Genomic DNA, 72,089 nt, shown 5'->3' with positions numbered 1-72,089 from the left:
ACATCATCAATAGCGAGTGAAGAGTCTTTACCTATTTTTCCAATTCCGATGATCTTGCCTTTTGCATTGTCACCGAAGGTTACAAATCCTCCATCCTTTTGAGTGAGAGAAGTGAACTTAGATTTATCTCTCGTCATATGCATTGAACATCCTCTATCGAAGTACCATTTATCTTTCGACGGAGTGGTCCTAAAGCAAACCTATAAGAAAAGATCTATGTTGTTACTTTTGACACCCAAACTTTCCTAACTTTCTTTAAATCTTGTCTAGTTTTGACGTTTATCTTCCATTCATTTTTTACATTAATATAATTTTTCTTGAGTGGACAATTAAACATTATGTGTCCTTTATTTTTACGCATGTAGCAAGTAGTATGCTCATAAATGTTTGTCGATGAAGTACTTGCATAGTGTTTAGATTGATTTACAAAATATCTCATCAACAAGTTTTTCTTTTTCTTGTTTGGTGTTCCATTGTAACCAATTCCTTCTTTATTGTTAGCCATTCTTTGTTGTCCTACCATTTTTTCGAAGTTATCTTGACCCTTGGTAAAGTTGTAAATGACCTTTTCCTTTTCTTGAATTTGGTTTCTAAGATCAATTAATTCTTGCACTTTCTTGCTATCTTCATTTACTTGAGACTTAGCTAATTTTTGAGATAGGTTATCTACTTTCTTCTCAAGCTCTTCACTCTTAAGTCTTTTTCTTTTTCAACAAGTTTTGAGGATTCAAGCTGATTTCTACGTGTTTCGCTTTGTTGTTTCAAGCTTATGTTCTTCTTTGAGACCTTAATGAACTTATTATGGAGAGAGAATAATTTAACTTGAAGTTCTTTATAAGAAGACATGCTTTCACATGAAGTACTACATAATTCATCACACAAATCTTCAGAGAGAGAGTAGTAAGAGTTTACCTCTTCATTGTGTGCCATAAAGCACATGTTTGCTACTTCTTGATTGCTTGACTTGCTTTCTGATTCACTCGAACTTGTGTCATCCCAAGTTGTCTTCATTGCAGGCTTCTTTTTCCTCTTTTCCTTCTTGAGTTGTGGGCAGTCTGGCTTGATGTGTCTGGCCTTTTTATAGTGATAGCAAGTGGGAGGTTCATTTTTGCTTTTGTATTCCCTTTTATTACTTTCACCTTTTTCAGTTTTTGGTCCGTTGAATTTTCTAGTGAATTTCTTGTTTCTTTTGAAGAATTTTCCAAGTCTTTTAGTTATGAAAGCTAAGTCATCATCTTCTAATTCACTAGATTCATTATCTTCTTCACTTGAATTTTCTTTCAAGGCTTTTAGCGCAATAGACTTCTTATTCTTATTTTCAGTGCTTCTTTCCTTCAAAATCATTTCATATGTCAGAAGTGATCCTATGAGTTCATCTAGTGAAGTTGTTTTGAGGTTTCTTCCTTCCATTATGGCTATGGCTTTCGATTCCCAAATAGGTGGAAATGCTCTAAGAATTTTGCGAATCATCTCATGGGTGGAATATGTTTTTCCTAAGGCACTTAGTGAGTTTATGATATGTGTGAACCTAATGTACATACTTGTTATAGTTTCATCGGAATTCATCCTAAAAACTTTGTATCCACTAGTTAACATATCAATTCTACTGTCCCTAACATCTACTGTGCCTTCATAGATTACTTCTAATTTATCTCAAATTTCTTTAGCTATTTAACACGTCATTACTCTATTGAATTCATATGCATCAAGTGCACAATATAGGGCGTTTATTGTACTTGAGTTAATTTGAAGCATTTTGTAATATGATTCGATTAGTTCTTTATCTTCTTTAGGTACTTCCTTTCCATCAACTAGTTTAGTTGGGATTAGATTTCCATTTGTGACAACATTTCATGCCTTGCAGTCCATTGTTTAAAGGTAGATTCTCATTTGTTGCTTCCAAAAGGTGTAATTGAGTCCACAAAAAATTGGGGGTCTAATTGAGGATTGACCCTCACCAAAGGGAGCTACTCCTATTTGTGCCATCTAGATCTTTATATAGCTACTTGTTAGGATTTGCTATAATCGAGTTCAGATACCAATTGAAACCTAAGGTGTAGTCCCAAGAGGGGAGTAAATTGGTATTTAAAATTCTTTAGAGTCTTTTTATGAGTTCTTGCCTTTTTTACAATCTTTTAAAAACTTTTTATATTCTTGTTGATTAGGCAATCCACATAAACACTTACTTCCTCTATTCAATTTACAACCACAACATACACAACCAATTGATTAACTATTCAAGCCAAACAAACACAATACAAGTAATTAATATAAGTTTTGCAATATTCAGCAGCCCTGCATATGAATGTGCAAGTCCTATAGTTGGCCTTTGAAGATTAAAATAACATCCAGTCCCTTTTTCAAAATCAGAATTTAAATAAACCTTTAGCTAATAGATTTTGGGTTGTTAACCAGTCAATGTACTCCCTTACGATTTTCGCAAAAAATTGATTAACCAACGTACTCCCTTTCGGTTGCTGCAAGCCCAACAACAAATTAGGATTTGATTTATTTAACTTCCAATATATATTGTTTTTATGATTGAAATAATTACAACATCCACGCAGTTTATATTTTGCTAGAATTTGAAGAGAGTAAGGGAAAAAGAGTGACACCGCTGCTTTTATGAGATTCGGCTTACCCTAGCCTACATCCTCGCCTTAGGTCAACCACCTAAGGATTTCACTATACCTTGTTCCTTCCGGGTGAAACAAAAATCTTTACAATAACCAACCACTTTTTTAGGAAGAAAAACCTCTCCAAGCAACAACCTATGCTTAGTCCAACAATCCAACAATACCTTGAACCGTCAAAGATCAAGTATAAAGTAATGGAAATCTGCGTACAAAAACACTCTCAAACACAGAGTAAGTTGTACAAGTTAAGTCTCTAATCGTACTTCAAAACCAAAGCTAAATAGAAAATGTGAAGTTCAAGGTTTAGAAGTCACCAATGGTTCTTTCTTAAAGATTTAGATGCAACTCAGAACCAAACCCTTATTTTTAATCCAACAATTTCGTAGAGTTTTCCCTCAGCAAAGGTGTGAGCAAGAATGAGCTTTAGGAGAGTTTTAGCCAAGAAATCGTGTATTTCTTGAATGTACTTTTCATTTAGTAAGGAAGGTATTTATAGACCTTTTTAAAGAAAGTTTTCTCATTTAATACGGAGCATTTAGGTAACTTTTCAAAAGATATTAAATTATAGATTTAATTTTGAAAATCTTCCGGTAAGTTTGAAATTCAAAAATTTTCCGCAGAGTTAGTCGGCTAACCGTCTCGACTGAGTCACTTTTTCCACTAGTCAGTCGGCTGGACAGTCGATTGATACCATTCTGTCTCTAAAAAAATTCTAATAAATTGTCAATCAGTTGACCGAACCATGTTCAAAATAGTCAGTCGGCTGGGTGTTTTCAGTTCATTGAGTCAGTAAGCTAGATAGTTAACTTTACTAAAGGTTTTCTATCAGTCGGCTGACTGAACCACGTTAAAAAATGGTCAATCGGTTGGGTACTATCAGTCAGCTGGGTGCTTTTAACTCATCGAGTCAATTGGCTGGGCAGTCCTCTCTTTTTAAATATTTTCTATTTTTGATTTCTTTAAAATTGAGTTTACTTGAAAAACTTGATTATAACTTTTTAAAAACATTTTCAAGAGTTTTTCAAGTGCTGGTATCTAAGTCTTTGTATCTTAAGGAGCTTCACATATCTAAATAGTAATAACTTAAAGTACTTACAAATATCCTTCTAAGCATGATCTCCTTATCTCTAAGTCTTTTAGCCTCTTGAGGTTCACTTTTTACTTCAAGATCTGCTTGGCCTTTAAGCTCTTTGTTGGCCAAACTGGGCTTTTCAATCTTATTTTGATGATAACAAAATGAAGGATGCTTTAACATGTGGTGTTAAGTGATTTGACTTCAGATGTAGGTAAAAGGACACTCACGATTGATAAACTAAAGATCAATGTAAATCTAGTGGAAGCTCCTCAAAATATTCAAGCAATGAATGACAAATGAAGAGGTTAAAAGGCCAAGCAAATCTTAAAGTCAAAAGTGAACCTCGAGAGGATGAAGGAAGCTGAAGGACTTAGTGATTAAGGAAACCATGATTAGAAGGATTGTTGTAAGTACTTCAAATTCAATGCTATTTAGATATGTGAAGCTCTTATAAATCAAAAGAAACTAAGAAACACATTTTTTTAAAAGACCTTAAAATATGTTTTTGAAATCAAAATAACAAAAGTCTCAAAGGAAGAAAGTTTTCAAAAAAAAAAAAAAAGAATTTCTGGGAGCCAAGCAACTGCCCAAATAGGCAGTATACTACCAAGAATAAAAAGAATTAAACTTGGGAGGTAGTAGGGTTCCAGGCGACTGTCTAAGCATTGTCAGGCGCCTGGGTAGTCAAGCAAGGCGACTGCCAAATTTTAGAATAAGTAAACTTGGGAGGCAGTAAGGTGCCAGGTGACTGCCTAAGCATTGTCAAGCACCTGATTGGTCAAGCCAGGCGACTACCAACCTTCTGCTTATCTAGTTTTCACTATGGTAGGCGACTACCAGGTCGTGGCAGGCAACTGCCACTCGGAACGAATTTTTAAAACTCAACAGGAAGATTGTCAAAATTTTGAATTTCAAACTAGTGGGAAAATTTTCAAAATTAAATCTATAATTTAATACTTTTTGAAAAGCTACCTAATTAAATGAGGAGACTTTTCTTTGAAAAAAATCTATAAATACCTCCTTTGAGCAATGAAAAAATGCACAAGCAAAGAAAGCCAAAAGATCAAACGAGCTATACGTTGAAGCTATTCCTGCACTGAAACTCTCCTTAAGTTCCTTTTGCTCACATCATCTTACTGGAAAAAAACTCTACGCTTTTGGTGGATTGAAAAATTAAAAGCTTGATTCCGAGTTGCATTCAATTTTTTTTAAGAACTATCGATGACTTCTAAACCTTTAAAGCTTCACATTTTCTATTTAGCTTTAGTTTTTGAAATACGATTTAGAACTTAATTTGTACAACTTGCTCTGAATTTTGAGAGTGTTTTTGTACGCAGATATACTTCTATCTTCTTGTTCTTTGAACGGCTCAAAGGTTTGATGGATCGTTGGACCAAGCACAAGTTGGGGCTTGGAGAGGTTTCTTTTCCTGAAATAGAGGGTAATTTGTGTAAGGTTTTTGTTCTACCCGGAAGGAACAAGATATAGTAAATTCCTTAGGTGGTTGACCTAAGGCAAGGATGTAGGCTAGGGTACGCTGAACCTCATAAAAGTGGTGGTGTCACTCTCTTTCCTTTGCTCTCTTTTACATTTCAACAAAGATATAACTTGCGTGGATGTTTTAATGTTTTTAATCATAAAGTAACACATATTGGAAATTAAGTAAACCTAAAGTCCAATTTGTTTTTGGGCTTGCGAAAACCGAAAGGGAGTACGTTGGTTAATTGAACTTTTGCGAAAATCGAAAGAAAGTACGTTGATTGGTTAACATCTTAAAATAAATTAGCTGAAGGTTTATTTGAATTCTAATATTGCAAAAGTGTTTGGATGTTATTTTAATATTCAAATTCACAAGCCAAAGGAACTTCACATTCATATACAGGGCCGCTAAATATTTCAAATTGATTTCTTGTTGTATGGTTGTTTTGCTTGTACAATTGATTGTGGTTGTGGATTAGAGGAAATAGGAGTTTGTGTAGATTGCCCAGTTAACAAGAATACAAGAAATCTATAAAAGATTATAAAAAGGGACAAAAAGGATCTAAGGAATTTTTAAATAACCCAATTCACCCCCCCTCTTGGGACTACACCTTAGGTTTCACTCTTCATTTGTCGTTCATTGCTTTAATATACTGAGAAACTTTCACTTGATTGACTTTGATCTCCTGCTTACTTCCATGATTAACCATGAATGTCCTTTTACTTAGACCTGAAATAGAATCACTCAACAACGCACGTTTAAACATCCTTCATTTTTTTATCATCAAAACAAAATTGATAAACCTAATTAGGCCAACACCATGATGTAGCAGAAAACCACTTAAACTTTCATACCAAACTCTAGGAGCTTGCTTTAATCCATATAAGGCTTTAATCAGGCTATAAACATGATTAGGGTATTTGTGGTTTTCGAATCCTGGAGGTTGTTCTACATAAACCTCCTTATTTATATAGCCATTTAGAAATGCACTTTTACTATCCATTTGATATAATTTAAATTCCTTAAAAGCAGCATAAGCTAATAACATTCGAATGACTTCCATCCTAGCTACAAGTGCACAGGTTTGCTCAAAATCTATACCTTCCTCCTGGTTATACACTTGAGCTACTAGTCTGAATTTATTTCTTATTACTATCCCATTTTCATCTTTCTTGTTCCTATATATAGACCCACTTAGTTTCGATAATAGTGTGATCATCAAGTCTAGGAACCTGATTATGTTTGTAAAGTTGCATAATTAGGAGTTTAAAATCATGCATTAAAAATTATAATTTTAATTAAATGCCTAATTATGTTTAGTATTTTAACATTTAGCTCAAATTGTAATATTTGGTTTTTATTTGATCATTTATGGATTTTTCATATTTTATTATTGCAGGATAATTTTTGGAAACTAAAGTCAAATTAAAAATGTAAGTGAGTCGTGTACGTGAACCAGGTGCCATGCATGAAGTCATGTACATTAAGCTGGAAGCCATGCCATGCAACATTAAATGAGATGGGCTCTGTGTGTGAAGAGAGCTGGCAACCATGTATGCGTGTGAGACTACAGGCCATGGACATTTAATGGGTTGCCGAGCTTGGCCATGCATGTGAATGCAAATGAAGGCTGTGTGAGTTGAGATGGGCTTAGTAGGCTCGCCAAGGCTTGGGCCCTTAACTACCACAAATAATATTTATAAACCCAACTAACCCCAAGTTCAGTAGAAAGTGGGGAAAGTCGGATGTCGATCCTCAGGGACTTAAGATGCAATTATCGAATCACTTCCAAATTAGTTTACTAAAGCCCTGTGTAAAAGAAAAGTAAAAAGGTGGTATCTTGCAATGGAGATTGATTCTAACAAACTACTAGAATGTATATAAATGAAAGCAAGTAAATTTATTCCAACTCTACTCCTACAAAGCGATATCGAGATGTGAATCAGACGCTGGACGTCATGCCTCTATCTATGCCTCACTAGTACACCATAGAAGTACTAACCCGATTTCTCAGGCCAAAGCATGAGAGGCTTAGTCAAAGGCATAGGGTAGCAAGGGTGCACCAACTGTCCAGAACACTATCAAGAATGGGAGTATACCTTGTCCCATCGATCACGCGAGCACCTTTGCTTATCTGTAGCCAACTACTTCCTCCTAGTCGACATTGTAGCCGTGCTTATCCTTATCTGCAACCTTTCATCAACATCACAATAGTAAATAGAAAGCAGTAAAGATGGCTTCTTTAATGTAGAACAAATCGTTTGTCACTAACATTCATCCATACATAAAGAAAACCAGAGCAAAAAGTTTGTTAGCTTTACTGTAATCCCAAGAGGGGGGGTGAATTGGTATTAATTTCTCCCCTAGGTCAAATAACTAGTAGCAGTATTACACAACCCTAGGGTCAATCTAGTGCAGATGTAAAGTAAATCAATATATTCTGCTGAAATTAAATTCCACAAGTAATCTAATTAAGCATGCACAATAAAACTGTGAAAATAGATAACACGAGATATGTTATCGAGGTTTAGCAACAGTGCCTATGTCCCCGCCTTGGCTCACAAGCACAAGGATTACACTAAGGCTCACTTAACGGGTGGAGCGCACCTAAATACAACCAGGCCATTTAGCATAGGGCTGACCTCAACCTTTACAACCAATCCTTCCGGGTTGGATTATCGCCCCCTCATGCCACGCCTGGAATACAAAAGAATCACAATACAATTTGTGTATTGCCATCATCAAAAAGGGGGAGAATGGTAGACCTCGTGGCTAAGGGCTTTCATTCTAGCCTTGTTTTGATGACAACAACCCATTAGAAGTTCTTTAAGGTTACTAACAGTTTTCCTCTAGTCCAGTCCAGATACACAGGACAGTTCCAAAGCAAGCATAAGAGTTAAACAAGTCTCAAACTAGTAAAGAGCAAATGACCATCAACAAAGTCCAACATATGACATATCTAGAACTTAGCCACTCAACCAAAGCATTTATGGATCCTACATAGCAAGCACAAGTTCTGGGTTGTGTATGTGAGTAAGGGAGATTGATATTGTATTCCCTTGTGTACGGTGCTGTTCAAAAGTAGCAAGCAAAAAATGGGCAAATTGCATATGCATTTAGTTCACGATAGATTAGAACACAGGCACTAGTCTCACACATACATAACAAGTCAAGTAAACTGCACAAGATGTCTATAACCTTCAAACATATTTTTATTAAACCCAAGACATCTTAAAATAGATTAAAGATTATTTCTAAAACAAAGATGAAAACCTTACTTCAACATAAACCTAAGTTTGAACAAATTTAGAAGGATAAGTAAAGGGTTCATCGACAAATACAGGGGATTCGTTGACGAGCATAGCACATCACCTCGTCGACGTACACAAGGTACTCGTTGACGAGAATATACCGAGACCACCTAAAAGTTCAGAGCAGCTTCATCGATGAATACAGGAGATTCGGTGATGAGGTCTATGCAGTGGTTCGTCAATGTACACAAGGTACTCGTGGACGAGAATATACCGAGACCACCTAAAAGTTCAGAGCACCTTCATCGACGAATACAGGGGATTCAACGACAAAGTCTATGCAGTCATTCGTTGACGTACATAGGGTACTCGTCGATGAAAAGAAATGGATACCTATTTAAATTCAAAGCCAATGGTTCGTCGATGAACACATGGCTTCGTCGATGAAGGGACTGATAGGACTCATCGACAAAGTCGTGACCTCTTCAACGAACGTTGGGCTGTAGACAACATTAAATGCACCAAAACAGCTAGTTTTCAATTTTTCTTATCTTAATAAATGCCCAACGGCTTTCCAGCGCTCAGCTTATCCCTTTGGCCTTTAAAATGGGTCTTATGCATTTATTTCAAATTAGTTAAGCATATTGGTTGTTGAGAACAATTATTGTGCATTCATACTAGGGTTTCACTTTGTGCCATCTTGCCTTCTTGCTCTTACTTTTGTTTACACTCCATTGACAAATAGGGAATAGTAAGAGGTTTGTATTGGGATATTCAGCTCAAAGAGGAGCATTTTACATTGTATCTACTTGCTTTCAAATTCCTTGTATTAGAAGGCTCTTTTTGAGCAATTGTAAGGAGACTCTAGGTGAGCACCATTGTAATAGCTCATTGTGAGTAGCTGATTGTATAGGCTTCTCCGCCAGGAAGGAAGATTACATAGTGGATTTGGGGAATCCTTGAGTTAGTATCAAGGCGTGGACATAGGCTCGGTGCCGAACCACATTAACATCACCGCATTAAGTTTCTCCTATCCCTTCTCTCCTGTGTTACTTACTTATTGCTATTTGCTTTATATATATACTGCGATATAATACACTTGTTCTTGCCAAGAAATCTTTATGATTGTAGAAAATGTTGTATATCCGCGAAAGACGTCTATTCACCCCCCCTCTAGACTGATATCTAGGCCAACACGTACTCCCGAGCATGACTCTGGTGACGCAGAACGATTCTACCCTTAACGGGATAGCAATTAAGTGTTCTAACTGCACTCCAAAAGGTTAGTGGCGACTCCATGACACATTATTTTTTCCACGAAAATCACTTTTTCATAATACACATCCATTTTTCTCAGTTCGCAACTACAGCCATTGCCACAGTGTGTTCTGGCGGGTTCAGGATGTCGCGACACCATGAATATACAGAATTTTATAGAACCATGACATAAAAAATATAGATTATACAGAGCATAGAGTCATGAAATACAGAATATAGAATTATAGTTACAGAATATACAGATATACAATTATTACAGCGTCATGACCATACAGTTGATACAAAATCATGGTTATTACAGAAATACAGCATCATGGTAAAACTGTTAGACTTATATAAAAATATTATTATATAGCATTAGACCTCGATGGAATACAGCAGTTTACAGAGCACAGTACCGTTGCTATACAGTATAGACAGTGCAACCATACGTCTTAGATAGAGTATGGTACAACCGATTGTGCCTCAGGTGGAGTTGTGAGCTCCTTGGTGTCCGGACCAGGTGGGGCGTGTAAAAACCCAAAAAAAAAAATTTAATTAATCGGTTTTAAAAGAAAAAGAAAAAGAAAATAATTAAAATTAATTTTTTATTAATAAAATATATTATTATTATTATTATTATTAATTAAACATATTATTATTATTATTATTATTATTATTATTATTATTATTACATTACCTGAAGCGTGAAGCTTCAAGTAAGTTCTCAAAAACTGCGCAGCCCCCCCCCCCCACATCATCTTCTTCTTCTTCTTTCTTTTCTTTTCTTTTCTTTATTCTTTTTCTCTGCAACTTCTGTAATCTCTCTCTCTCTCTCTCCTCACGTTCTCTCTCCCTCTCTCCTCGATTTCGTGACGGATTTTTGCCCGATCGAAAATCCGAAAATACCACTAGATTCCATTCGCCGCTGCCGTCATTTCTACCGGAGCGGATAGGTAGTAGGAGCGGTGTAAGCATATTCCCTGGGGTAAGCCATTTTTCCCTTTTTCTTTAATTTCTTGCAAAATATAAGTCCAATTGACGAACGGAGACCACCACAAGAATGTAGGGATGATTCTCTACAAGTCTAGTGGGACGGAATTCTCGTGAGGGTGTCGAGCCAAAACCCCAAATTTGGGGTGCGGCGATTATTAAGGAGCTTATTTTTAATTAGTTAGCATTAATTTAGAAATGATAAAATATTAAGCATTTGGAACTGAAGTAGGATTTCTGAAATTTAGGGTTCGGGTGAGCGCCGCGGGTGTAATTTTGGGACCCGCAGGCAAAATTCAGAAAATTAAGTGGGAATATTAAATAATAGTTTAAAGATTAATTTGAGGTATATGGAGCTTAGGGAAAACTAGATGAGTATTATTTGGAGAAATAGATTAATTAATCTGGGAAAAATGTAAATTGTAGGAATTAAATTTCGGGCACCAAGGGCGTGAAATTTTAGGTCCTAAGGAATTTCTCAATAGTCAGGTAAGGGAATAAACTAAAGTAATAATTTTCCATACAAATTATTATTGATTATGAGTAAATTTATTTTCAGAAAAGCATATGTTATATTGTGTATTACGAATGAAATGTACGATTGGGAAAATACTGCTATGTTGATTAAAATGTATATGTATGTATGAGATGTAAGGAATTCACGATTTTAGAATATGAAGTATGACTTTTAACAATATATGTGTGGCATGAATATTATTTTATGTGAAATGTATTATGATGTGAAAGATTTTACGAACAAAGCATGATTTCAGGTATTATGAAAATATGAGTTATGTTGTAATAGTTTTGACGATTATGTGATAAATGATGTATTTTCAGAATATATATACCTGAAACAATTTTGGCGCAAGGCCATATATTTATGTTATCGGCACAAGGCCGTATTTATGTTTTTGGCACGAGGCCATATATTTATGTTATCGGCACGAGGCCGTATTTATGTTATTGGCGCGAGACCATGTATTTATGTTATTGGCACGAGGCCATATTTATGTTATCGGCACGAGGCCGTATTTATGTTATTGGCGCGAGGCCACGTATTTATGTTTTCGGCACGAGACCGTAATTACTATATTTTCGGCACAAGGCCGTAATGATGTTATATATATGATCATGTATTATATGTTATCACCACCAGGATGTTAGTTTAGCTCAGTTCAGGGGCTCGGTACCGTAGCTATATGTGTAGATCAGATAGATGGGAGATGGATAGTCGATGTGACTTTCAGTAGAGTGTGGACATCCACCTGGCAGTCTGGACCAGGGTGTGGCGGGCTCATCGTACTTACAGACATATTTGATTCGGCAGTGGTCGGCCAGCCATTGTCGGGTCCCACCTTCGGGCTGCACAACCCGTCATGGGGGGTAATACATGACACCAGCTAGCTATTCATCCTGGGTTTGTTTTCAGTACTACAATTATAACAGATGATTTTATGTATGATATGATTTATTAACAGATGTGAAAATATATGTTTACCCAGTACGATATGATTATGTTTATAGAATTATGAAATGTACTGTATACGTACAAATGCATTAAATATTCATGTTGTTACACAGCTGTATTTAGTTTATTTTCCCTTACTGAGAAGTGTCTCACCCCCAAACTTAATTAATTTTTCAGAAGCCCCTGAGAGACCGGCGGGTCAGGGCCGCCATTGAGCTAGTGAGGTTACCTTGTGAGAAGGGTAAGATTTTGTAATAGGGTCAGAATTATTTTGTGTTTGACCCTAGAGATATTTTGATGTATATGAGGATGTATAGAAGTACAATTTTATAATGTTATAGAAAGCTCTGGTATTGTGTTTTATGATTGGATGTTTGAGATTTTATGTTTACTGCTGCTAGGTTTTCCGCTGTGTTTGACAGGTGTCCCCGCTACCGACGGGTTCGGGTTGACCATTTTATTTATTATGTGATAATTTATGTTAAGAAATTGAGGGACGTTACAGGGTGGGCCTTTTGTGTTATAGGTATCCATATATGCATACCATTAGGCTAGTACTAGAGGGCCAACCAATGTTTAGCGCTGCCTAAGGGTAGCACAACCCAGTCATGAAGGGGTAAGTCATGACATATAGCTATCCAAGGGGAAATTTACAGGGTTATATATATGTATTGTAACGACCTAATTTTCCATGCCTATTTTTTTTCCTTTACTAATATGCATAACTATGAAATTTCACTGATAAATCAAACCCTCATCATGGTCTAGATATGACCCATGAAAATCTGAGACTCAACATACAATCTAAGCAGCGAGAAGTTGATTTCATAAAACCATAACCATATATATATACACACAATACCAGAGTGTTAGAATATTTCCCAAAATATACAACCACAACTATTCCTAAGGATACCTTAAACTGAAATCATGACAACACAAAAACAACCCCCAAAAGCTTACCCTATAAATAGGGCAGTACTGTAGCCCCTTCTATTTGCGAGCCTGATCTACTTGCCTAGTTGGATCACCTAAAAAATTGTTAAATCACTGGGATGAGATAACGCTCAGTAAGACGAAATATGCTATTACAAGGGATTATGAGGGTGTAGCAAATGAGTTACATATTGTGTAATCTAATTTAGAAAAATACCATAGATAACTGAATCTAAGAAAGCATGTATAAATGACATATAGTATATATTATACCTATGTTACTTAACATAACTGTCTTTACGCATTTTCTATTCATAATACTTATAATATTCATAGATACGTCTACTAATTCTGGAAATCTGATTATACATATAATAACTAAGAAAATCTCCCTAGATGGATAACTGTATGTTATGATTTAACCCCTTATGACTGGGTTGTGCGGCCCGTAGGTGGGACCTATCACTGGCTGGCCGACCAGGATAAGTCATTATGCTCCAAAATTCTGATCAGCCTTCTCAACCCTAACTGATGAGGAGCCTGTCCACTATATAGGCACGATCGGCTATTGTAAATCCATATACTATCTGAGTTATGTGGTTGCACTCTGAACTGTAAATAACTACGATACCGTGCTCTGTAAACTGATTTGTATTGGTCCATCAGGGTCTGATAATATATAATACATTTCTATATAAAATCTATCTTTTTACCATAATTTTGTATCAACTGTATTTACCATGACGCTGTAATAAACTATATTTCAGTATCAACTATATTTCTGTATCAACTGTATTTCTGTATGTCATGGTTCTGTAAAAATGTATAATCATGGTACTATGAAAACTATAAAAACATATTTCCTGTCTGTATATACTGTAAATCATGATCCTAAAAATACTGTAAAAACATCTTTCTATATATATTTGGTAAATCATGATTCTGTAAATTCTATGTAGTCATAGCTTTGTAATAAACTGTATAATCTATATAACATGATTCTGTAAATACTATACAACCGTAGTTCTATAAAAGCTGGGTAGAATTCTTTACTATATTTATATTCTCATGCCACACAATATTTTAAACTAATTAAACATAATTTATAAAATTGTATAATTTCCTACTTTGAAAACCTATAAACATATACTATATTTTACTAGTAAAAATCTTTATTTAAACTGGCCTAGCATATTTCCCTTACCTGACTACTGGAGAGCCCCTAATATGACTGGTCCTACACCTGTAAGGTTCCTCGTTAAACACTCTGAAAACAACATCTCCCAGAACAAAATTTCGGTATTTCCCTGTGTACTACATTTCTTCTAACTATGGTAAAGCCAAATATTGAATAAAAGGTCTTACCATGAATTTGGGATGAAATTAAAGTTAATCACGTCGACGATCCACTCCAGCAGACTTGAAGAGAACTTTCCTAGGAGTGTTGTGGCAGCTTGGGATCGTCGATCCGGTGAAAAATGGACCCAAAATCTTAGAAAGAGAAGAGGAAAATCGAAGAGGAGAGAGAAAGTATACTTTTCTTCAACAATTTGCACTAAAATCCAAGTTTAAGGCTATTTATACACTGGCCTTCGTTGACGAGCCACGTCACTTCATCGACGAGGTCAAGAAGGAAGTTCATTAACAAATGCTCATTCCTCGTTGATGAAATTCAGAGCTGAAATAAGCCTCTCAGTATCTTCTCGTCGACGAGACGCGTGTCCCTGTTGACGAACCCCTTAAGCGCGCTCGTCGACGAACCTCCTGTGTTCGTTGACAAGACCCTGTTAAATTTACAATTTTAATTCCTTTTTCTCTCCTTTTTGTATTATTAAATTATGAAAATTATCTGGGTCTCTACATGTATAGTACACACAAATAGCAGAGATTATTTATTATAGATAGAAGTACTTTTGAATAGACAACTCAAAAATTTTCAATATCTAAATAATCTAAGCATGTGTTATTGTACAAATGTTTTACATGGTGTATATTGTATACAGTTTTAATTAAATGATATGTTGCAAATTAACTTATATGCCACACACTGGTAATAACATGTTTCTCCTTACTGAGAGGTGTCTCATCCCAACATTATTAAACATTTCAGGTAATCCACAGAGGCATGCAGGGCTGACTCTGAGATAGAGGTGGTGATTGAGTTGGCATAGTTTTTGGGGTGAGTTTTGGGCTGGTCTGTGGAGCCACATTATGTTGGGATTTTTGGGAAATGTTATGTATATGTGTGTATGTGTACAACTAGGTCTATGGTACTCTGGTATTGTGTTTTTTGGGGTATGTTGGATATGTATGTACTTCTGCTGCTTAGGTGTTATATGAAATACACAGGATACCATGACTTCCACTTTAAGTCGTGATGATGTCAGCTATGTTCATGCAGGGTATCAGAGGTTATATTATAATATAGTTTGAAAAAAAATGGATGGAAATTTCAATTCATTACACGCAATATATTCTTCTTTGGCAGTGGATAAGACAACTAAGTTTTGTTTCTTGGAAAATCAAGAAACCAGAGATTATCCTAAATAGTGACAAGTGTGGCTAGTGCTCTTTCTATCAACTTTACTATCGGCAAAGTTAGCATCGGTGTAACTAACAATCTCAAATATCATATGCTTAGGGCACCATAAGCCTAATTCTATAGTCCCAACTAGATACCTAAGTATTCTTTTGACCGCTAATAGATGAGACTCCTTAGGAGCAGCCTGAAACCTAGCACACATACACACACTAGACATAATATTGGGACGACTAGCTGTAAGGTATAGGAGACTACCAATCATGCCACAATATAGTTTCACATCAACTAGGATGCCTTACTCATCTTTATCAAGTTTTGTGGAAGAACTCATAGGAGTACCAAGAATTTTACCATTTTCCATATTAAATTTCTTTAGCAAGTCCCTAACATATTTAGATTGACATATAAAGGTTCCATATTTAACTTGTTTAATTTGAAGTCCTAAGAAGAAGCTCAGTTCACCCATCATGCTCATTTTGAATTCGCTTTGCATGCATTTGGCAAACTCATTACACATATCATCATTAGTTGCTCCAAAAATAATATCATCAACATAAATTTGAACAAGGAGCATATCATCATTTTTAGATTTGATGAAAAATGTAGTGTCAATTTTGCCCCAGGTAAAACCATTTTCTAAAAGAAAGCCACTAAGCCTCTCATACTAAGCTCTAAGAGCTTATTTCAATTTGTACAAGGCTTTGGATAACCAGTATACATGATCAGGATATTTATGATTTTCAAAATTGGGAGGTTGTTCAACATACACTTCTTCATTTATATAGCCATTTAAGAAGGTGCTTTTGACATCCATTTGGCACAATTTAAAGTTCTTAGAAGCGGCATAAGCAAACAACATATGAATGACTTCCATTCTAGCTATGGGAGCATAGGTTTCCTCAAAATCTATCCCTTCTTCCTGATTATATTCTTGAGTAACTAGTCTAACTTTATTTCTAGTTACTACCCCATTCTCATCCTTCTTATTTCTATATACCCATTTAGTTCCAATAATAGTATGATCATTAGGGCTAGGAACTAGGGTCCAAACTTTGCTTCTTTCAAAATGGTTAAGTTCTTCCTGTATAGACATTACCCAAGACTCATCTTCTATGACTTCCTTAATATTTTTGGGCTCCTCTTAAGATAAGAATGCAAAATGACTAACTAGGTTTCTTAAGGAGGACCGGGTGGCTACACCACGTGAAGGTTCACCTATAATTTGATCTAAATGGTGGTTCCTAATGAATTTCCAATCCCTAGGTAACTCTTGAACCTTACTTTCAACTTTATCATTTTCAATTGATTTATCATTTTCTTTTGAATTGATGTCCACATTATTTTCAATAGATAGCTTATCTAATCCCTTTCTAATATCAATATCATCTTCATCATCTTTTTTAGAAAATAGATTAGACTCATCAAACACAACATGAATAGATTCAATAACAGTTAAAGTTCTTTTATTAAACACTTTATATGCTCTACTATTAAGTGAATAACTTAGGAAAATACCTTCATCAGATTTAGAGTCAAATTGCCATAGATGTTCATTATCTCTAAGTACAAAGCATTTTACAACCAAAGACATGAAAAGAGGAAATGTTAGGTCCATGGTTATTCCACAATTCATATGGAGTTCTATTAAGCGAAGGCCTGATTAATACTTTATTCATCACATAACATGCAGTACTCACAGCCTCAGCCCAGAAATATTTGGGTAATTTATATTCATTCAACATTGTTCTACTCATTTCTTGCAAGGACCTATTCTTTCGTTCTGCAACTTCGTTGTGTTGTGGGGTCCTAGGTGCAAAAAAATTATGTGAAATGCCTTCCAGGTCATAATAGTTTTCTATGCCATCATTTTTGAATTCAGTTCCCCTATCACTTCTTATGTGTGTGATTTTGTAGCCTTTTTCATTCTGAATTCTTCTATATAGTTTGGTGAATTGTTCACATGATTCATCTTTATAAAAAAGAAATAGCACCCATGTGAACCTAAAATAATCATCTACAATAACAAAGACATACAATTTTCCACCTAGACTTTGAACTTGATTAGGATCAAATAAGTCTAAGTGTAGCATTTCAAGTGGTCTAGTCGTGGATATGAATTTCTTTTTATTAAAACTTGATTTTGTTTTCTTACTCATTTGACATGCGTAACAGATTTTATCTTTCACAAAATGTGTTTTTGGTAAGCCTTTAACTAAGTCCTTTTTCACAAGTTTTAATAAAAGATCCATACTAGTATGTCCTAAACGTCTATACCATAACCAATTGACTTCATTTATTGAAGAAAAACATGTAACTTGTTGAGAAGCTAACTTATCAAAACTAGTTGTATACACATTTTCAATGCATTCAATAGTAAAAAGTACTTTGTTATCAGATTTGCTTTCCATAATGCATTTATCATTTTCAAAAGATACTTTATACCCTTTATCACACAATTGGCTAATACTCAACAAATTATGTTTCAAACCATCAACAAGTAATACATTATCAATAATCAAGAAAGATTTCTTACCAACCTTACCTACACCGATGATTCACCCCTTTGCATTGCCTCTGAATGTCACGTATCCTCCATCCTTGGGAGTGATGGATGTGAACTTGGCCTTGTCACTGGTCATATGCTGTGAGCAGCCGCTACCCAGGTACCACTTGTAATGACTCGAAGAATAATGATATTTAAATAATAAAGTGGAAGGAAAATGGAAACAGGAACATTCACGATGTGTTTCATGTATCTATGTTAAGGAAATACGTCCCAGATCCTTCCCATATCATCAGCTATGCAGAATTGGAACTCAGGGGTGATCTAACATATGAGGAAACTCTAGTACAAATCTTAGATAGAAAAGAACAGGAATTGCGTAGTAAGAAGATACCATTAGTAAAAGTCCCGTGGAGGAATCACACAATAAAAGAAGCCTCGGGGGAGCTTGAAGATGATATCAGACAGAAATATCCCCCCTTATTCAGTGAATACAACAGTGATATATAATTAAGGTAATAGTAATTTTATTTTATTTAACATAGTGGAATTGTAATGTAGTGTATAGGATAGGTAGTGTTTTGGTTTTGGGGGAATTTTCTTTTACACTTGTAATCTCCCAGAACTACCCATGTAACCACAGTATTCCTCCGCCATAAGTGAGGGTAGGTAATAAAATAAGTAGACCATTTTGCCTTTAAGGGATGATGAGCTGTTAGCTTTACCGTGATCCCAAGAGGGGGGGTGAATTGGTATTTTTAAAATTTAACCCCTAGGTATTCCTCCTAACAGCAGTATGTTCACAATCCTATCTTAAATCTAGTGCAAGTAATACAAATATATCACAAATTAAATAAAGTAGTTTAATCAATCATACAAGCACCAGAAAGTAGTAAAGAGAGGGTGACACGCAAATATGTTATCGAGGTTCGGCCAACTGCCTACGTCCCTGCCTTGGCTAACTAGCACAAGGATTATCACAATAACTTGCTCACTTAAACGGGTGGAACGAAACCTATACAAACCAGGTCAATTAGCATAGGATTGACCTCAACCTTTACACCAATCCTTACCGAGCTGGATTGCTGCCCCCTCAGGCCACACCTGGAATCATTTAGATATACAATCAAATGGTACAATATAAAAGTGCTTTCACATAAAGCAGATTTGTACCCAAATGCGTTCAATCACAAACACCACAGATGATTTAAAATGTAAGCTTAGTGTGGTCTAAATATTCCAACTCTCAAATATGTTTTCTATCAGTATAATGCATACGTGAGAGTGTGAACAGCAATCTGTGTATCTCACAATATTAAATCAAACGAGTTCACACAGAATATCAACCAAGCCTCAAGTGTATCAATCAGCAAAATATCTCAATCATATAAATATGTATATGCTTGGACTGCAAAATATATATAATCTTTGTTTTCAGCAAATAATATGTGAGTGAATAAATATTGCAACAAAGATGTTTCACCTCAAAAACAAATATCTCCTCAAATGGTTTTCAAGATAAAGAACAATAGATATTTGTAAATGAATTTGAAAATATTTTGCAACCAAAAGCAAATACGAGCTTCTCAAGATGTTGCAATGAATGTGCAATCTCAGAAGATTTAGTAAAGTCTTCTTAGGATGAGTTTATTAGCAAAGTCCCCTAAGAATCCTTTTGGGTTTGGCTCTCAATAAAAATGAATCAATCTCACAGCAAAAAGAGAGAGCAAAACCTTCATATTTAAACACTCAAAAACACTTATGGAGGATTTTGTAACTTTGGAAGGTAAGCTAGAGTGTTTGTAGAGAAAATATAAGCAATAGGAAATTTTTGGCTTGAGAGAATTTGATTTGCTAATCTTATCTTAATTTTCCCAAATGAAGGGGTATATATAGACATGCCATGATTTTTTACTGTTGGGACCTATTAGGAATTGTTAGAAAAGTTTAATGACATTTTAAACATTTTAACCCTATTTAATAATCTTAACTGTGGTAAAAAAATCAGGGCAACCCGAGAGGTCTGGTCAACCAGAAAGGTTTCGGTCGACCGGGTCTTATATGGTTCGGTCGACCAGGGCATTTTTGAACTGAGTGGTCGATCGATCGAAAGTGGGCGATTTCCCATTTGACCAAGGTTTGGTCGACCAGGCCATTTTGAACTGGCTGGTTCGGTCGACCAGACCGTTGAGATTTTTCCTGAGGACCCTCGGTCGACCAGGTAGTTGGAGTACAAAAATTGCTCAGTCGACCAGATGGTCAAATTATTGACCTCTGGAGGTTTCAGTCGACCGGGGGTTTTGAACTGCGTTGGTTCGGTCGACCAGGACCTTGGTCAACAGTTGACTTAGGTCTGGTTCGATCGACTAAGCCAAAATGAACTGTCTTGGCCAGTCGATCGAAAGTGCACAATGTGTGTATTTCGGTCCTTTTATGAATCACACAAACCCTAATCAAGTGTCTAACAAACATAGGTGCAAATGTATGTGTCCTAGGGTCATTTATGTCCAATTAAAGACACTGAAAAAGCCCAGTGTTGGTCGACCTTCAGTCAACCGACCCTAAGGTCTTTCTACGGTCACTTTTAGTTTGTATTTGGTTTGAGCTTACATAATAAACCATGCATGTGTTGTGTGTGCTTATTACAAACCAAATATCCTAATTACTATTACAGACCCTTTGCATATAAATAAACCATATTATACCATGAAATACAATATATATTGGGTCTTCCCACTTTAAGCTTTCACATGTCGTCAATGTATCTGCTAATATAGACATGCACATAAACTAGATATTTATTAAATACAAGAGTATTTGTCATTATCAAAACTGGGCGTGACCTATAAGGTCAACATGAGCTATATGAATAGTAAATTTTGAGGACGAAATTTTATAAGGAGGGGAGAATGTAATGACCCGAAGAATAATGATATTTAAATAATAAAGAGGAAGGAAAGACGAGGGTGTAGGTTCGTCGACGAACTTTCTACAGGACTCGTCGACGAGGTGACATGGCACGTCGACGAATCCTGCAGTATAAATAGTGCTTAAACTCAGTTTTTATGCAGAGATTTCATTGAAGACTCTCTCTATCCTCTCTCTACGGTCCCTCTCCCATGTTTCTTCAATTTCAGCCCCGTCAGTTGTCGGATCGGCAATCTGAGGTCACCACGACGCTCTTAGCGGAGTTCTCTTCAAGTCTACTAGGGTGGATCGTCGGTGGGATCGAGTCGAATTTCTCCCCAGAATTAGGGTAAGGCCTTTTAGTTAATTTTTGGCCTTCTGGCAGTTGTAGGAAATGATGTAGGCAAAGAAATAATGATGTTTCGTTTTGAGATATTTGATTTTTCAGGGTGTTGAGTGGAGAACCCTGCGAGTGTAGGACTCGTCATAGTAGGGGATTTTTAGTAGGAAACACGTAAGAGAAATATGCTATGCTAGGTTATTCGAGTATGATTTTAGTATAAAATTATATATATATATATATATATATATAAATATTCTACCAGAGTATTATTCACAATAGAGATTTATACAGTATATCAAGTATGATTAATATGTTTTCAAATTATTATGTGGCTTGATAATAGGGATATAGTACAAAAACATGCTTTACAGTATTTTTCAGAGATATGTTTTACAGAATATACAGACAGTGAATATATTTTACAGCAATTACAGAAATACCATGATTATACAGTTTTATAGTACCATGACATACAGACTTACAGTTAATTACAGAAACACAGTTGATATAGATACAGTTTTCTACAACGTCATGGTTGATACAGTTATTACAAAATCATGGTAAAATAAATAGTTGTTTATAGAGATGTATTGTATAGTATCAAACCCTGTTGGACCATACAGTTTACAAAACACGGTATCGTAGTTACATACAGTATATAGAGTGCAACCACCTATTCAGATATTTCATGGTATAACAATCGATCGTATAGAGCCCACGAGTTGACAGACTCCCCATCAGATATGGGTTAAGGAGGGCTGATTAGACTGATGAAGTATAGTGGTTTATCCTGGTCGGCCAGCTAAGGTAGATCCCGCTTATGGGCCTCACAACCTTGCATGAGGGGTTAAATCATGACACACAATTATCTACAGGGAAGTTTTTAGTTATTATTATGTATATACAAATTTACAGAGACAGAAAATATACTTATATATATTAGAAGTATTTTGAGTAGAAACCTAAAAGTACAGATATGCTAAGCAACAGGGAAAAGGTGATTGTTTATATTATTGGTATTGTATTTATAGATTCAGTGATACATGATTATATAGTAATAGATTTTCACAGTATTGTAACTCAATTGCTACACATTAGCAATAGCATATTTCATCTTACTGAGCATTGGCTCATCCCATTACTTTAACATTTTTCAGGTGATCCAGGTAGGCGAGCAGACCAGGCCCGTAAATAGAGAGGCCTCAGTTTTGCCCTGACAGTAGAGTGAGTATTTTGGGAGTATTTTTTTTGTATAACCCTAGCTAGTTGAGGGTATTTTTGGAAACATATATGTATATTTTGGGAAACATTTTAGCACTCTGGTACTGTATATAATTATATATGGTTGTGTTCATCTGATTTCTGCTTCTCATTGCTTAGGTTGATGGTTGGGTTTAATTCAGTTTGGTATCAGAGCATTATAAATGTTATAGTATAGAAAAAAAAAAAAAAAAAACCCAAGTTAAATAGCAGGTTGTTACACCACTTGTCCTTGGAAGAGGATGATCTTAAGCACACCTGCAAGAAAATTTAAGTAACTGATGCTGGTCTCCAAATTCTGTGGGGTCCACAAGGGTTAGTGCCTGGATCACCTTTGACTCTCTACACCCTTTTAATTCTTACATGTCTATTTCTAAATGGACAGTAAAACTAAATATAACCAATTTGTTTACATTTAAAACATATCATTATACACTGAGGATCTTTAGGTGGAATTTGAGATTTTGATTCTCTAGTAAAATGTCCCAAATAAAGATTAGGTCGTCTCACGTTTTCAATACCATTAAATCCAAGACCTTTTTGCTAAGAGAGTTTCTTTAGGCCCCAAAAGTTTTTTAAAATTGCGTTGGCACTACTAAATTTAAAAACAAATTTGAAATTATCCTCAAATTTTCTCTCAAGCTCAGCAATTTTCAAATATTTTTCTTAAGAATCGAGACATGAGAATTCTTTGCAATTTCAAACAGTTTTGACCAATTTTCACATTTCTTTTTCAAAACATCATTCTCCTTGGTCATTTCGTTTAACAATTTAGATACATGAATATATTTATATTGCAATTCTTTAAAAGTAGGCATGCTATCAGAATCACAATCATCATCAGAATAATACAAAGATAAGGAACAAGAAGACAATAACTCATCATCCCGTGCCATCAGGCACAAGTTTGCAAACTTAGAATCGTTGCAATCTGAATCTGAATCGCTGCTGTTTTGTCTATCCCACGAGGTGCCCGCTTTCATGGCTTTTTTCTTTTTCCTAAACTCATTTTTCAGCAACGAGCAATCAGGTTTGATATGTCTGACCTTGTTTCAATTGTAGTGAAAACTAAGATGCAGTCACAAGAGGGGTGGTGAATTGGATTTAAAAATTTCTTTTAATTTTTTTCGACAAATTCTTGACTTCTTGTTGATTTATCAAATACACAATGAATACTTAAAACAAAATTCAATTCACGTCCACAACATAAGTATTTAAACAATCAAGTAGCCAATCAATCAACCAAGCCAATCAATTTTCCAATCAACCACAATATCCAAACTAAGAAATAAGATTCAACTTTTGTTTGTTTGCAACCTTGTAAATATGAAAGTTTGATTCAAGCCCCGTGGTAATGAATTTGCTTTCTCAAAGTGATTTTCAACAAAACATCCACATTCTTCCCAAAATTCAAAATTCAAATAAACTCTTAGTTAATTTATCTTTGAGTGTTAAACAATTAGCGTACTCTCTTATGGTTTCCGTAAAGTATGGATTAATCAACGTGCTCCCTTTTGGTTTCCGCAACCTAAATCAAAATTAGATTTTAAGTTTACTTAATTTCCAAATTTACGTAGTATATATGATTAGGAAATTAAATCATCCACGCAGGTTATATGTGCTGAAGATAAAGAGTAAGGGAAAGAGAGAGTGAGACCACGACTTTTACGAGGTTCGACTTATACCCAACCTACATCCTCGCATTTGGCAAACCACTAAAGGATTCACTGAAACCAGTTCCTTTGCCGAGTAGAAAAACACTGTTTACACACTCCTTTAGTAGGTTAAAGCCTGCCTCTCCAAGTGATATCCCCTCACTTTGTCACTCCTTCAATTAGGCTAGAGCTCGCCTCTCTAAGTGATATTCCCACGCTTAGCCAACTATCCAAACACCTTGAATCGTCCAAGAGCTACAAGAAATATGAAGTAAACATTGCGCACAAGAACACTCTCAAAACAGAGTAGATTAGTACAAATTCAGCATTACATACTTCAACAATTTAAATACCAAATACGAAATAGAATTGAAGCTCAAGTGTAGAGATCACCAATGGTTCTTTTGTGATTGAGAAAACTCAGTATGAGAACCGTAGGTTGATATTTCAGCAGCAATTTAGATGATTTCCCCAAGTAAGAGTATGAGCAATAGAGAACTTTAAGAGAGATTGAGAGTTTTAATGCAAGTGTGCTATGTAATTGTTTGGTTAATGATTTCTTGGGATTAAGGTGGTATTTATAGGTTTTTTAGGATTAGTTTCCTTGTTCTTCAAGTTACTTGGAGTGTCCATCAAGTTTTTATAACGTTTATATTTGAAAAACTGATTTTTAGAAATTTCCTATTAAGTTCAAAAATTCAAATTCCTGTAGAGTCAGTTGGCTGGACAGGCGACTTAGTAAGCAATTTTCACAGGGTCAGTCGGCTAGACAGATGGTTGACACCTTTCTGTATGTTCAGAATTTGACCCAAATAAATGTCAGTTGACTGGCTCGACACAATTCAAAAATCAGTCGGCTGGGTATTTATTCATTCTGATGTTTGGTCTATCAGTTGGCCAATCTCAGTGTTTTCTAGTCGGTCGATTGACCAATCATTTTTTTGAAAATCTTTCATTTTTAAACCCTTTTGTTACTTGAAAGATTTAAATATAACTTTGTCTAACACATTTTCTAGGGTTTTAAAATAGGTCTCTAACTTCATATATATCTTCTAAAGAGTTTCAACAATATTTCAAAAGATATTTAAAATATGAAGCATTTACATAAAGACTTCTAAGACTTTGAACATTCTTGGCGCTTGAGTCTTCATGCTTGTCTTTTCTTTGGGCTCTCTTTCTTTGCTTTCTTTTTGCCTCTCTTGTTTTTCTTCAAGCTTTGATATACTTTCAAGCTCTCTCTCATATACTTCAAGTTTTAAAATATCATCTTGAAATCCATGCTTTAAGTTTCATATGATCAACATTCTTTGAAATATAAGCTTTTAGCGCATACTCTTTCTTAAATCCTGAAATATCATTACTCAACAAATATGTTAAATTTCACTTGATTGTTAGCATCAAAATAGGATGTTAAGTCTTGTAAGACTAACAATCTCTTCCTTTTTAATAATGACAAATAAGGAACAAAAATATGAGTAAGCCTTAAAAAGACTTCCCCTTTCAATAAACATCATCTTCAACATATTTATAATTTCAAGATTCATATCAAAACCAATTCAATACAATACATTATCATGCTCATCTCACTATGTTAAGTTTAAGATCATTTAATTGTCAAATACTTCTCCTCCTTTTTCTAAAGAAATTTTCAATACCAAGCTCCAATTTTTCAATTTTCCATTTTTGCTCAAAAACTTCTCTCCTTTTGACATTAATCAAAAAGAGTAGGATATAAACAAAATAAATTATATTTTGAGCATATCTAGCAAGGTCATAAACTTCTTCGACAAATAAATTTTTTTCACCATCCAATGTGTCCTATTGCACATTGCTTTAGCAAAAAAAGAAGTAGCATAAATTCCTTGGATAATTCCTTCGTATCGAAAAAGGTGACAGAAAATTTTAAAAAGGAAAATCAGATGTGGTTTATTGAAGCTACTCAAGTTGCCCAACAACAAAAAACATAAGACGTGAAGTCCAATCATTAATTTTCTCATGCACCGAGGTAGAAAACAGTGAATGCTCCAAGGAACAATTTCAAAAATCCCACTTCGGCTTGCCCATAAAAATCACAAAGTAGGTGGTTGGTTTAAGACGAATTTTACACAAATAAAATGAATTTGGATTTAGATTGACACGTTTATTAATGAATAACTGTAATATAAATTTGAATTCGTTCATTTATTAAATGAGTAATAATGGGTAACTTGTTTAAAAAAAATTCACTAGTTAAAAAAATTATTTATTAAAAAATAAAAATAAACATTTCATATAAAATGAAATCAATTTTTTTTTTTTCAAGAAAAAACTCCGCAGGCTGGATTGGAGAGTGCAAACTGCTAGACTGGAGCGTCAAGTCTTAGCCGAGGGCTGAGGCGAATCAGACGATTTTCACAAATCACAGCCACAGATCGAGACTATCAACACCAAATGGTCCAAATCGGCACACAGAAAAAATAGAGAGTAAGGGGAAACTACTACTGAGGTCTCAACTTCTCGGATGCTACCCTCTGCATTTCCCGTCAGATATTGCTCCAGTCACCACAATCTGATGAGAAGCATCGCATTTTTTCGAAATCAATGAAGGGCTTCACTCCCGATGCTTTCCTTCTCTGCTCAATCTTGCTCTACCTCTGCCTTCTCTCCGCCGCACCAGAGACCTTAACGCCAACTCAATACCTTACCGACACCGGCAACACCATAGTGTCCGCCGGTGGAGACTTTGAGCTGGGTGTTGGCCTAATAAGGCTTACAATTCTTATTTTGATGATAACAAATCAAATGATATATTTAATATGTTTCAAGTAAAAGTGTTCAGGAAAATAACAGAGCTCAAGTGTTTAAGAAAGTTCATGGATTACAAAAAGCATGAAGAATGAAGTCATATTGTGAAAAGCTCAAAGGAAAGAATGCAACTACAAAGATGGTGGAAGAACAAGTTTTGAAGACTAGATTATACTTTTAAGGATATTCTCAAATATAAGTACTTCAAAGTAAATCTTAAGTATAAAGAAATTTGAAGCTCATAAAAATTCAAAAATATGTTTTTATATATATATACTCAAAAGAATATTTCTTAAATCCATAAAAAGAAAGGGTTTAAGAAAAGAAATTTTTTTTGAAATAATGAAGTTTTTAAACATATTTATTTCAAAATATTTGGAAAATAAAAAATATTTTTTTAAAACATATATACTCTAAAAGGTATTTTTTTTATAAATAAAAAGGGCTTAAAAAGAGAAGATTTTTTAAACCATGCTTTTAAACATATTTATTTCAAAATATTTGGAAATGAATTTTAAAAATCCTTGGGAGTAATGGATGATTTCAAAAAAAAACTCTATAAATAGTTCTAATCTCAAACATTTTAAATTAGAGAAAAGAAAGTACAAAGAAAGAGAGAAAGAACTTTGATGAAATATTCAAAAGAATTTTGAAATTGAGAAATCCTCTAAAGTTTCCAGATCAAGTGCTTTTGTAATAGTAGATGATTTTTCAAGATTTACTTGGGTAATATTCTTAGCAAACAAAGATGAAGCTTGCAATAAACTAATAACCTTATGCAAGAAACTACAAAATGAGAAAGGTTATAATGTAACAAGCTTTAGAAGTGACCAAGGAAAAGAGTTTAAAAATAAAGAAGTAGAAAAATTTTGTAATGAACATGGAATAACTCACAATTTTTCAGCATCTAGAACTCCACAACAAAATGGAGTTGTTGAAAGGAAAAATAGAACTTTGCAAGAAATGACAAGAACGATGCTCAATGAAAATAGTTTACCTAAATATTTTTGGGCAGAAGCTGTAAATACAGCATGTTATATTGTAAATAGGGTATCTATAAGATCGAAAATAGATAAAACACCATATGAAATTTGGAAAGATAGAAAACCAAATATATCCTACTTTCATGTATTCGGTTGCAAATGTTTGATTTTAAATACTAAAGATGACCTAGGAAAATTTGATGCAAAGTCAGATGAAGGTATTTTCTTAGGCTATTCTACAAATAGTAAAGCCTATAGGATTTATAATAAAAGAACTTCTACAATTATGGAATCAATTCATATAACCTTTGATGAATCAAATTGTTATAATATAAAAAATATGAATGATGAAAAAGAAGTTATTTCACAAAAAGAAGAAGTTCTTGAAATAAAGGAAGAAAAGGATAATGATACATTAAATGAAAACCTTTCAGAAAAACTTAAACTTCCTAAAGAGTGGAAATATGACAAAAATCACCCAAAAGAACTAATTTTAGGTGAAACATCAAAAGGAATAACTACTAGAGCCTCACTAAAAAATATTTGCAATTATTGTGCCTTCTTATCCCAATATGAACCAAAAAATATTGAAGATGCCTTAAATGATGACTCTTGGATTATTGCTATGCAAGAGGAATTAAATCAATTCGAAAGAAGTCAAGTATGGGAACTAATACCAAAACCCAAAGATAAATCGATTATAGGAACAAAATGGGTCTTTAGAAATAAGAAAGATAAAAACGGAATTGTTGTAAGAAATAAAGCCAGGTTAGTGGCACAAGGATATAATCAAGAAGAGGGAATAGATTATGATGAAACTTTTGCACCTGTAGCAAGAATGGAAGCTATTAGGATGCTCTTAGCCTATGCTGCCCATAAGGACTTTAAGCTATATCAAATGGATGTGAAGAGTGCATTTCTTAATGGATATATAAACAAAGAAGTATATGTCAAACAACCCCCAGGGTTTGAAAATTCTAAACATCCAAACCATGTATTCAAATTGACAAAAGCTCTTTATGGTCTGAAACAAGCTCCAAGAGCTTGGTATGAGAGATTAAGTAAGTTCTTACTCAAAAATGAATTTACAAGAGGAAAAGTTGATAGTACCTTATTCATTAAAACTAAAAACAAAGATTTGTTACTAGTTCAAATATATGTGGATGATATTATATTTGGAGCAACAAATAAAGATCTATGTAAAGAATTTGCCACATGTATGCAAAAAGAGTTTGAGATGAGTATGATGGGAGAATTAAATTACTTTCTTGGATTACAAATCAAACAAACAAGAAATGGAATCTTTATAAATCAAACTAAATACATTAAAGACATGTTAAAAAAGTTTAATATGGAAGAAAGTAAACCCATAGGAACCCCTATGAGTACTTCAACTAGTCTTGAAAGAGATGAAAAAGGGAAACAAGTTGATACAAAGCATTATCGAGGAATGATAGGAAGCCTACTCTATTTAACAGCAAGTAGACCAGATATTATGTTCAGCGTATGTATGTGTGCCAGATTTCAGTCAGCCCCAAAAGAATCACATCAAACAGCAATAAAAAGAATTCTTAGGTATCTCCTAGGTACACTTGAACTAGGTTTATGGTATCCAAAGGAATCTGGATTTGAAATGATTAGTTATTCAGATGCAGACTTTGCTGGATGTAAAATAGATAGAAAAAGCACAAGTGGAACGTGTCATTTTCTAGGACATTCTCTAGTTTCATGGTCTTCAAAGAAACAAAATTCTGTAGCATTATCCACAGCAGAAGCAGAATACATTGCTGCAGGAAATTGTTGTGCTCAAACATTATATATGAAACAACAGTGAAAAGATTTTCAAATACAATATCAAACTATCCCTATCAAATGTGATAACACAAGTGCTATTAATATCTCAAAAAATCCAGTATCTCACTCAAGAACAAAACACATTGATATAAGACATCATTTTTTGAGAGATCATGTATAAAATGAAGATATAGTACTGGAGTTTGTGAATACACATGATCAATTAGCAGACATTTTCAAAAAACCTTTGTCAGAAGAAAGATTTATATTTATAAGAAGAGAATTGGGCATGCTTCATAATCGGGAAGTTATTTAGGAGTTGTTCTGGTTGACAGGCGACTACCACCAGGGTGCCAGGCGGCTGTCTCGCGGAAGGTTGGGTTCTAAAACCCTATTCTAAGTCATTTTAAAACCCTCCAGGCACCTGACCATTCATTTTCCTTCAAAAACCCTTCATCTCCATCACTTTTTATACAAAAATCGTGCTAAAAAAAAAAACATCTAGAAATCTAGCATCAAATCCTTTTTTTTTAACACATAAAAACTGAGCATTAGCTTCGAGTTTCTTTGATTTTATTCTTCATCTAACCATGCCTAGACCAAAATCCGTTGGTGTTAAAAGATCTTCCTCTTCCACAAGAATCAATAACCATGAAGTGGAGAAATGGTTAGTCACTCCACACGCCAAGCACCTCTACCGAAATCAAATTGCTTCAGCAGAACCGATATTAGGTAAGGTACTCAACGTAATGTTGTTTCATTCAGATTTTCCCGAAATCTTGGAACTCTTCAAGGATATTGAATGGGATAGGTTCATCACCTACCAAGCTAAAAGGTATTATCCTAATATTGTACGTATTTTCTATGCAAATATGGAGCGATGTGAAAATGGAATCAAAACAAATATGCTTGGGAAAGAGATTCAACTAAATTCCATATCTTTGGGAAAGATCCTTCGAATTAAGCCAGGGGATTTCAAGATTCATATCATTGAGAAGCAATGGATTATGGCTCAAGGTTTTACACCACAAGAATTTTTGCCACTAGTTATGACTGATTTTTCTTGTGTTTCTATGTATTCAAGTTTTTATTGGCTATGCAACTTTTGGTGTTCTAGAACTAGAACTTTAACTTGAAGTATTATCTCTGTTTTTCTCCTTCCCTCCTTTTTGATAGATGTCCAAAGGGGGAGAGAAAGTTGTAGTGCAAAAATATGAAGTATGTTTGTGCTATGTTGAAGTATGTTTGTGACTTTTAATGAAGTTTTTTTCTATAAAGTATACCATGCTTTTTGATAGGGGGAGTCATGAAAATATACCATACTTATTGATAAAGGGAGCCATGAATTTCAAAAGCTTAATATTTTTGCTCTCGATTTGTCATCATCAAAAAGGGGGAGAATGTTGGCCTAATAAGGCTTACAATTCTTATTTTGATGATAACAAATCAAATGATATATTTAATATGTTTCAAGTAAAAGTGTTCAGGAAAATAACAGAGCTCAAGTGTTTAAGAAAGTTCATGGATTACAAAAAGCATGAAGAATGAAGTCATATTGTGAAAAGCTCAAAGGAAAGAATGCAACTACAAAGATGGTGGAAGAACAAGTTTTGAAGACTAGATTATACTTTTAAGGATATTCTCAAATGTAAGTACTTCAAAGTAAATCTTAAGTATAAAGAAATTTGAAGCTCATAAAAATTCAAAAATATGTTTTTATATATATATACTCAAAAGAATATTTCTTAAATCCATAAAAAGAAAGGGTTTAAGAAAAGAAATTTTTTTTGAAATAATGAAGTTTTTAAACATATTTATTTCAAAATATTTGGAAAATAAAAAATATTTTTTTAAAACATATATACTCTAAAAGGTATTTTTTTTATAAATAAAAAGGGCTTAAAAAGAGAAGATTTTTTAAACCATGCTTTTAAACATATTTATTTCAAAATATTTGGAAATGAATTTTAGAAATCCTTGGGAGTAATGGATGATTTCAAAAAAAAAAACTCTATAAATAGTTCTAATCTCAAACATTTTAAATTAGAGAAAAGAAAGTAGAAAGAAAGAGAGAAAGAACTTTGATGAAATATTCAAAAGAATTTTGAAATTGAGAAATCCTCTAAAGTTTCCAGATCAAGTGCTTTTCAACAACTTTTCTGATCCAGAGATATTCAAAGCTTTTAGATCAAAGTAAGTTTTTTTTAAAGGTTTTAGATCAACTAATCTTCAAGTATTCAAAATTTTATTTTCAAAGGATCTGAAATTCTTTTAAGATAAACTCTCTGATCTGAAATCGATTTTCATTCTGAAATTAAGTTTTCCAACGATCAAAATTTTTATCTTCTTTGGAAAATTATTTGATAATCCATACCAAGTAATTGAGCTTGAAATTTCTTATATTTAAATTACTTTGAGGTATAAAGTGAGCTGATTGGTGTATTAATTCACTCTACTGTGAGAGTTTTCTTTTATACACATATTCTTCGTTATCTTTCTTAAACGATTCTGAGTTGTTGAATCGTTGAACCAAATAAGGGGTTGTTATTTGGAGAGGCGGGCTCTAGCCTAATTGAAGGAGTGCATTGTAAGTTGGTATTGTTCCACCAGGTAAAGGAACTGAGATAGTGAAATCCTTTGGTGTTTTTGCCAAAGGCGAGGACGTAGGCTGTGTTGAAGCCGAACCTCGTAAAAACTCTTGTCTACTTCTCCCTACTTTAATTTACGTACTTTATTCACTTTTGTTATAAAATTTATGAGTGCAGGTTGCAGGATTTAAATTAAGTTCTTGATCAATAGAAAGTACGTTTTGATTAATCTTTTGCGGAAACCCAAAAGGGGAGTACGTTGATTAATTTGCGGAAATCTTTAATCAAGTAAAGTGAATAATAAAAGGTTACAGCGAAAGCGATGGAAGCCTAAGTGTTATTGATTGATTGATTACGTTGATTGAATTATTATTTTAAATTCCGGTTTTCTTAAGTGTTATTATATATATTGTATTTTGCTGGGTTATTAAAATTAGAAAACTTAAAAATCAAATAAAATTAAAAGATTTCCAATTCACCCCCCCTCTTGGGAAGCTATTCTTCATTTCACTGGGGTTTTTCAAATAGAGAGCAAGGGGAAACTACTACTGAGGTCTCAACTTCTCGGATGCTTCCCTCTGCATTTCCCGTCAGATATTGCTCCAGTCACCACAATCTGATGAGAAGCGTCGCATTTTTTCGAAATCAATGAAGGGCTTCACTCCCGATGCTTTCCTTCTCTGCTCAATCTTGCTCTACCTCTGCCTTCTCTCCGCCGCACCAGAGACCTTAACGCCAACTTAATACCGTACTGAAACCGGCAACACCATAGTGTCCGCCGGTGGAGTCTTTGAGCTGGGGTTTTTCAAATAGAGAGCAAGGGGAAACTACTACTGAGGTCTCAACTTCTCGGAAGCTTCCCTCTGCATTTCCCGTCAGATATTGCTCCAGTCACCACAATCTGATGAGAAGCGTAGCATTTTTTCGAAATCAATGAAGGGCTTCACTCCCAATGCTTTCCTTCTCTGCTCAATCTTGCTCTACCTCTGCCTTCTCTCCGCCGCACTAGAGACCTTAACGCCAACTCAATACCTTACCGACACCAGCAATACCATAGTGTCCGCCGGTGGAGTCTTTGAGCTGGGGTTTTTCAAATAGAGAGCAAGGGGAAACTACTACTGAGGTCTCAACTTCTCGGATGCTTCCCTTTGCATTTCCCGTCAAATATTGCTCCAGTCACCACAATCTGATGAGAAGCGTCGCATTTTTTCGAAATCAATGAAGGGCTTCACTCCCGATGCTTTCCTTCTCTGCTCAATCTTGCTCTACCTCTGCCTTCTCTCTGCCGCACCAGAGACCTTAACGCCAACTCAATACCTTACCGACACCGGCAACACCATAGTGTCCGCCGGTGGAGTCTTTGAGCTGGGGTTTTTCAAATAGAGAACAAGGGGAAACTACTACTGAGGTCTCAACTTCTCGGATGCTTCCCTCTGCATTTCCCGTCAGATATTGCTCCAGTCACCACAATCTGATGAGAAGCGTCGCATTTTTTCGAAATCAATGAAGGGCTTCACTCCCGATGCTTTCCTTCTCTGCTCAATCTTGCTCTACCTCTGCCTTCTCTCCGCCGCACCAGAGACCTTAACGCCAACTCAATACCTTACCGACACTGGCAACACCATAGTGTCCGCCGGTGGAGTCTTTAAGCTGGGGTTTTTCAAATAGAGAGCAAGGGGAAACTACTACTGAGGTCTCAACTTCTCGGATGCTTCCCTCTGCATTTCCCGTCAGATATTGCTCCAGTCACCACAATCTGATGAGAAGCGTCGCATTTTTTCGAAATCAATGAAGGGCTTCACTCCCGATGCTTTCCTTCTCTACTCAATCTTGCTCTACCTCTGCCTTCTCTCCGCCGCACCAGAGACCTTAACGCCAACTCAATACCTTACCGACACCGGCAACACCATAGTGTCCGCCGGCGGAGTCTTTGAGCTGGGGTTTTTCAGCCCGGGTAACTCCAACAACCGATACTTGGGAATATGGTACAAAGAAGTTGCTCCTTTAACAGCAGTGTGGGTTGCGAACAATGAAACTCCCCTGTTTGACTCATCTGGTGTGCTAAACATCACCAAATATGGAAATCTCGTCCTTGCTAATAGAACCCATCAAATAGTTTGGTCTTCCAATTCATCAACGTCCAGAAGCGACTCGATTGTGCAGCTTTTGCACACCGGAAACTTTGTCGTGAGAGCAGCAAACGATGAGAATCCGGCAAATTTCCTATGGCAGAGCTTTGACTATCCGTGTGACACATGGCTGCCGGGCATGAAGCTCGGAAGAGACGCAACCGGCGTCCCGGAGAGGTACCTATCGTCCTGGAAAAGCATCGATGATCCTTCTAGAGGCGACTATATGGTCCAGGTCGATGCTCATCGATACGCACAGCTGGTTCTAGTGCATATAAAATAAATCAATATGACTAATCAGCGGAAATTAAATTGTACAATTGATCTAACTAAGCATGCACAATAAAGAGGTAAATGAAGACAACACCCAAAAATGTTATCGAGGTTCGGCTAACTGCCTACGTCCCCGTCTTGGCTAACAAGTATAAGGATTACACTATAAGCTCACTTAACTGGTGGAACGACACCTAATACAATCAGGTCAATTAGCACAGGGCTAACTTCAACCTTTACACACAATCATTTCGGGTTGGATTACCGCCCCCTCAGGCCACGCTTGGAACATAATTATTATTTCACAATACAAACTAGGTATAGTGATTATGCTTCTCAATTAAGCAGATATGTACCAAATGTAATCAATTACCAAACATCAACAGTATAGGAATTGAAGCTCGGTGATGTGATTTTGTGCAAACAACACTCAGCAATGTATTATCTCAAACATGCTCAAGAGTGTACAAATAAGCTATTTCTTTGAAACAAGATATAACAAATCTCAATATTCAGATTAGGGTTTCAAAGATGTTGATAAAAATATTCAAACTAACTCAAAAGATTTTCCTCAATGAAATAAGCACAAGAGTTATTTGAAATATAGCTTGTAAAAATTCTTTACACACAAAAATTATTACTTTAGGAAATCTTGCAATGACAGTGCTAAGATCCACAAGCTAATGGGTTTTCCCAACACAAGATTTATCAAGTTAAATCTGTTGGTTAACTCTTGCTTAACTCTCCAAAATCAAACACTATCACAATAGCACAAATGAGAGTTTTAAGCAATTTACTATAGAGCACAAGCACAATAGGGACTCTTACAATGCTTGGATGATCAAAGAAAATAGTGTATGAGAGTATTTGGAATAGTATTTGGCAAAATAGACTTTTTGAGTTTGAGAGGATTTCTTGCTAATGATGTTTCTAATCTCATGCTAATCTTCACAAATGAGGCCCTATTTATAGAAGTAGGCCAAATTATAACCATTAAGGATAAGGGGGGAATTATTAATATTGTTTTAAAACCATTAAGAAATATTAATCCTGTTTAACCATGCTTAACAGCGGTAAAAATAAAACAACCCGAGAGTTCTTGGGTGGTTGAACCACGGTTTGGTCGCCCGAACAAACTTAGTTCAAAAAGTTACTTTTGAACATTTGGGTGCCCGAGTATAGGCTCGGTTTGCTGAACCAAGGTGACTTCCATTCTGTTAGCGTTTCGGTTGCCTGGTCAAGTGTTCGGTCGCTCGAGGCTATTTTGAACGTGAAGTTCGGGTTGCCGAGTCGGTGGGGAAAGGTCAGAGTTATGGTTCGGCCACTTGAGGACAGTGCGGTCATTTAAGTTCGGCCGCTCGAAACCAAGTCAAACATCTGATCGGTCAATGGTCTGGTCCCGCGAAGTGTTTTAAATACTACGGGTTCAGTCGCCCGACCTCTCACCGTTTTTGCCTATTAACTCCAATTCATTTCAATTGATTCACCTGATAATGTAAGTGATTATGGGGACTATTTTGTGCATTTGTGTAGGGACCTAAGGGCCTTCTAAGGTCTTTGAGCTTTATACTATACTACATGCATGACATGCAGAGATTATTACAGACCTTTTTCTTATAATTACTATTATAGACCCAAATAGAATAATAATATAAATTACAACCAAAGAATATTTTCAGGGTTTTTAGACTTTACTTCATGTGCCATCAATTGATCTGCTAATATATACCTGCATATAAGCTAGATAGTCATCAAATACTTGAGTATTTGTCATTAGCAAAATCGGGTACGACCTATGAGATCAACATTCTCCTTTTTTATGATGATAAATGCATCATGCAAAAAGTGGGTATAGTTTTGAAAGGCTCCCCCTACAATATGCATAATGTTAAAGATTTATCAATACAAACATTTTTCAAGTACGACCCAATTTTTGCCCTCTTCTCTTCTCTTCTCCCCCTTTTGGCAATAGCAAAAAGGGCTATGAAACAAATAGTCATAGGCATTGGGTATGATGTATTAATATACAAGATAGATTTGAGAAATTTTTAGAAATTTCGGCAGCATGTCGTTTGAAAATAGAACATTTTCCAAAAATTATGCATTTCAAAATACAACCAAATTCATAAAGTCTAAACCAATGAAAGATTTAAAGTGATACCAATTGTTATATCAATTGTTAGACTTAAGATTGTTAGAAGGCTCCCCTTAAGTTTATGCAATCTATTAAATATCTAGGAAGCATTTCTACTGTGCATTAGACCTAGCGTAGTATAATCTGTATGAACCTATCTTTTGGAAGTGGTTTAGTGAAAATATCATCCCATTGTTCATTTGTGCACACAAACTCAAGTGCATATCCGCTTTCTGCACATGATCATGAAGTAAATGATGTCTAATCTCAATATGTTTGGTTCGTGAATGTGAGATAGAATTTTGGAAATGTTAATTGCAATAGTATTATCATACTTAATTGGAACAAAATCATAGTGCAATCCAAAATGCATAAGTTGTTGTTTCATATAAAGAGTTTGAGCACAACTTTCAGCCGCAATATATTTTGCTTTGGCTATGGATAAGGAAACTGAGTTATGTTTCTTGGAGAACCAAGAAACCAAAGATTGTCCTAAGTAGTGACAAGTGTCGCTAGTACTCTTCCTATCAACCTTACTACCGGCAAAGTCAGCATTGGTATAGCTAACAATTTCAAAGGTCATATGCTTATAATACTATAATTCTAACTCTATGGTTCCGACTAGATACCTAAGGATTCGTTTAACTGCTAATAGATGAGATTCCTTAGGAGCTATCTGAAATCTAGCACACATGCATACACTAAACATGATATCAGGTCGACTAGTTGTAAGATATAGGAGACTACCTATCATGCCACGATATAATTTCACATCAATAGGGATGCAATGCTCATCTTTATCAAGTTTGGTGGAAGAACTCACAGGAGTACCAAAAATTTTACTGTCTTCCATATTAAATTTCTTTAGCAAGTCTCTGACATATTTAGATTGGCATATAAAGTTCCATTTTTAGCTTGTTTAATTTGCAGCCTTGAAAAGAAAATATGTTCACCCATCATGCTTATTTCAAATTCACTTTGCATGCATTTGACAAATTCATTACACAACTTATCATTAGTGGCTCCAAAAATGATATCATCAACATAAATTTGAACAATAAGCATATCATCATTTTTGGATTTGATGAAAAGTATAGTGTCAATTTTGTCACGGGTAAACTCATTTTCTAGTAGAAAACCACTAAGCCTTTCATACCAAGCTCTAGAAGTTTGTTTCAATCCATACAAGGCTTTAGACAACCGATATACATGATCTGGATATTTATGATTTTCAAAACTAGGTGGTTGTTCTACATACACTTCTTCATTAATGTAACCATTAAGAAATGCGCTTTTAACATCTATTTGATATAATTTAAAGTTCTTAAAAGTAGCATACGAATGACTTCCATTCTAGCAATAGGAGCATAGGTTTCATCAAAATCTATTCTCTCTTCCTGATTATAAACCCTAGGCAACTAGTCTAGTCTTATTCCTAGTTACTACCCCATTCTCATCATTCTTATTTCTATACACCCATTTGATTCCTATAATTGTATGATCATTAGGCCTAGGAACTAGGGTCTACACTTTGCTTCTTTCAAATTGATTAAGTTCTTCTTGCATAGACATCACCCAAAACTCATCTTTTATAACTTCTTTAATATTTTTAGGTTCTTCTTGGGACAAGAAAGTAGAGTGATTCACTAGGTTTCTCAAGGAAGATCTTGTGGCTACACCATGGGAAGGTTCACCTATGATTTGATCTATAGAATGGTTCCTAATGAATTTCCAATCCCTAGGCAACTTCTGAACTTCATTCTCATTGTTATTATCATCAGATGATTTATCATTTATTTTTGAATTTTCACTCACATTGTTTTCAATAAATAACTTATCTAAGCATTTTTTAATGTGTATATCATCTTTGTCATCTTTCTTAGAGAATAGATTAGATTCATCAAATACAACATGAATAAATTCAATGACAGTTAATATTCTTTTATTGAAAACTCTATATGCTTTACTATTAAGAGAATAATTTAGAAAAATGCCTTCATCAGATTTATAATCAAATTTCCCTAGATGTTCATCATCTCTAAATACAAAGCATTTACAACCAAAAACATGAAAATAGGAAATATTAGGTCTATGGTTGTTCCTCAATTCATATGGGGTTTTATTAAGTGAAGGTCTAATTAACACCCTATTCATAACATAACATGCTAATGACTTCAGCTCAGAAATATTTAGGTAATTTATGTTCATTCAGCATAGTCCTACCCATTTCCTGCAATGACCTATTCTTTCTTTTTACCACACCATTTTGTTGTGGAGTACTAGGTGCAGAAAAGTTATGTGATATGCCCTCGAGGTTACAATAATTTTCTATGCCATCGTTTTTGAATTTAGTGTTTCTATCACTTCTTATGTGAGTTATCTTATAGCCTTTTTCATTTTGAATTCTCCTGCATAGCTTAGTAAACTGTTCACACGATTTATTTTTATGTGAGAGAAACAACACCCATGTGAACCTAGAATAATCATCAACAATAACAAAAACATATGATTTTCCACCAAAACTTTGCATAGAATTAGGACCAAATAAGTCTAAGTGAAACATTTCAAGTGGTCTAGTGGTAGATATAAATTTCTGTTTCTTAAAGCTTGATTTTGTTTGCTTACCCATTTAACATGATTACGGATTTTATCTTTCACAAATGGTGTTTTAGGCAAGCCTTTCACTAAGTCTTTTCTCACTAGTTTTGACAACAAATTCATGCTAGCATGTCCTAAGCGCCTATGCCATAACTAACTAACTTCATTTAGTGCAGAAAAATAGGTTAGTTGTTGCGAAGCTAGATTATCAAAAGTAGTAGTATATACATTTCCATGGCGATCTGCAGTGAACAAAATTTTATTATTTGATTTACTTTCAACTATGCATTTATCATTTTCAAAGGATACCCTATAACGTTTATCACATAATTGACTAATGCTCAACAAATTATGCTTCAAGCCATCAACCAGTAAAACATTATCAATAATCAGGAAAGGTTCCTTACCAACCTTACCTACGCCGATGATGCGCCCCTTTGCATTGTCGCCGAATGTCACTTTCCACCATCCTTGGGAGTGATGGATGCAAACTTCGCTTTATCGCCGGTCATATGCTGTGAACACCCGCTATCCAGGTACCACTTGTCCTTTGACTCTCCACACTTTTCTAATTTTCACATGTTTATTTCTAAGTGGACAATCAAACTGTATATGACCAATTTGCTTACATTTAAAACATTTCATATGACACCTTGGATCTTTAAGTGGTATTTGAGATTTTGATTCACGTGTGAAATGTCCCAAGTAAAGATTAGGTCGTTTAATATTCTCAACACCAATAAAACCAGGACCCTCTTTACTAAGAGAGTTTCTTTGGGCTCCAAGCAGTTTTTCAAAATTACGTTGTCGCTCGGTAAATTTAAAAACAATTTTGGAACTATCCTCCAATTTTCTCTCAAGCTCGCCAATTTTCAAATCTTTTTCTTTCAAAATTGAACCATGAGAGGTTTTTGCAATTTCAAACAATTTTGACTAATTTTTGCATTTCTTTTGCAAAACATTATTTTCTTTGGTCATTTTATTCAACAATTTAGACATGAATATATTCAAATTTCAATTCTTTAAAAGTAGGCATGCTATCAGAATTACAATCATCATCAAAAGAATAATATGAAGGTAAAGAACAAGAAGACAATACCTCATCATCATGTGCCATCAAACACAGGTTAGCAACCTCTGAATCATTGCGGTTTGAATCTGAGTCATTGCTACTTAGTTTATCTCATGAAGTGCCTGCTTTCATGGCTTTCTTCTTTTTCCTAGACTTCTTCTTCAGCAAAGGACAGTCATGTTTGATGTGCCCAACCTTGTTGCAATTGTAGCACGTGGGAGCATTCGATTTTTTGTTTCTTCTACTAGATTTTCCCGTCTCAGATACAAAATCTCTAGACTTTTTGTATGACCTACTGTTCTTCCTGAAGAACTTGCTGAATTTCCTAGTTAGCATGGCCATATCATCTCCAGAATTAGGTTTGCTGCACTCACTAGATGTATTAGTGGAAGTTTTCAATGCAGTCACTTTTCTCAACCTATTATGTTCATTAAGTCTCTCATTTATAGCTAATTCATAGGTGATCAGTGAACCTATCAACTCATCTAATGTCATGGCCTTAAGGTCTCTATCCTCAGATATGGCCGTAGCCTTAGCTTCCCAAATAGAAGGCAAACCTCTAAGGACTTTCCTAATCATCTTATATGTGGGATAGGTCTTTCCTAATGCATGCAGTGAATTTATGATGTGTGTGAATCTAGTGTACATGCTCTGAATGGACTCACCAATGTTTATCCTAAATGCTTCGTACTCACTGGTCAACATATCAATCTTACTATCTTTTACATCTCTAATACCCTCATATGTGACCTCTAACTTATCCCAGATTTCTTTCGTAGTAGTACATACCATAACTCTATTAAACTCATTTACATCAAGACCACAATACAAATTATTCATAGCAGTGACATTCAAACTAACAGTTTTCATATCATCATCATTATATTCTTTCTCAGTTTTAGGAACTCTAGTTGTACCCTCAGTTTTCATAGGAACATAATTACCCTTAGAGACAACTTTGCACACTTTCTAGTCAATATTTTGAAGGTAGATGCGCATCCTTTGTTTCCAGAAAGTGTAATTAACATCACTGAAAACTGGAGGTCATGTGGAAGAGGGTCCCTTAGGGAAAGGGGTTACATTGCTATGAGCCATCTTAGATCTTTTGCAAAATAACTATTAAGTCTATGCTATGTGGCTCTGATACCAATTGTTAGCTTTACTGTAATCCCAAGAACGGGGGTGAATTGGTATTTTAAAAATTTGTTTCCTAGGTCAATCCACTAACAACAGTATTACACAAGCTTAAGGTCAATTTAGTGCATATAAAATAAATCAATATAAATAATCAGTGGAAAATAAATTGTACAATTGATCTAACTAAGCATTCACAATAAAGCAGTAAATGAAGATGACACCCAAAAATGTTATTGAGGTTTGGCCAACTGCCTACATCCCCACCTTGGCTAACAAGTACAAGGACTACACTATAAGCTCACTTAACGGGTGGAGCGACACCTAATACAACCAGGTCAATTAATACAGGGCTGACCTCAACCTTTACACACAATCCTTCCGGACTGGATTACCGCCCCCTCAAGCCACGCATGGAACACAATCAGTATTTCACAATACAAACTGGGTACTGTGATTATGCTTCTTAATCAAGCATATATGTATCAAATGTAATCAATCAACCACACATCAACACTCAGCAATGTATAATCTCAAACATGCTCAAGAGTGTACAAACAAACTATTTCTTTGAAACAAGATATAACAAATCTCAATATTTAGATTAGGGTTTCAAAGATTTTTCTCAATGAAATAAGCACAAGAGTTGTTTGAAATATAGCTTGTAAAAATTCTTTGCACACAAAAATTATTGCTTTAGGAAATCTTGCAATGACAATGCTAAGATCCACAAGCTAATGAGTTTTCCCAATACAAGATTTATCAAGTTAAATCTGTGGGTTAACTCTTGCTTAACTTTCCAAAATTAAACACAATCACAATAGCACAAATGGGAGTTTTAAGCAATTTACCATAGAGCACAAGCACAATAGACTCACACAATGCTTGGATGATCAAAGAAAATAGTGTATGAGAGTATTTGGAAAAATAGGCTTTTTGAGTTTGAGAAGATTTCTTGCTAATGATGTTTTTAATCTCATGATAGTCTTCACAAATTAGACCCTATTTATAGAAGTGGGCCAAATTATAACCGTTAAAGACAAGGGGGGAATTATTAATATTGTTTTAAAACCATTAAGAAATATTAATCCCGTTTAACCATGCTTAATCGCAGTAAAAATAAAACAACCCGAGAGTTTTCGGGTAGCTGAACCATGGTTCGGTCGCTCGAACAGACTCAGATCAAAAAGTTAATTTTGAACGTTTGGGTGCCCGAGTATAGGCTCGATTTGCTAAACCAAGGCAATTTCCATTCTGTCCGCTTTTCGGTCGCCTGGTCAAGAATTCGGTTAACCGAACTCATGTGTTCGATCGCTTGAGGCCATTTTGAACGTGAAGTTCGGGCTGTCGAGTTGGTGGGGATAGGTCAGAGTTATGGTTCGATCGCCCGAGGATGATGCGGTCATTTAAGTTCGGCTGCCCGAAACCAAGTCAAACATCTGACCGGTTAATGGTTCGATCACCCGAAGTGTTTTGAACACTATGGGATCGGTCGCCCGACCTCTCACAGTTTTTGCCTATTAAGTCCAATTCATTTCAATTGATTCCTCTGATAATGTAAGTAATTATGGGGACTATTTTGTGCATTTGTGTATGAAACTAAGGGCCTTCTAAGGTCTTTGAGCTTTACAATATCCTACATGCATGACATGCAGAGAATATTACAGACTTTTTTCCTATAATTACTATTACATATCTGAATAGAATAATAATATAAATTGTAACAAAAGAATATCTCCACGGTCTTTAGATTTTACGTCATGTGCCATCAATTGATCTTCTAATATATACTTGCACATCAACTAGGTAGCCATCAAATACTTGAGTATTTGTCATTATCAAAACCTAGTATGACCTATGAGGTCAACATAGTTAATATCAGCTTTCTAGGGAAATCCGTCAACGGTTTTATTGAAATTACAGAAATTTCAAAAATCTGATCTTTGTATTTTATTCTGTCAACGTTTTGAGGAAAACCATCGACAGTTTTGTTCTGGGCTACGAGGCTGAATTCAAATTTTGAATTTAAACATTAAGTTGGTTGGGTTTTTTGGGGGGGGGGGGGGGGAACCTTCGAAGGAAATTTTATATATACACTTGACTGAGTCTATTGAGAAATAGCAGGTCATTGTAATACCATTGTATTGTGTACTTTGAGTTTTTTCCATAGTGAAGCCTTTGCCGATTGCTCTCGTGGATATAGGCTTTGCCGAACCACGTAAATCTTTGTGTGGATTCCTATTGCTTTTAGATATATTGCATGTGTGAATTATATTTTACTGCATTTATATTCCGCTGTGCAATCCCGAATTCTTTCCGCAACATATATAAAGCATAGAGGTCAGTTGTTCAGATGTATTGTATGAATCAAGAATGCATAGAATTTCTCTCTTTTCTTCTCCATCTCTCTTCCTCTCCCTTTGTGTGATTGATCTTAGATAAAACAACCACCTTTTCCACATGGTATCAAAGCTATTATGAGATCAATTGCTCTGTCAGTTGCTTCTCTTTCCAATCCATTTTATGTGTGTTGGTGAATTAAGAGAGAGTAATGAGTTCTTATTTTGGCGATTGAAGTCAGCCTCCTCAATTGAAGGTCCTGAGAGTTTCTTAAAGTTAGAAGGAAGGTAATCTAATTATCATTAATGGCGTCTTCTTCCTCTGTCTCCTCTCTCAATCCTATAGATGATTCATCAAGTCATTATCATCTCAATAATGCTGATGATCTTGGCGTTGCGCAGGTTACACAATCTTTAACTGGAGATAATTACCATGCTTGGTTTCAATCAATGCAAATTGCTCTGCGATCGAAGAACAAGCTTGGCTTCATCGATAGAAGTTTTACCTTGCCATATGATGTTTCTGACCTAGCATAGAATGCTTGGTTACGTTGTAATTATATGGTCTTCTCGTGGTTACTCAATTCTATATCGAAAGAGATAGCAGCAAGTTGCATCTATTGATATTGCTAGTGAACTCTGGTGTGATTTGCAGCAATGTTACTTGCAAACTAATGCACCACGAATTTTTCAGATTCAGAAGGAAATTGGAAATCTGGTGTAAGATGATCTCTCTGTAAGTGCATATTTCACTCGTTTGAAGACGCTTTGGGATGAATTAATGAATTATATGCCCTTTCCTCCTTGTGGTTGTTCAATAAATTGAAATTGTGAAGTCTTAAAGGCTGTTCTTGAATATCAGCAATGAGAATATGTGATGTGTTTCATGATGGGACTTAATGACACTTATGCAAGTGTCCAATCTCAAATTTTGCTGATAGATCCATTTTATGAATTGATGAATTATATGCCCTTGCATGCTTGTGGTTGTTCAAGAAATTCTGATTGTGAAGTCTTAAAGGCTGTTCTTGAATATCAGCAACAAGAATTTGTGATGTGTTTCATGATGGGATTTAATGACACTTATGCAAGTGTTCGATCTCAAATTTTTCTGATAGATCCATTTCCCGATATGAATAGAGTATTTTCTTTGATCTTGCAAGAAGAAAGGCAGCGTGGTATTCATCCTAATGGCAAATTTGCCAACCTTGATTCGGTTGCTGTGGCTTCCACTACTCAAGAACAAAATTTTCTCAAAATTAATTCAAGATATAAGCCCTCTTCAAAACCTAAACCAGTGTGTAGCCACTGTGGCATGATGGGGCATATCAAGGAGAAATCCTATAAACTTCATGGGTATCCTCCTGGTTACAAGTTTACAAGGTCTTGAATTAATTTTGTCATTTGTAATTTTTCTGATACTATTTCACAGGGAGCAAAAATTTCTGAAGGATCTTCATTACCTTTTACTCGAGCAGTATCAATAACTTCTTTCTATGCTTGATTAACATAATTCTTTAGTTAAACCTGCTATGGATCATCAAGTAGGTACTCAGCAAAATTCTCAGACATTTCTTAACCAATCAGGTATAAAACCTTCTCCTCAATATAGTATCTTCACTGCCATTAATTTTCAATATTTTTCTTCATTCGTCTACAAAGTTGAAAATAACTCTTTTAATGCACCTTGGATCATTGACACTGGTGCAACTGACCATATGGTTAGCTCTGTTTCTTTCTTACATTTGTATTCATCTGTTCAATACACTTTTGTGATCCTTCCAAATGATCACAAAGTCAGTGTTACAAACATAGGGATAGTCAAAATTTCTGATACTTTAACCTTGACTAATGTTTTATGTGTTCCATCTTTTTCATTCAACCTTTTATCAGTTAGTAAGCTTGTTCATTCTACTAATTGTGCTGCTGTTTTCTTAAATAAATCATGCTTCATTCAAGACCTGTGTGCATGGAGGACGATTGGTCTGGGTGAACAACGAGATGGACTTTATTACTCGCTGCCATCTAAGCCATCAGCATTTGATGTAGTTGATGTTTCTGTTTCTAGTCTATTTTTTGCTTCTAATTTTCCTGATACAATTGTTTCCAATGCTCAAATCTTTTAGACATATGACATTATCGTCTAGGTCATCCATCAAATGCTAGACAATGTTTGTTATATAAACAAGATTCTGTTATCAATTCTCCTTGTACAAACATTTTTGATATATGCCATTATCCAAAACAAGCTCATTTATCTTTTCCCCTAAGCATTTCTGTTACTACAACACCATTTGAAATCATTCATATTGACATATGGGGTCCTTTTTCTACTTCCACTTTGGAAGATTTTCAATACTTTCTTACAATCGTGGATGATTTTTCACGGGCAACTTGGGTCTATATGCTGAAAAATAAATCTGAAACTCGACCTAAGTTACTTTCTTTCTTTGCTCTTGTTGAAACACAATTCAATCATAAAGTTAAAACCATTAGAAGTGATAATGGTCTAGAGTTCAATATGACCCATTATTATGCTTCTAAGGGTATCATTCATCAAAGGAGCTGTAATGCAACTCCTCAGCAAAATGAAATTGTGGAACGAAAGCATAGACATTTGTTGGAAGTGGCTCGAGCTCTCAGATTTCAAGCACATTTGCCTTTATGTTTTTGGGGTGATTGTGTCTTAACAACTGCTTATATTATTAACAGATTACCTGCTCCACTTCTGTCAAATAAGTCCCCTTATGAATTGCTCTTCTCTAACAAGCCTTCTTACTCTCATTTCAAGGTATTTGGGTGCCTTTGTTTTGCTAGTACTCTTTTTGCCCACAGAAACAAATTTGGATCCACAGCACGCAAGTGTTTGTTTCTTGGTTATCCTTTTGGTGTAAAAGGATATAAACTTTATGATTTACAATCTCATACAATTTTTTTGTCTTGGGATGTTTTTCATGAAAACATATTTCCCTACAGGTGTAATCCTGCCACTTCATCACCATCTGTTGTACCTTTGGATTCTTTTGTTTTTCCAGTTCCATTTTCTGAGTCTATCTCAGATTCCAACAACACACAATGACCTCATCCTCCCCCAGATGTTGCTTCTGCCAATGATATTGTTCCTTCTCTTTGAAGGTCCACTAGACAGAGACATCCCCCAAATTACTTGCAGCAATATCATTGTCATCTCAGCAGCTCTACTTCAGACCTTAGTTCCCTTACTGCAACTTCTTCCAAGGTATGTACTTCTTATCCTTTGTCTACTTATCTTTCTTACTCCAACTGCATACCAAGCCTACACTGTTTCCTTGTCTTCCAATTTCGAACCAAAGTCTTTTTCTCAAGCTATGCAATATCCTCATTGGCGTAATGCTATGTCAGTTGAATTAGCTGCTCTTGAAGAAAATCATACTTTGGTTCTCACTAGTTTACCTCCTGATAAGCATCCCATTGGGTGCAAATGGGTGTACAAAATTAAATATAAGTCAGATGGTACCATTGAAAGATACAAAGCTCGACTTGTAGCTAAGGGGTACACTCAACAAGAAGGTTTGGGTTTTCTTGATACTTTTCTCCTGTTGCTAAACTCACTCGTGTTCGTTGTTTGCTTGCTATTGCTGCTGTGAAAGGATTGTATTTACATCAATTAGATGTCAATAATGCTTTTCTTCATGGAGATTTAGATGAAGAGGTATACATGTCACTTCCTCAAAGTTATGGAAGTGAGGGCGAGACACAAGTATGTAAATTGACTTAGTTCTTATATGGACTCCAGCAAGCTTTTGCCCAGTGGTTTCACAAGTTATCATATTGCCCTTTGACTCATGGTTTTTCACAATCCAAGCGTGACTACTCTTTGTTTACTAAAGTCACTACAAGTTCATTTATTGTTTTGCTTGTATATGTGGATGATGTAATAATAGCAAGCAATGATATTCAAGCTGTGCAAGACATCATGAATGTTCTTCATGTTGAGTTTAAGATTAAAGATCTTGGAGAATTAAAATACTTCTTGGATTGGAAGTGGCTTGAACATGTAAAGGCATTTCTGTTTGCCAAAGGCACTACGCTCTTGAAGTGTTAACTGATTCAGGTTTCATTGGATGTAAACCGGCTAGATTCTAAATTGTGCATTATTAATACAGATTCTGGTTAATTAGAAGATCCCATTGTCTATCAAAGGTTAATAGGGAGGTTGCTTTACCTTACTATTACCAGGCCAGACCTGGCATATTTTGTTCATATTCTAGCTCAATTTATGGATAAGCCATCACAACTTCATTTGGATGTTGCATATCAGGTGTTGAGGGTACTTAAAAGGGACCCTAGGGCAGGGTGTATTTTTATCTGCATCTTCATCCTTACAATTGAAGGCTTTCACAGATTCAGATTGGGCAACATGTCCTAAAACAAGAAAATCAATTACGGGGTTTTGTGTTTTCTTGGTGATTCTCTTATTTCTTGGAAACTCAAGAAACAAAACACTATCAAGATCATCAGCTGAAGCTGAATGCAGGGCTCTTGGTTCTACAACATGTGAATTAACTTGGTTAATTGCTTTGCTTAAAGACTTCGGTATTTATCACACCTCACAAGCTTTGCTTTTTTGTGATAGCAAAGTTGTTCTACATATAGCAGCCAACCTAGTGTCTCATCAGAGAACGAAACACATTGAGATTGATTGCCATTTGGTTAGGGAGAAAATCCAAGCTGGAATCTTACATACTCTTCATGTGAATTCAAAGCATCAATTAGCATACTTCCTTACAAAGGCCTTGGCATGACCACAGTTTACATTTTTCCTTTCCAAGATGCATGTGATAAATATATACACTCCATCTTGAGGGGGAGTGTTGATATGTGTACATAGGAAGTTAGCAAGTTAGTTAGTTATGATGTTAGCAAGTTAGTTAGGAAGTTATTTTATTTTAGTTCTTGTATATAGAGCATAGTGGTCAGTTGTACAGATGTATTGTATGAATCAAGAATGCAGAGAATTTCTCTCTTTTCTTCTCCATCTCTCTTCCTCTCCCTCTGTGTGATTGATCTCAGATAAAACAGGTTACTTTTCCACATAGGGGCCAAGTAGTGATCCTTATCAAAATTTGAGAAATTTCTTATTTCTTAGGAAAAAAGCACATTGTCCAAATTAAACAAACTTCCTTGGATTGATCACATGACCAGAAAAAAAATTAAAAAAAAAAAAAATAAGGCTGCACCAATCAATGAAGAGTCCAAAAATGAAACAAATCATATTCGTCGTTATTAGATTCAAATCCAATGATGCATGAATTTTACTTTCTTAAATAACTATATTTGGATTAAAAATTATGTTATTAGCATAATTATGTATGGATAAATATGTTTTTCTATCCATTTGTATTTACCGTGTCGTATATTGAATTTTGGTCAGTGTCCATGCTCCATAGGTGTGAAGGAAGCTTTACAGCACCAAAGTTTTCATTTTGATCTTTGGTGTATGCTACATGGGCAAAGTGAATCATTTTGGGACATTTGATGTAGAGTGCTTCTAAACTAGGGAAAGATTATGAAAATCTATGATGCTAAGGTTGTGTTATATAGCAACTATGGTCACATGGCCAATGAACTCTTTTCAGCAGATCCATTGCCTGTGATGTCAACAACAAGAAACCTATCAAACTTTAAGGGAGTTAATGGCTTGAGAATTGGGCCCTAATACTTAAGAGCACCCAGATGTTTACATGTGTAGTATTAGACACTTAGGTATTATAGGCACATGGTAATCAATCAAACCCTAACAACAGGTTCTCGTTAATGTACTCAATACAAATATTTTTGTTTGGACTTGGACTAGCATTTGATCCCAACCCACTTGGGATGTAGAGCCATAAATAGCAGGAGTTCCTTCTTTTAATCTTTTTTTTGGTATATTTTCCCTTCATTTTACTCATGTTATACATGCTTTTAATTGCTTTTTATGTAGATCAAAATAACAATGTCAAACAGAATAATGAGTCCAACACAAAGAAAGGAGCAAAGTTCATAGCTAGCACTATGGCTGCCACAGGGGCACTACTTGTAGGCCTACTTCTGGTATTGTATATGTGGAGGAAGAAGCAACACCAACAGCAACGCCAACAACAACAGAGAGATGGTAACATTCCTACTGTAGCTTTATATAAGTTTGGTAAAATAACAGAAATGGGTACTCCTTAAGCCTTTTTGTCACATCTGCACCATCTGCCCTATTATTTTTCATTTTTGTAAGTTCTGTTATCTACAAAATGGAGCATATGCAGTAAAAATTGGTATGAGTTTAATAACTGCCTTGGAATAACCTACATGCAGTTGCAATGATTGAAGAGAATTGAGTATTCAAGATTGACTTTGCTCTGGCAGAGACCATTAACAATCAAATAACTTAAATTGCTTGACAATGTTCTGAAAAAAAGTACAAAATGGTTAATAGAATAAGAAAATAATAACATGGTTATAGTTTATGTATAAATTTCTTGGACCTTTTCTTTGGGCTGAATTTTGGGAAAAAAGGCATATTGTACAAGACATAAATATGCAGATAATGTAGGCATGACTATAAAACGTGGCAAGTTAAACAATAATGCAGAGGATCCACTTGGCATGGCTGCATGAATTTGTGGAATGACCTTGACAATCCAGTTAAATAAACCCTTTTCCCCCTGGGTGCTTTTCTTAGTTTTCTCACAACTTTAACTGTCCTAAAAGTTCTGTCATCCTATTAAGGGGACAGGGTTTCCATTTGACACCTACAAAGCGATTGATTTGTCCAATGAACACTGATATATCATGAATCCTTTTCACTTTCTTTTTGTAGCGTGGCCAACAAACATTCAATGTTGGCTTTCATATTTGGCTGATAAACTTGAGTAGTGAATATGTTTTCCTTGTGTTGCCTTCATATACTTCATTCCCCCTTTTGCAGGAAATTTAGTACGCAGTTCAGAAATAGATCCGGAGTTACCAGTATTTGACTTGGCTACAATATCGAATGCAACTGATAACTTTTCTTTCCAAAATAAACTTGGGGAAGGCAGTTTTGGATCTGTCTACAAGGTAAAAATCTTGATGGTTTATGCCATATAACTTGTTCATGCTATCTCAGTTGTAAAAAACTCTAGGCAACAAAGCTGGTAGCTATACCAGTAGTTTTTTTCCAGCATTATTTACAATATAAATAGCATATGAATCTAGATAAAATTTCAAACTGCACTTCGCATGCAAGAGGGAAACTTTCAAAATTGAGTGACCTTTTAATAAGAGCCTAAACAAAGTGGTAGCTATCATTATGAAAAATTTTTTCCCTAAAAAAAAAATGAGGGAAGATGAGTGTTTTTCGCTTTTCTTCCTTTTATTACTTGCAAGATATCACAATACTAGTCATAACTTTTCAGGGTGTTCTAAACAATGGACAAGAAATTGCTGTGAAGAGGCTCTCTAAGAGTTCTAATCAAGGACTGGATGAGTTCAAGAATGAAGTAATTCACATTGCCAAACTTCAGCACCGGAATCTTGTTAGACTTTTGGGGTGCTGCATTCAAGGAGATGAAAAGATGCTGGTGTATGAATACATGCCAAACAACAGCTTGAACTCCTTTATTTTTGGTTTGAATCTTGTAAAGCTCTAATATTTAGTTTTATTTCAATTACTTACTCATAAATCTTTTCCTTGCAAAAGCTACAAAATGTTCTTTCTTTGCATGGGCATGTGACATTTTGACCAAAATTCTTGCAGCAAATCAACAAAGAACAAAGGGAAAGTTGGAAGTAATTGTTTTTCTCACTTTTGGTCTGTTTTTCTCTTGTAAATGAGCAGTGAAAATTCTATTTCATGGTTGTTCTATTACATGGACATGGACAACTATGTTGGATTGTGTGTCTATGCCCTGATCAAACACATTTAATTTTCAAATATCAAGAGATTGGAGTACACAATTATTAAAGAATCGAATTGGATTCTGTTGAAAAACCACTCAGCCTAAATGCTTAGGCTCTTAGGGACATTGACACTCCACTCAAATTGATATTCCCATGTCACATCATTTGAAGAACCTCTAGCAAGGTAAGGATATGTCCACCCCATTTGTTTGCCCTATAGCATTTTGATATGAGATCAATGCTACGCAGGCTGTTTTAACATAGATTGCACTTCTTATGCATGTCCACATGATTATTTGATTGATATCTAAGTATCCAACATAAGTATTGCACTCATAAGAGTCCATGAAATGTAGTAAAAAGTCACTAAATGGTATGGTATTTTATGTTGGTAATATTTGCAGCAATTCGGATTAACTTGGACAAAAAAAAAAATTTGCCAGGTCATACAAGAAGTACGGAGCTAGATTGGCAAAAGCGCTTCCACATTATCAATGGTATTGCACGGGGGCTTCTTTATCTTCATCAAGACTCTAGACTAAGGATAATTCACAGAGATCTCAAAGGCAGCAATGTTTTATTAGACAATGAGATGAACCCAAAAATTTCTGACTTCGGGATGGCTAGAAGTTTTAGAGAGAATGAAACTGAAGCAAATACAAAGAGAGTGGTCGGGACATAGTAAGTATCTCTACAAAAGTTGTACGTGGCTTATTTACCTTGTCTGTAGATTTGTTTCATTATTCAATGGTTTCCTGCAGCGGTTACATGTCGCCTGAGTACGCAGTTGATGGTCTCTATTCAACAAAATCTGATGTCTTTAGCTTTGGGGTTTTAGTTCTGGAGATAGTTAGTGGAAAAAGAAACAGAGGATTCAGTCATCCGGACCACCAACTTAACCTTCTGGGGCATGTAAGTGAGGTCATGGAGAACTTTTGTTCCCTCTATGCTAGAACTACTTCTAATGATGCTCTCTAAGATTTTGCAGGCTTGGAAATTATATATGGAAAGCAAGCCTATGGAATTGATTGACGCATCACTGAAGCACTCGTGCAATCCGTCTGAAGTGTTGTGGTCGATCCATCTAGGTTTGTTGTGTGTGCAACATCATCTAGAAGATAGGCCAAGCACGTCATCTGTTGTACTGTTTTTGGGTAGTGATGGCGTGTTACCTCCACCCAAGCAACCTGGTTTTTATACGGAAAGGGATCTGCATGGAGTAGATTCTTCCCCGAGCAGTCAAGAACCGCCTTCAGTGAACAAGATGACCATTACATTGCTACAGCCTAGGTGACAAACTATTCACGTGTTGATATTTTGTATGTCTTAAGAGTCTTGTGAATTTATTCAAGCATTAAAGAAGGTTATGTTGATTTTGCTTAGCATACTTGAATCAGTCTTGCTACTGCGCTTTTATTTTTTAAGAGATCTCACAAACATTGCAATGGCCAATGCCCTTGCTTCAAGATCTTCTCAATGGTATTCAAAAGTAAACTATGGCATTAGGAAAGGTAGCAATGAAATCAATCAGTAAAAAACCTTTTTGTTTATAGAGGGTGAATTGAGCATTTAGCAAATCATCGAACTACTGGCAGAATATTCCTTAGAGGGCTTCTAGAAAGCTTGTGTTTGCTTCCTAAGAATGATTATTATTGCATTCCCAAAATCCATAGCTGTCATTGATTGCCAAATTGTGTCCCTCCCCCCCAAAAAATGAGGTCCCTTATAAAGAGCTAAGGGCCAAGGCTCATGATTTAAAATAACTTTTTTCCTTAAGAGGCAGAAAGCATAGGAAAATAGAGGTTCTCCATTCCGTCACAAGAAGTTTGGCATGTTAGTTTTGCTATTGCAAGAAACTACTATTAGAAGTCCCTATTCCTGTAGAAAAGCTAGTTAAATTTTGAGTCGCCTTCCCTTATTAGAAAATTGAATCAAGGAAGATACGAAATTTAAAACACAAAATGATCATTAGCATTACAATTTGAATTGCTTTTTGACTTTTGAACTTTTCAATGGTGGCGGTAATGGAATAAAAAGTAAGTTACTCTTTAAAAATTGTGGTTAACGCAAATTATTATTAAAAATTCCATTCTTATTATTACTTCTAGAATTATTGTTGTTGCTGATATTATTATTATTATTATTATTATTATTATTGTTGTTGTTGTTGTTGTTGTTGTTGTTGTTATTCCCCGCACCCCCCCCCCCCAAACAACTAATGTGTCTTATCCCTCACTAATGTGCATATTCCCTTACCAATATGTATTGTCTTCTCACTAATGTATCTTATCCTCTCACTAATGTGTCTTATTCCCTTATCAATGTGTCTGATCTCCTCACGAATGTATCTTATTCCCTTATCAATGTGTCTTATTCCTTCATTAATGTGCCTTATCCCTTCATTATTGTGTCTTAACACATTTTTATATACAAAAGGGAGTTGGGGGGGGGGGGGGGGGAGGGGTGCCGTATGTAGAAAATTGCAAGAGGTAGAGAAAGAGAGAGAAAGTGAGGGAGAAAGAGAGGAAGAGAAGGAGAAAGAGAGAAAATAAAAGAGACTAAAATTTTTAGGATTAGATGTTCGGGTCCCGAGAAATTGTAAAGTAATGGGTTAAATCAAGGTATGTTTCTAAATCGTTTATTTGGTGGTATACTTTGATTTTTATTATGGTATAAGAATTATCTTTGTTGTTCAATTTCTGAATTTTGGAGGTATCCTAGTATGGTTTTTAGAATTTTCAAGATTTAAATTTTAAACCTTATCAGAATATTGAATGTCTGAAAGATGAGGATTTTTATGGAGCCGAGGTTATGCCCAAAAATTTTAAAATTTGGTGGCTTGCTAGTTAATATATCAATATTGTTGAGGATTAAATTTTGAAATTTTCTGAAGTCATTTGATATGGTTTTTGATTTTTTGAAACTATAGTCCATATGTTGTCAGTATACTGTTAGAGCTACAACCAGACTTAGGCTCCAAATTTATTTTATAACTTCTACTTCGAATCTAGTATTAGAGCAAAGGGGGACAGCGGTACATAACGCCCTAATCCTTAGGAACTCTCGTTTATGAACTATGGCGAAGTAGAACTCTTCACCCGAGGGTTTGCTTAATAGGCATATCAAAAGGGGTGGGCTGCTCAGTGAGTGCTTTTATAGGTACTCCTTATTGCCACTAAGAAAAGTGACAGTTGTGGTATTAGAACACAAGTTATAGGTTCTGTAAACTTTAGTGAATAATTTTTACCAGAGTATAGGCATGAATCATGATAAGGGTATGATTGGCTATGTAACAAATTGATTTTAGAACCATTTTTTTTTACATAAAATATTATTACCCTAAAAATTCTCTAATACCATAATATACAATCAAAGCCAACTCGGACCCATAGGTACCAGGGATTTACCTGTTTATACATACATATTACCTATGCAGCGAAATCAAAATACACTTTACATATATACAATACCAGAGTTTCACTGTTTCACTGGACTTAATGTTGGCTGGCCTACCAGGTTAAGTCAAACATAGTATAACTATGCATGATTGCCCACCCAACCTGGCTTGCCTAACTTACTACACCAACAACCTCTAGGAATTAGTAACACAGTGGGTATCCTACTACACTACCTACACTTCCGGGCTAATCAGCCATTGACCCACACTTCCTGAACAGTGTGGTTGCACTGTCGGTTATACCTAATATGGGGTGCCCAACCTACTCACCGACAATCTCTAGGGGCAGGCACTTAGTGGGTATCCTTCTACACCGATCTGATTAGCTAACTACGGTACTGTGCTCTTTAACATTCGTGACCATTCGGGTTCTGTTACTATATAATACATTTCATAAAATAAAATAACATTTTCATATTTATATAATAAAATATGGCTTTTACGTAGCTCTAAATAAAACTATTATTTCATAATTTTTGAATCACATCATCATAATAAAACTGATCACGACATCTGTGTCGACTATCATATCTCAGCATCTACGCTAGCTATCATATCTCAGCATTTACACCGGTTTACATATCTTGGCTTCTGCGTCGGCTATCATATCATAATATACTATAAACATCTTTAACATTGTTATAATTGATGTATTCCCAAAAAGGGGGGGGGTGAATTGAAATTTTAAAATTTATCTCCTAGGTTAAATGAGATAGTCGTATAATACAACCTAGGGTCTTTCTATACAATTCCAAATGCGCTAATAAATATAATATGTGGAAATTTAAATCATGCACATCATTCTCACTATAACACACACGTGTAGTAAATATAAAGTGTGGAAATATAAATAAGGCACACGATATGTTATCGGGATTCGACCAATTGTGCCTACGTCCCTGCCTCTAGCTCGCAAGCGTGATGATTCAACTAAATGCTCATTTAACAGGTGGAGCGGCACCGATTACAACCAGGTCAATTCAAGAGGCTGACCTCAACCAACACGCCTTAACAAGATGGCACACCTAACTTTCATAATCGGGTCTAAGCCAATCTAGGACTATTTACCAGGGCTAGTCTCCCTCTTCAGACCCATGCCTGGAATACAACAAATTTGTTCACAATGAAATAGTACAATGATTATGCTTTCATGTAAAGTAGATGTGTACCTAATCTACGCAATCACATACACTACCAAATGATATAATAAAGTAAGCTCAATGTGCTTTTAGCGTTCTACTCTCAAATAATTATATGAGCGATGTAATCAGTGCGTGAGAGTGCAAAAAATATGATCTCTGTATCACACCATATATATTCAATCACGATGCTCAGACATAGATATTAGCAATACTTCAGATATCTCAACAAGTAGATTTTCTCAACGTATAAAGCTCAAGAAATATATATTTGGTTTGCAAAAAGAATTTAATCTTTGTGTTCAACAAATGATATAACTCAATGAATATTACAACAAATATTTTCACCACATAAACAAATATCTCTTCAAAAATTTCTCAAGATGAAATACACTAGATATTTGAAAATGATTTGAAAAGATTTTTGCAACCAAAATCAAACAAGAACTTCTCAAGATATTGCAATGACAATGCAATACTCAGAAGCTCAAGTAAAGTCTTCTTATGATAGACTTATCAATGAAGTCCCCTAAGAACATTTGATGTTTTGCTATCAAATTAAATAATATCAAACAAGCACAATCTTGAGAGAACAAATCTTATGGAACTACACTCAAATCACACTTACAAAGATATTTGAGTAATAAAATCTGGTAAGAATGAGTGTTGGAGGAACAAAAATGAGTATTATAGATTTTGGAATTTCAAAGAATTTTTCCTAATCAAAATTGCTAATTTCTTGTTAATTATTCCAAATGAGGGGGTATATATAGACTTCCCTAAAAATATGATCGTTCATGATACATATGGAATTATTAGAAAAGATTTAATATTATTTAATTAAATTAACCCCGTTTAAAAATATTAACTGTGGTAAAAAATATGGGGCAGCCCGAGAGCACCAGTCGACCGAGGCAAGTTCGGTTGACTGAGTTGCTTGAATTTTGGTCAACCGGGGATTTATTGAACTGCAAGTTCGGTCAATCGGAATTGGAGGTTTAGGGCAATTTTTCCTTTCTAGTGCGGTTCAGTCGATCGAGAACACTTTGAACTATCTCGGTCAGTCAACCAGGGTATTGATATGCATTTTGTACACGGTCAACCAGATGGTCAATTATGTTGACTCCAAGGGAGTTAGGTCGACCGGGTATAACTGAACTAGGTGAGTTCGGTCGATCGGGCTATGGTCAATCTATTTACCAGGTCCTGGTTTGGTATACCGGGGGAATTTTGTACTAACAAGTACGATTGACCGAACATGTAATTTTCATACATTTCGGTTCTTTTCAATTTGTGCAAACACCATAATCAAATGACCAAACATATATATGCATGAGTGAGTGTTTTAGGGTCATTTCTAGTTCCTTTTTTTATTTTGAGCTTACCTACTAAATCATGTAGGTAATGCATGCAATTATTACAAGCCAAGCCCTCTTTACAATTATAGACCATTTAAATAATAATAAAATAGAATATAACAAATATTGGGTCTTCAGCCTCAATTCCTCTTTGTTCTATCATCATGATCTACCAATTTGAATACCTGCACATAATCTCAAGCACCCATAAAATACAACATATATTTGTCATTATCAAATCGGGCGTGACCTATAAGGTCAACATTGTAATAACTAAAAAAAAAATATAGAATAATAATAATGGTCATTTAGTTAGTATCAAAACGAAAGTGTTTCTCTGTTAGGATCCTTGATTCCATGTTTGATGCCTAAGAAAGACCTTGTCTAAGCGAGTGCTCAGAAACCATTGCGGTTCAGTTGCTCCCTGGAGATCGGCCTAGTCAAAATGAAATTTCATAGGATAAAACAGGGTAAACACTATTTGTATATGTAAATAAGTACATAAAATAATGTTTTGACTGACATAATTTGTATAAATATATGATAAAATAATAATATAGGTATCCTATGCGGGGCCCACAAGACTGTGTGGGGCCCACATGAGTTACAAAGCCGTGTGGAGGTTCACATGAGTCTCGAAACTGTGTAGGGCTCATAAAATCATATGAGAACTATTGGAGTTGCGTAAGACCCACTTGGGTCTCAAAGTTGTGTGGGGCCCACAAGACTACGTGGGGCTCACATGAGTTTTCAAAATTTGAATTTAATTCCTTTTTTAAAATAAATAAATAAATACTAAAACATAGCTTAAAAGTAATAATAATGATAATAATGATTTAAAAAAAAAAATAATAAAATAATTAATTAACTAATTAATTAATTAATTAAGCAAGTAATTAATTAAAAATTTATTTAATGGGAGTGGTGGCAAGCACTCCCACATGGCGTCCATTCCCATCCCATACTTAGCCCATACCTAATCCATCCCATGCCCATTCCTTAATTTAAAAAAAAATTATAATTTCACCCCTCTTCCCACACTTTTACAAATTCTATTTCTTCCCCAAAATATTTCTATAAATAGGAAGCTCAAAACCTTCATTTTTCACAAAAATTTTCAAAGGAAGAGAAGTATTAGTGAGTGAAAAAATTAGTTGTGGAGAGAGAATTTTTGAGTAAGTTCTCACTCACCCACTCTTTCCGATCTCATTTCTTAAAGATAGTCATTGTGTTCGTAACACAAGGTAAAAGAAGAAGTAAGTAAATTTGATTATGTTAGATTTTTATTTAAAATTTATACCTGGGCTTTTTTTTTTGTAAAGTAAATTTCGATTATGTTAGTTAGTTTCATAAAATTGCCCTGAGTTTATTTTTTACGCCTATTTAATTATACTAGTTTTATTTTTAAATATACTTGCATTTATTTTTGGATTAACAAATGTTCTAATCCACTCGGGTAATTTTCAGCATTTCTTCCTATTCAAAAATAAATAAATTAATATTTTTAACACAAAAATTGTGTAGCATGAGTTTATTTTTACGTTGCATGTTTCATGAAAATATAAGTAAAAATGAGATTTTCATGATATTATTTTAAATTACATAAATTATAATAAAATGATTTGAAAACCTCTTATGACAATGAAAGTTCAAAGTTACAAATGTTCGGTATCGCAGCTTAAATTTTAAACGGATTAGAGTGCACTCACACTGTTTACAGAGTGGTTATTTATGTTAGTGAATTTCTTCTGAGTGCACACCTGATTCTGGACTAGTACTTAATAAGGAAAATCTCACTTAATGTTTACGTACGTTGATTTAGTTTGGTCGGTCAGGCAGTTAAGTCCAATCTTCAGTCCGCACAACCCAGTCATGGGGGTAAACATGACTTATGGCTAATAGGCCTAAGGGTGATTTTTACAATATATGTTTATATATATTTAATTACGTGTACAAAGTTATTAATGATTTGAAGGAAAAGTATATGTTTATATGAAAAGGGTCATTCTTTGTCTAAATGACGATCTAAAGGAAACGTATAAGGAAAATTATATATATATATATATATATATATATATATATATGTATATAATTAAATATTTTTACAGTTTTAAAGTTAAAAGTTAAATTTAACAGTCATAGTATATAGTTATTAAATTTTACTGTTATAATTGATGATAAAAGTTTTATGCAGAAATTATTAAATTTACATTTATTTTACGAAATTTTTTAAAAAACTCATTTTGACCACACACTAATAATAATCTTATTTACTTACTGAGTGTCGTCTCACCCCAATCATATTTTTATATTTTAGATAACTCTGAAAGACATCAGAAATTAGGCATAGCAAGCATGCGGGTGGGAATAAAATAGAAAAAATAAAGCTTGATTATAAATATTAGTATGATGCCAGATATTTAGGCTTATGTAATTTTTCTTCTTTTGAAATAAATGATTGTAATATGGATAATTAGCGTTCTGATTTAAGAATAATTGACTTGATTTACTTCTGCTGTAAATCAATGATATAAAGTAAATATTCCAGACCCTTCGAGGTTGTGGTATTACATTTGGTATCAGAGCAATAGGTTATAAGTTATGTAGACTTTAAGAAATAATTTTACCAGAGCACAGGCATAAACCATGATGTGGGTAAGATCGGGTAAACTAGGATATTTTTCTTTTGCCTATAACTTTGATTAAATTTTAAAAATAAGGTTATGATTTTAAAATAACTCTAATCCTTTCCTTTAGAATGGACCCGAGGAACAACAATGTGAGTGTTGAAAGGAACGAGAATAATATGAGGACTTGCAATGGAGAAGACATCAATGCTACTACGGTGTTGCAAGATATGACACAAGTCATGGCGAAATTTCTGCGGAGAATGGAATGGTCCACCAACCCATGAAGGTACCCTATGGTCAATCTAGTGCAAGTAAAGTAAATGTATGCCAGAAAGTAAATAAAGCAATTTAATCAATCACATAAGTACCAGAAAGCAGTAAAGCGAAGGGTGACACGCAGATATGTTATCAAGGTTCGGCCAATTGTCTACGTCCCCGCCTTGGCTAATAAGCATAAGGATTACCACTATAACTTGCTCATTTAAACGGGTGGAGCGGCACGTATACAAACCAAGTCAATTAGCACATAGCTAACCTTAACCTTTACACCAATCCTTACCGGGCTAGATTATCGCCCCCTCAGGCCACGCCTGAGATCACTTAGATTTACAATCAATTTGTACAATATAAAAGTGCTTTCACGTAAAGCAGATTTGTACCCAAATGCGTTCAATCACATACACCACAAATGATTTAATATGTAAGCTCAGTGTGGTCTAAATAGTTCAACTCTCAAATGTATTTTCTATCAGTGTAATGTGTACGTGAGAGTGTCAACAAGCAATCTTTGTATTTCAAGATGTTCTCAATCAAGGTACTCAAACAAAGATATCACTCAAGTTTCAAATATTCCAAAGTGCAGAATATATCAATCACGTGAATAGTGTGTATGCTTGGTTTGCAAGATATATGTAATCTGTGTATTCAGCAAAATGATATGTATTTGAACAAATATTGTAACAAAGACCAATATCACAAACGCAAATATCTTTTCACAAATATATCAATGTAAATCGCACAAGATATTTGAGTAGTTTAGAAAACGTTTTGCAAGCCAAAACAAATACAAAACTTCCTAAGTTATTGCAACAAAAATGCAATACTTAGAAGTTTAGCAAAGTCTTCTTGGGATAAGCTTATGAGAAAAGTCCCCTAAGAACACTTAGGTAATGCTCTCAAAAAAATCGATTCAAATAATCAAACAATGAGAGCAAACCTTTTTGTATAAACACTCAAAACACTTACAAAGGATTTGGAAATTTGAAGAAGGCAAATTTGAGTTGTATGAGTGAGAATATGAGCAGTAGAAGTAGAAATAAAAAAGAGTATTTTTTCTTGAGAGAAAATTTTTATTTTTGTTTTCTAATCAAGTTACTAATTTTCCCAAATGAAGGGGTATATATAGACACCCCATGAATTATGACCATTGGGGACCTATTAGCAATTATTAGAAAAGTTTAATGACATTTTAAATAATTTTAACCCTATTTAAATAATTAACCACGGTAAAAAAATCAGGGCAATCCGAGAGGTCCGATCAACCAGAACAAGTTCGGTCGACTGAAGTTCATATGGTTCGGTCGACTAGGAGACTTTTGAAGTGGAGACTCGGTCGACCGAAAGTGCCCGTCCAAAGGGCGATTTTCCATTTTACCGAGGTTCGGTCGACTAAGTCATTTTGAGCTGAATGGTTCGGTCGACTAGATTGTTGGGATTTTTCTCGAGGACCCTTGGTCGACCAGGTAGTTGCAATACAAATTTGGCTCGATCGACCAGATGGTCAATTTGTTGACCTTAGGGGGTTTCAGTTAACTGGGGGATTTGAATTATATCGGTTTGGTCAACCAGGACCTTGGTCAACTGTTGACCCAAGCCTGTTTCGGTCGACCGGGGCAGAATGAACTACCAAGGTCGATTGACCGACCGAAAGTGCACAATGTGTGCATTTCGGTCCTATTTTGAGTTACACAAACCCTAATCAAGTGCCTAACATACATAAGTGCAATGGTGAGTGTCTTAAGGTCATTTATGTCCAATTAAAGACACCGGAAAAGTCCAGTGTCGGTCGAACCCTAAGGTTATTCTAAGGTCATTTTGCATTATGAGCTTACCTATTAGATCATGCAGGTGATGCATGCAATTATTACAAGCCATAAGCCCTAATTACTATTACAGACCCTTTACATCTGAATTATATTACAACATGAAATAGAGTACAATATGAATTGGGTCTTCCAACTTTAAGCTTTCACGTGCCATCAATATATCTGCTAATATAGACCTGCACATGAACTAGATATCTATTAAATACATGAGTATTTGTCATTATCAAAACCAAGCGTGACCTACAAGGTCAACAAGGATTTCAAGTTATATCAAATGGATGTCAAGAGAGCAAATTTAAATGGCTACATAAGTGAATAAGTGTATGTAGAACAACCCCCAGGTTTTGAAAATCATAAGAATCCACATCACGTGTATAGACTGACAAAAGCCTTGCACGGTTTAAAACAAGCTCCTAGAGTTTGGTATGAAAGGCTAAGCTGTTTTCTACTAGAAAATGGATTTATCAGAAAAATGATAGATACAACTCTGTTCATAAAGTCTAAGAAAGATAACATTCTCCTAGTTCAAGTATATGTAGATGATATCATATTTGGAGCTATAAATAAAGAATTGTGTAATGAGTTTGCTAGCACTATGCAAAATGAAATTGAGATGAGCATGATGGGTGAATTAAATTTCTTCCTAGGAATTCAGATCAAACAAGCAAAACATGGAATATTTATAAATCAATTGAAGTATATTAGAAATATACTCAAAAAATTTAATATGGAAGATGGAAAAATACTAGGTATACCAATAAATGTCAAACTTTATTGTGGAATGATTAGTAGCTTACTATATCTGACTGCCTGTAGACCTGACAAAATGTTTAGTGTATGTTTGTGCACAAGATTTTAGGCTACACCAAAAGAGTCACATTTGTTAGCTGTCAAATGAATACTTAGATACCTGATAGGAACCGTTGAACTTGGGTTATGGTATCCTAAGTATACATCTTTTGAAATTATCAGCTATTCAGATGATGATTTTGCGGGTAGCAAAGTGGATAGGAAGAGCACGAGTGGTACATGTCATTTCTTAGGACATTCGTTGGTCTCTTGGTTTTCCAAGAAACAAAATTATGTTGCTCTTTCCACAGCTGAGATAGAATACATAACAGCAGGTACTTGTTGTGCTCAAACGCTATACATGAAGCAACAATTGACAGATTTTGGGTTAATCTATGAAACAATTCCTATAAGATGCGACAATACGAGTGCAATAAACATCTCAAAGAATCACATATTACATTCACGAACTAAGCATATAGAAATACAACATCACTTTCTTCGTGATCATGTGCAAAAATAAGATGTGACACTTGAGTTTGTATGCACGGATGAACATTGGGCAGACATATTCACGAAATCACTTGTGGAGGATATGTTTATCCAAATTAGGCGAGAATTAGGTTTGATGCATAGTCGAGAGGTTACCTAGAATTATATTAGATAACATAATTCAGGGGGAGCAACATCACTTGATATTCACAATTTGTTAAAAATTTCACTTTCAACTCATTTGTTCTCATTTAATATCACATTTATCATCAATTGGTATCACATTCGGTATCACCTTAATTAACATTTGGTATTCTCACATAATATTTAAAATTTGCCACACTGTGTATGGTCACAATGCAATTTACATTCAACAAGACAACTTTATGCATTAGTAAGGGGGAGAAATTTTTCAAATCTGATGTTTGAACAAGTTTAAAACTTTAAGATTTCAAAAGGGAGAAGAACATAAGGTTATGTCCACTCATGTATTATTATTATTATACACCTTTTTGTTGATGTCAAAAAGGGGGATAAAAATCAGGAGCAAAAATTGTAGGCAAAACTAATTGTGCAAAAGGGGGAGAAGAATAATAGTAAAAATTATTGGCAGCACTAGTTGTATAACGGGGGAGAAAAATCAGGCTATAGGATAAGAATCAGGCTAAACAACTTGTGTATGAACATGAGTATATTTCATTTGGAATTGGGTTAAACAACGTATGTATGAACATGAGCATATTTCATTTGGCATGAGCATATTGCACTTACTGAATATTTGATGCATTATTTAAAGGGCCGGGGGGGGGGGGGGGGGGCTTGTTAGGCGTAACCCATTTTATTTTATATTTATACTTGTGTATTTGTCATCATAAAAAAGGGGGAGATTGTTGACTCTATGTGTAGTAATCGGGAAAAAAATAAAATTTTTTTTTTAAAAAAATAATAATAATAAAATAAAATAAATTAATTAAATTAACAAGTAAAATGAATAGTATGATAAGGAACTATATATATAAATATTAAAGCATGTATATATATATGTGTGTGTGTGTGTGTGTGTGTGTGTGTGTGTGTGTATATATATATATATAAGTTATTATGTTATGCATTTAATATATAGGTTAAAGGTATATATATATATAAAGTGTGAAAGCTTCTTCAAGAAGCTTTACTTTAATTAATGTTTACTATTGTATATATATATATATATATATATATATATATATATATATATATATATATATATAAAATAACATAAGCTTCTTCAAGAAGCTTTGAAAGTCAAAATCCAAATTGAATTGGATTTTAGGTGTGTGTGAGTGCACTCTCTCTCTCTCTCCTACGACTTTCTCTCTCTTCGATTCCGGGCTAGTTTTACGCCGGATCAACAAACCGAAGCCACCACGACGCTCCTGGCGAAGTTCTCTACAAGTCTGCCGGAGCGGATCGTCAGGGAAACGAAGTTGGATTTCATCCCAAATCCAAGGTAAGACTTTGTATTCAATATTTGGATTTTCGATAGTTGAAGAAAGTGATATACGCGTAAAAATGTTGAACTTTAATACTGGAAATTTTCAGTTCTAGGGTGTTGATTGGGAACGTTGGGAATCATCCCTAAGTTGAGGTAAGACTTTTTAAGTCGAATTTGACTTAGTGATAGTTATAGAAAATGTTGTACGTACGAAAATACTAAACTTTAATTCTGCGAGTTTTCATTTTCAGGGTGTTGAGTTGAGAACCTTGTGGGTGCGAAAAAGATTTTCTTAGGGGCTTTTCAGGAATCAGGTAAGGGAATAAACTAAGTTAGTTTTGTTTTGAGAAAATGTATGTATATATATGTAGCATCTGGTTTCAGGAAAAATAAATATATTTATATATATGATTTATATTTGAAAATTACTGTTTAAATGATGATATGTTGAATACGTGGAAAATTTGTTTAGTGTGGCATGAGTATAAAAAAATGTTGTGAAATACTGTTTTCTGGGAATGGGGACGATATGGATTTCTATGATGGAAAATTGGTGTACGGGCCGAGATATTTATATATATATATATATGTGATTTGCCGGCGTATGGGCCATGCTATGTGGATATGTTTGCCGGCGTATAGGCCGTGCTATGTGGATGAGATTTGCCAGCGTACGGGCTGTGCTACGTGATTTGTTGGCGTACGGGCCGAGCTATGTGATTTGCTAGCATACGGGCTGTGCTATGTGATTTGCCGGCGTACGGGCCGAGCTATGATAAAATGTGTAATTCCGGCGTAGGGGCTGATGATTTTCATGAAATATGTATATGTGAAAATTGATATGATTGATTTGATAATTATTAATATGAGATATCCATGTATCACGATTTTAGTATATGTATATGATATCAGAACCTGATTGGCTTGGTCTAGGCTAGCACTTGCACAGTACCGTTGCTATGTGTCCATGGTCCTCGTGATCATGATATCTGTGTTAACACCGCTGTACGGAGTGGTGTGAGATTGGATGGTCGATGTGGTTATTTTCAAGAAGTGTGCTGTTATCGCCCCTGGTGTACGGACCAATCTGGGTAGACCCATCGGACCTACAGACTACTGTTTGACTTGGCAGTGGTCGACTAACCATTGTCAGGTCCAGCCTTTGGGCCACACAACCCAGTCATGTGGGGGTAATACATGACAACAGCCATCTAACCTGCCAGGATTGTTTTATGTTATTATTAGTGTATGAGATGAGATATGTTTATGAAAATGCAGTATATTCTGCTATGTGTTGATATATATGTATGTTTTCCCAGATTTGATAAACAGTATTGAATATGTTATGTATGGTATATGTAGAACACATAATACTCATATTGCCACACACTGGTATTAGTTTATTTCCCTTACTGAGAGGTGTCTCACCCCTAAATCTTATTAACTTTTCAGGAACCCCGGATAGGAGAGCGGGAAAAGCCCCGCTGATATAGTACGGTCTATCTACCCTTTTTGAAGGGTAAGTTTTGTAGGGACTGTTAGATTTTGTGGGAAATGTCCCTAGGTTTTATTTTTGGGATGTATATACTGTGAGATAGTGATTGTAGTGACTCTGGTATGTGTTATGCATATTATGATGAGATGTATATGATTTTATATTTTCTGCTGCGTAAGCTTCTGCTGTATGTTTTGTTATATCCCTAGTGCCCACGGGCCTAGGTGGATTGTGACCTGCTGAGTTGGAATGTATGATATGATAATTTATTTATTAAAAATATATATATATGTGAAAAAGGAGCAGGTCGTTACACTATGAGTCCAGTCCTTTTGATAATGACAAATCACTTGATATTTGATCTGTGCATTGAGATTGTGAATAGGGACAATATATAACATGCATGAAAGGATAACAAGTCATGGAAACCATGAAGATTAAAGCATACATGACTTGGCATAATCTATGGAATTCAAAGAGTACAAGAATGAAGATGCAAGCAACAAGTTCAAGAACATCATGGGGGTGGGTATTTAGAACCGAATGTACTTACATTTCATATTATTTAATTTGAGACTCAACATATATCCTAGAATGACTTTAGGACTCATGCATCTCATGAACATCATTAAGGGATATATATATAGGGACTTAGAAATATTTTTAAAACCTCATAAAATATTTTTATCAAAAAGCCAAGAAAGAAAGCAAAGAAGATTTTTAAACTAGAAAGAAAAAAATCCAGAAAAATGGCACTTCAGTAGACCGAACTCAAAGTTCAGTCGCCTGAAGTTGCAACTTCAGAAGACTGAAATTAAGCTCAGTCGTATGAATAATTTCTTCAGAAGACTAAAGATTAAGTTCAGTCACCTCAAGAATTAATGGTGAAACACAGAACCTAGCAGAAGCATCTCAAAAGACTGAACTCAGACTTTAATAGTCTGAACCTAACACTTCAGTCGTCTGAACCCCAACTTCAGTCATCTGGCCTTATGTCCAGGTTATTTTTTCGAAGCTCTAAGAAACTTTAGTCGTCTGGGATTTTAACCTCAATCGTCTGAACTTGCAGGAAAGTTTTTAAAATTTAATTTTTAATGAAAGAACACGCGAGATATTTCTTGATCCAATGGTTAGGATTGATTCTAAGGGTAAGGAACCTATATATTGAACATCTGAACTCTAATGCTCGGGCTAAGATCAACAAGAACAAGAAAAATGATAAGAATCAACTACAAGAAGAAGAAAATCAAAGCTTGGCAATGCGATTGAGCATATTAGTACAACTTGGGAGATCACACTACTGAAGGTGTGATTGGGATTTCAAATCTTACACTACACATCTGAGCTAAAGCTACTTTGATCCTCAAAAGGTTTTCTTATGATTATTGTACAAGCTTTCGCATTTTGAGGTTTGGTATATCACACTACTTGTTAAGAGTTATTCTTATAGAGTTTTCTTAATCTAAACTGATTTGCTGATTGATATCTATTTTTTAAAGAACTTGTCATTGCAAAATCCATTTTTGAATAGTTGTTAAGAGGTTGATCTTGAGTGTGCATATATTAAATCATTTTGATAAGATTACCACTTGAGAAAAGTTTTTCTTATTGATTATATATTTTTGATTCAAGTGAGTTTTCATTCAAAGACTTCATATTTTTAATATTCCAAAATTTACTTGATTGAAAAGTCTAAAGGTTATCTATATACACTTGAGAGAAATATTGTTGTGACAAAGTGTGTTTCAAATCTTTACAATCTTCAAAGCTTTTTATATATACAAAGATTTAACCAAAGTTCTCCAAAGCATTGACTTATATAAATATTTTTGGGAGATTTGATAAAAGGGAAAGTTAGTGAATCATATTCTTACATATAACGATTGTATCGTTACATGCATTCTAAGCTTCAAGTTTCATCATATGGTTATGTATTAGGAATTTCAATTGTACTCCCTAACTTTGTTAGAAGCAACATTGAGTGTTTTGCAGATTTAATATTATATTGTAATCAAGGTTCGGGTTATGAACCGGGTTTGAGGAGAGTGTTGTATCTCTTGTAAGCAGTAGATTAGGAGGAAGTTGTACCTCTTGTAAGCAGCGGATGTAAGGGAAGCTTCATCCCAATTTATGGAGCAGTGATTATAGTGGAATCCTTGAGTGGGTTACTCAAGGCGAGGACATAGGCCAGGTTGGCTGAACCTCATAAAATCACATTTGTATTCCCTCTTCCCTTATCTTTTTAATTTCCACAACGCACTTCATTACTTATATTGCATGTATATATGTTGATTAACCTCACACGAATTTGATAAGTAATTTGTTAAATTTAAAAAGAGGGACTAAGAGCTAAATAAGCTTCAAAGAATTATTAAAATACCCCATTCACCCCCCTCCCCCCCCCCCCCTCTTGGGATTACACCTAAATCAACAAGATTCATTTTGATGTTCAACTAACTTAGAAAATTCTTTCAATTTCAATTTCAAATCAGAATTTTTATTATTCATTTTCTAAAGCATCTTTTGGGTGTACAAATATTCCTGATGCAAGTCAACATACGAAAGCATGCTATTTTCATTTTCAGAATCACTTGAATAGTAAGATGAAGCAGAACAAAAAGATTGTATCTCGTGGTCATCGTTTGCCATCAGACATAGATTCTCCATCTCGTCATCACTAGATTTAGATTCTGATCTACTGGTACTGTGTGTGTCCTAGCCCACTTTTAGAGTGTTCTTCTTCTTCTTCTTCTTCTTCTTAGACCCTTTCTTTAGTTGGTGACAATCCGGCTTGATGTGTCCAAATTCTCTACAGTTATATCACATGGGAGGATCATCTTTATGCTTCCTTCTGCTTGACTCTCTCTTTTCTACTTTTGAGCCCTTGAATTTTTTGGTGTATTTCTTGTTCTTTCTTATGAACTCTCCAAATTTTTTCGTGATGAGTGTCATGTTGTCATCTGATTCTGAATCACTTCTCTCACTAGAGCAATGAGATAATGCCTTAAGTGCTGTAGTTTTCTTTACTTTAATTTGCTCATTCTTCCTCTCATTTATTGCAAGTTCATAGGAGATGAGCAATCCAATTAGTTCGTCAACCGACATCTCCTTGAGATTTCTCCCTTTTGCAACTGCAGTAGCTTTAGCTTCCTAAACTAGAGGTAGTCCCCTGAGTATTTTCCTGATCAACTCATAAGTAGGGTAATATTTACCAAGAGCATTTAAAGAATTTGTGATGTGTATGAATCTAGTGTACATGGATTGAATAGATTGATCAGCAGTCATTTTAAATGCTTCATACTCACTAGCGAGCATGTCTATCCTACTATCTTTCACTTCATTAGTACCTTCATATGTAACTTCTAATTTTTCTCAAATTTCTTTAACTGAGTTACATGCTACTACCCTATTAAATTCATCTACATATAGTGCATAGAATAACTAATTCATTGCAGTAGCATTTATTTGCATTGATTTCCAATCCTCTTCAGTATACTCATCTTCAGTTTTGCGTGCATTATCCTAATCAACTACTTACATAGGGACATGGTTTCTTTTGTAAACAATTTTCCACACTTTCCAATCTACATTTAACAGATATATACTCATCCTTCTTTTCCAGTAGGTGTAATTTACACCGCAAAAAATAGGTCGTCTAGTGGACGAGTGTCCCTCACCGAATGGAGTTACACCGATGTGTGTCATGTGATCTTTTAACAAATGAACAATTAAGTCTATGTAAACCCTCTCTGATACCAAATGTTAATTTAGGTGTAATCCCAAGAGGGAGGTGAATTGGGTATTTTTAAAAACCTTTAATATTGCTTACCATTTAATCCATATTTCTATATTTAACAAAACAATTGTAGGGGTTTAAGGCTGATTTAAATTATTATATCAATGAATTATTTTCACCCAATTAATTCTTAAGTGCGTGTAGGGTTATTCAACATACACATGCAAGATAGATATTGAAATGCGTTGAGGAAAATAAAAGGAGTAAAGGAAGAGAGAAGACAAACACAATTTTCATAAGGTTCAACCAACCCTGCTTACTTCCTCGCCTTAGGCAATCCACTCAAGGACTCCACTAAATCCCTGCTCCTTTAATTGAGATGGAGCTTCCCTTACATCTGCTACTTACAAGAGGCACAACTTCCTCCTCACCCGGTTCATAACTCGAACTGTGATTATAATATTGAATTTAAATCTGCAAAACAACTCAATATTTGCTTCTAACAAAGCTAGTGAGTACAATTGAAATCCTAACACATATCCATATGATGAAACTTGAAGCTCACTATGTATGTAACGATATAATCGTTATATGAATGATATGCTTCATACAATTTCCCTTTTATCAAATCTCCCAAAATAATGATATGAGTAAATGCTTTGGAGAAATTAAAGTTCTAGTTCAACTTACTAGATGCACGAATACCAAATATGATTTTATTAAAAAAATTTGTCTGGAGTAATATAAAGATCAAGATCAATAATCTTTATTCCAAATATTCAAAACAAAATATGATCTTTATATATGAATATGTATATATATATGATATGTGTTCCAAAGATCAAAACCCAATATAATATTCTTTAGAAAATATCCCACGATAATATATATAGTTATGAATTCTATGGATATTTAATCAAGTGGTTTTGTACTATCGAAAATATCAAATCTTTAAATGAATACACACTTGAATCAAAGAATATTGAACCAATGGAAAAACTTTTCTCAAGTAGTGATCTTGTCAAAACGATTTAATATAAGAACACTCAAGATCAACCTCTCAGCAAATATTCAATAATGGATTTTGAGATGAAAAGCTCTTTGAAAAATAAAAATCAACAAGCAAATTAGTTTAGATGAAAAAAATCTATGAGAATAAATATTAACAAGCAGATCAATTTACCAAACCTCAATACCAAAATGAAAGTACAACGATTGCTAGATTGCCTTTTGAAGATCAAGATAACCTTAGCTCAAATTGGACATATAAACTTTGAAATCCCAAGCAAAAATTTTCGACAGTGTGTTTCCTAAAGTTGTGCTAATCTTACAATATGCTTAATCATATGCCAAAGGTTCGTTCTCTTGTCACTTGTTGGGG

The 72,089-nt window shown here is 34.9% G+C and overlaps 1 protein-coding gene across 3 annotated transcripts; it reads left to right on the top strand.

The window, feature by feature from the left end:
- The first annotated feature begins 34,200 nt into the window (after nt 1-34,200).
- Nucleotides 34,201-53,415, top strand: LOC131152069 (G-type lectin S-receptor-like serine/threonine-protein kinase SD1-1). Of its 3 annotated transcripts, none has more exons than XM_058103696.1 (8): nt 44,154-44,425; nt 44,540-44,857; nt 50,103-50,273; nt 51,081-51,211; nt 51,550-51,760; nt 52,477-52,714; nt 52,795-52,945; nt 53,022-53,415. In XM_058103696.1, the coding sequence occupies exons 2-8, from the start codon at nt 44,812-44,814 to the stop codon at nt 53,325-53,327; spliced, it is 1,254 nt and encodes a 417-aa protein (XP_057959679.1). In that variant the 5' UTR covers nt 44,154-44,425; nt 44,540-44,811; the 3' UTR covers nt 53,328-53,415. The 3 variants fall into 3 exon arrangements, with proteins under 3 accessions (XP_057959661.1, XP_057959679.1, XP_057959670.1); XM_058103687.1 differs by having other exon boundaries at nt 44,540-45,724; XM_058103678.1 differs by lacking the exons at nt 44,154-44,425; nt 44,540-44,857 and adding an exon at nt 34,201-34,412.
- Nucleotides 53,416-72,089: the final 18,674 nt, after the last annotated feature.

Source organism: Malania oleifera, chromosome 1, assembly GCF_029873635.1.
Source record: "Malania oleifera isolate guangnan ecotype guangnan chromosome 1, ASM2987363v1, whole genome shotgun sequence".
Taxonomy (NCBI): Eukaryota; Viridiplantae; Streptophyta; class Magnoliopsida; order Santalales; family Ximeniaceae; genus Malania; species Malania oleifera.
This window is presented reverse-complemented; position numbering and strand designations above follow the sequence as displayed.

What these genes read in the sequence shown, in the direction of transcription:
- LOC131152069 (XM_058103678.1), top strand. Translation starts at nt 34,247, where the DNA reads ATGAAGGGCTTCACTCCCGATGCTTTCCTTCTCTACTCAATCTTGCTC. An exon ending in GCTGGGGTTTTTCAGCCCGG is followed by an intron (nt 34,413 to 50,102) that starts GTAACTCCAACA and finishes CTTTTTATGTAG; the next exon opens with ATCAAAATAACAATGTCAAA. An exon ending in CTTGAACTCCTTTATTTTTG is followed by an intron (nt 51,761 to 52,476) that starts GTTTGAATCTTG and finishes AAAATTTGCCAG; the next exon opens with GTCATACAAGAAGTACGGAG.